We start from the raw sequence: 60,948 nt of genomic DNA, 5'->3' as shown, positions 1-60,948 counted from the left end.
TAAAATGTCAGTCCTAACAGTATTAAAAGTTGAGCTGAAATCAATAAATAAAATTCTGATACATGTGCCAGGATACTGAACATTCTTGCTAATCACATGGAGCAGAGTTACAGTAGCATCCTCAGTGCAACAAACAAAACAAAACCAAAGAAACCAGCTAAATATAAATATAGTGATGCATGCAGGTACACTGGTAAGTTTAAAGGGATTCTTCACCGCTTTTTAATAATAAACTGTTATTCCCTTAACTAAAATGAGTTGATACATACCTCTCTAGCCTCAGTGCATGCTCTTAATTGCTCTGACGCGCGGTGACGATTTGATAGCATTTAGCTTAGCCCACTAAGCCCAGTTCATTCACTATGGTACCAAACAGAGATCAAGTTAGAAGCGACAAAACACCTCCATGTTTTCCCTATTTAAAAACAGTTACACGAATAGTTGAACGATCAAGTATGATGACATAAAATAAAACGTACATGGTAATACTCGATTGGGAGGTTAGAGACAGAAATGCTCTCCCCATGGGAGTAATGAACCGGACCAGCAGGTGTGTGATCTTAAAGAGACATTCAAGGTGATAGGATCTGTTCCACTGGGCGATCTGACCATCTCTCCAGGAGATGTAAGGATTATGATGGATGAATGACACCTTTCCAGAGCCCAGTGGACGTCCATCCATCTTACCAGCCTCTGTGGAATATAGTGTGGGTTGCTGCTTCACAAACAGTGAGCATTGGAGACTAAACCCCTTTCACTTCGTCGGGTCTCCGTCTGGGAATGCGAAGCGAGGACTCACTTGGGATGGTGCCCCTGACACGGGTAATAGCGGCGATGGGCTGTTTGGCGGCTGCCTCTGGCGGGGAGGTTCTGGAGGGCTTTCACTAGCTCTTCTGTGAGCGATGTCAGACGGTTGAGCTGGTGCACCGCGAGATTATTGGCCTGGGCAGACAATGCTGACTCCAAATCGGGAATGGTCGCTGGATTGTGGGGTGGTGAAGTTTTCTGTAATGACTTGTCACTCGAAGTGGGATCCATATGCAAGCTTTAATAACAATTACAGGCAATGGACAGGCACCAGTACACACAGCAGACAGAGAAAAAGCAAACATGGTCAATTGGCAGGGAAGAGGTCTGGCGGTCACAGGTCCAAAACCAAACAGAAAGTCACGAAAGGGCAGGCAGCAAAGGATCGCAGGAGAAGTACACAACAGGGTCTCTCAATAGGCAGGCAAAAATGAGAGAACCGCTCAGAGATGTTTGTTTTAGCAAAACAAAACTATTGCAGTGGGGAACAGAAGAGTTAGCTTAAATAGACCAGAAGATGATTCATCAGCGTCAGGAGCAGGGCTGAAGGGAATTGTAGTGCAGGTGACAGAAAGTCAATACTCGGGCGATGGAACCTTCTGGTGGTTAGAGGAGGGAACCACAGTTTGTCCCTGTGACAGGTAGTAGTAATAGCGCCAATATTCATGATAAAAGTAGTAGTAGTAGTAATAGCTCTAATATTCGTGATAGTAGTAGTAGTAGTGGTGGTAGGAGTAGTAGAAATAGCTCTAATATTTATTATAATAGTAGTAGTAGTAATAACTCTACTATTCATGATATTAATAGGAGTAGTAGTAAGACTGATAGTCGAATCATCTATGTGTGTGTGAATTGGCTGGAAGGGGCACGACACTAGTCAGCAGGAGGGTAAAACTATTTTTATTTTCCTTCACAATCCCTCGGTCAGATACGATGTCTTCTGGGATTCCGTAGTATCTGAAAATACTAGGGGTGTCCGCGACTAAGGATTTACACATTCGAATCAGAATTTTCGAATCTCTCTATGGTCGACCGATAGTCGAATCATCTATGTTTGTGGAAACCACACACCGGAAAAAATAAACGGTATAAATGGCTTGGGAAAGGCAGGACACTAGTCAGCAGGAGGCTAAGACAATTTTTCTTTTTCTTTACACACCGCACACAGCCACCACTTTTAATAAAGTCATCAAAACTAGGCTACACTACACATTCGTAAATTAACCGTTCTCTTATAACATTTAAAAGCAGCGATCGAAACACAGAACACCACAAAAATATATAAAAGAACATTTTGATAAATAAACAACAAAAAAAAAACCTGCCTAGAGAGGAAAAGAACACTTTGAGTGCTTTTATATGCACGTTCTTAAGCCGATTGTGAAGGGGGTCGCACACTGGACTGAAGCTCAGCGCCGTGTCTCAGGATCTCACACCAGGCAGACGTGAACATTATATACGCACGAGCTTAATTTTGAATCGACTTCTGACAGAAGAGCTGCATGATGAGTGTATCTTGTAGCACAGGATGAAATCAGTATGCACATTCACGATTTGAGGGAAATATACATTTTATCGCTGCGGACAGGCGTCAAATGCCGCCGTTGGTGTATATGTGTTCAAATTTTAAAGGCGCGGCGTGTCCGGTGCGAAGCTCAGTGCCCTTAAAGGGGCGATCGCTCAGCGCCGTGACACGTCTTTATAACACTAATATTAAGCACCCCCATATTGCCAAAATGGTATGATCCTCAGACCTGTTGATTGGAAATTTGATCCCTTACCATCTCTATCGGCCAGTTCATTTGAATCGCACTCAATCACTATTACTCACCCTGTTAAAATCCATGTGGTAGTGGTCTATCGTCCTCCAGGTCACCTCGGTAACTTTGTGGAGGAGTTGGATGTGTTACTTTCTAGCGTCCCTGAGGATGACACTCCTCTGATTCTGCTTGGTGACTTCAACATCCATCTTTATAAACACCTAGCCACAGACTTCAGCATTCTACTGACTTCATTTGACCTTAAGTTAGTATCTACTATGGCTACTCACAGATCAGGTAACCAATTAGACCTCGTCTACACACGCAACTGCTCCACGGACAACACTTTAGTTACTCCATTACACACCTCAAACCACTTTCTCATCACACTTAACCTCATACACTCTCCTGATACAACACGCACTCCTACACAGATTAACTTTCGGCGTAATCTACCCTCACTCTCTCCCTCTCGCCTATCCACTATGGTTTCAACTTCACTCCCTCCACCTGCTCAGTTCTCAGCACTGGACACTAACAGTGCTACTGACACTCTTTGCTCCACTCTAACATCCTCCTTAGACAGTTTTTGCACCCTTTCATCCAGACCAGCCCGCCCCACCCCATCTGCCCCCTGGCTGTCTAATGTTCTCCGTGAACATCGCTCTGGACTCAGGGCGGCAGAGAGGAAATGGCGGAAATCTAAACACTATACTGACCTTACCTAGTATCAGTCTCTTCTCTCTTCTTTCTCTACAAATGTCTTCACTGCTAAAACAACATACTACCACAACAAAATCAACAATTGCTCTGACTCTCGTACACTCTTTAAAACATTCTCCTCTCTCCTTTTTCCTCCTCCTCCCCCTCCTTTATCTACTCTTACAGCTGATGACTTTGCATCATTTTTCACAAACAAAACATCTATCCATTAAGATGGCGCCGCCGTGTTCGGTCGCCGTTCAGGTCGCTCCTCTGAGACTTTGCTTTTATTTATTATTCTACACTCTTTTGTTCTCGATTTTTACTAATCTATCATCAGCCTTGGTCTGCTATGATAGCAAAACACTTTTGGATATAGGTTATCGCTACACTGACCTGGTTCAAGACGCTTTCATCAATCCTCTGTGGCCACCTGAGATTCTTCGGAACGCCGAGTTGAACAAAGGCCACCCGACTCGTAGGCGAAGATTCAAAAAACACCGCGGGAAACGCGCTGGGATCCGCAACAGACTGAGGAAGAGAGCATTCAGTCCTCCCCTCCCGAGCATTCTCCTCGCAAATGTCCAATCCTTGGAGAATAAGATGGACGATCTTAGAGCCAGGATAAGTTTTCAACGGGACATGAGAGACTGCAACATCTATTGTTTGTCCGAAACATGGCTCATGCCCGCGGTCCCGGACACAGCTGTGACGCCGTCTGAGAACTTCTCTGTTTTCTGGATGGACAGAACAACCGAGGCCGGTAAAACCAAAGGCGGTGGAGTGTGTTTCATGATCAACAAGAAATGGTGCCATCCCAGAAACATCTCCATCCTTTCGCGATCCTGCTCGCCTCACCTGGAACATTTATCAATCATTTGCCGCCCATTTTATCTGCTTAGGGAGTTTTCTTCGGTCGTCGCCACTGTGGTTTATATTCCACCACAGGCAGACACGGGACTGGCTTTATCTGGCCTCCATGATGCCATCAGCGGCTCCACAAACAGCCACCCCGATGCGGCTTTCGTCGTCGCGGGTGATTTTAACAAAGCCAACCTTAAGAAAGTATTGCCTAACTTTCACCAACATGTCTCCTGTCCCACACGAGGAGCAAACACACTGGATCACTGCTATTCTCTGTTTAAGAATGCCTACAAGGCTCGTTCACTACCAGCCTTTGGTAAATCAGACCATGCCGCCATTTTCCTTACACCTGAGTACAAACAAAGGCTCGTTCAGGAACCCCCGGTGAGGCGGGAAGTTAAAGCCTGGTCTCCTCATTCAGCGATCACGCTACAGGCAGCTCTTGACGTCGTTGACTGGGACATGTTCCGGGCGAGTTCATCGGACGTCAGCGAGTTCACTGATGTGCCGCTCTGCTTCATCAACACACTGACAAAGCAAGCCACACAAACAATAACTATAACGTCCTTCTCTAATCAGAAACCGTGGGTGGACAGTTCAATCCGCGCTGCAGTGAACGCCCGCACTGCCGCCGCATACAACGCCGGTCTACTAACAGGGAATATGAGGGATTATAAACCATCCTGTTATGCTCTCCAACGCGCCGTTAAAGCCGCAAAGCTCCGTTATAGGGATCGCGTGGAGTCTTATTTCAAACTCAACGACTCCCGGCGGATGTGGCAGGGACTGAGGACCATCTGTGCTTTTGGAACGAAATCCTCTGCAGAAGTGAGAGCTGATCCGTTGCTTGTGAACGAGTTAAACTCTTTCTACGCTCGCTTTGATGGCAATCGCGGCAGCGCTACACCGCCGAGTGACGCGTCAGACAGAATCACTCAGAGCTGCAACAATCACGTGATCTCTGTCTCGGAGGATGAAGTTCGTAGGACACTCAAACGTGTGGATGTTAGGAAAGCTGCTGGTCCGGATGGCGTTTCAGGTCGTGTCCTGCGGTCCTGTGCTGATCAGCTCGCTGGACTCATCACATCCATATTCAATGAGTCCCTTGCTACATCTGTGGTCCCAACCTCATTCCAAAAATCCACCATCAGTCCCTAAGAACAGTAAACCCTCTTGCCTAAATGACTATCGCCCAGTGGCTCTCACGTCTTTAGTCACATTTGCTCCTCCATCCCTGACACCTTGGACCCTCTTCAGTTCGCCTATCGTCCCAATAGATCGACTGAAGGTGCCATCTCTCACGTCCTCCACTCCTCCCTCACACACATCGACAGCAAGAATGGGAACTATGTAAGACTGCTAATTATTGACTATAGTTCAGCCTTTAACACCATAGTTCCCATTAAGCTAACAAACTCCTGGATCTCGGACTGAACTCTTCTCTCTGTCACTGGATTGAAGATTTCCTCACTGGCAGACCTCAGGTGGTGAGAGTAGGACAGTTCACCTCCACCTCCATCACCGTGAGTGTGGGAGCTCCACAGGGCTGTGTCCTCAGTCCCCTGCTCTACTCTCTCTACACGCATGACTGTTTGTCCACACACAGCTCCACCTCTGTCATCAAGTTTGCGGATGATACTGTTGTCCTGGGCCTCATTTCCAACAACAATGAGACCGCATACTTGGACGAGGTGGAGCATCTGACATCATGGTGCCAAGACAACTGTCTCCTTCTGAATGTAAACAAGACCAAAGAACTGATTGTGGACTTCAGGAAGAGACAGCAACGGTCATATCCTCTCATGATCAGCGGGACACCAGTAGAGAGAGTGAGCAGCTTCAAATACCTGGGTGTGAACATCTCCAAGGACCTGACCTGGACTGCACATATCCAGTCTCAGGTGAAAAAGGCCAGGCAAAGACTGTACCACCTGCGCCAGCTGAGGAAATTCCGGGTCTCACCAGCTATCCTGAAATCTTTCTATTCAGGGGCGATAGAAAGTTTACTGACTCAGTGCATCACAGCGTGGTATGGTAACAGCACCAGTCACGACTGCAAAGCCCTGCAAAGAGTGGTGCGCTTGTCCGAGCGCATCTCAGGGTCAGCTCTCCCGTCTCTGCAGGACATCTACATCAAACGATGCAGAGGCAGAGCTACAAAAATCATCAAGGACATTAATCACCCGGCCAACCCCACTTCACCCGGCTGCCTTCTGGTAAGCGCTTCCGTAGCCTGATGGCCAAAACTGAGAGACTCAGGAGGAGTTTCTTCCCACAGGCCATCAGACTCCTGAACGCTGTCACTTAACAACATGTGACTTCACCTCAGTATTAACAAACTCACATACTGATATTGCACTGCACTTTATTCTTGTGTTCCATGTAACTACTCATTATAATGCTGTTTGCACATTACACTCCTGCACTTCTGTTATCCATGTATTTATTTTTATAGTCTCCAGTTTACTTTATCTCACTATGAACTTGAACTTGAACATCTCTCATTAGCAACCAGTTCTCCTCACCACAAACTGACACGCACATCTCAACAACTAACACGAACACGCTTCCATCCTTCTCTCCGCTCTCTGAGGCTGATGTTTCTAAACTCATCCTTTCCAATCACCCTACTTCCTGTCCACTTGATCCTATACCCACTCACCTCCTTCAGGCCATTTCTTCTTCAATCACTCATGCACTCATTCACACTTGTCAACACTTCTCTTCACACGGAAACCTTTCCCACAGCATTTAAGCAGGCTCGGGTAACCCCACTGCTTAAGAAACCCTCTCTGAATCCAGCACTTTTAGAAAACTACAGACCGGTATCCCTTCTGCCTTTCATTGCAAAGACACTTGAGCGACTTGTGTTCAATCAACTCTCTATGTTTCTTGAACAGAACAACCTCCTGGACAACAACCAATCCGGCTTCAAAATCGGCCATTCGACTGAGACTGCCTTGCTCTCGGTAACTGAGGCACTGAGACTGGCAAAAGCAGCTTCCAAATCCTCAGTGCTCATCCTGCTGGATCTGTCTGCTGCTTTTGACACAGTTAACCACCAGATCCTCCTGTCAACACTTAAGAAGACGGAGATCTCAGGAACTGCTCTCCAGTGGTTCAGGTCTTACCTCTCTGGTAGGTCCTAAAGGGTGTCATGGAGAGGTGAAGTGTCTAAGTCACATCATCTAGCTACTGGGGTTCCCCAGGGCTCAGTGCTTGGACCACTTCTCTTCTCCATCTACATGTCATCATTAGGTTCTGTCATTCAGAAACACGGCTTCTCCTATCACTGCTATGCTGATGACACTCAACTCTATTTCTCATTTCAACCAGATGATCCTACAGTCAGTGTTCGTATCGCTGCCTGTCTGACAGACATTTCTGACTGGATGAAGGAGCATCACCTTCAACTAAATCTTGCAAAGACAGAATTACTTGTTTTCTCTACCAACCCAGCACTTCATCAACATTTTTCCATTCAGCTTGGTTCATCAACCATAACTCCACCCAGGACAGCGAGGAACCTTGGAGTTGTGATTGATGACCAGTTAAACTTCACTGACCACATTACTGCAACAGCCCGGTCCTACAGATTTGCTTTATACAACATTAGAAAGATATACCTAAACTCACTTGTTCAAACTTACACAGCCTCCAGAAGCTTGCGTTCTGCGAGTGAGCGACGCCTCTTGGTTCCATCCCAAAGAGGCATGAAATCACTCTCATGGACATTTTCCTGGACCGTTATACCTGTATTACCTGTAGCAATTTTTAAAAAATATCTTAAGACACATCTTTTACAATTGCACCTGACCAATAAAGAATAGCACTTACCTATCCATTCAATTTTGTTTATTTGTCCAAAAAATAATAAATAAATAAATAAATAAATTGTGTACTGTGCTAATTAACTGAGATTTCTTACAGCTCTTACAGGTTGTTGGCCTTGTTTGTTTCGTTGCGAATGACGCAACGGAGAAGTTGCATGAGCCCACCGCAGACCGTGGGGACCGGCCGCCGCGGATGACGAGACCGTACCGAGGGTGCCATCGCCACGGAGCCCGGACCACCAGCGAAGGTCTGACCAGGTGTGGCAACGCCGGCAATGCCGAACATTGCTGAGGGAGTTATTGTGGAGTTCGAGGGCTGGGAAGAAAGCTTCACCCACAACACCTCCACGGTGGGTGAGCTACAAGAAGTCTATGGCAGCCACACGGACAAACTGAGGAAGGTATGCGAGGTGGATTTGATTGACTTTTTTGGCGAAGTCTTCCCTGTACCCCCTGTCTCTCTAGTGTTCTCCAAGCCTCCAGCGTCTCCAGCGTCCCCAGCATCTCCAGAGTCTCCTGAGAGTCAAGAATTCCTACCCAGTCTCCCTCTCCCACCTCCTCAGTTAGTCCACCCCTCAGTACCTTCCTCGCTGCCGCCATTCTGCCCCTCTGCGCCATCCACATGCTGTGTGGGGACGCCAAGTGTCGTCTGGCCACCAGCTTCGTACAGCACTGAGGTTTCTCCATCTCGCCTCCAGCCTCGGTGCCCCCTGCTCCGCCTCAGCCCGTCGACTCTTCGGCGCCCCCTTGGCTCCTCCCTCCCTTGGCTCCACCGGGTACCATCGGTCATACTGCTTCTCCGGGCTCCCCCGTCTCTCCGGCTTCGCTTTGGTCAGTGGTCGACCTGCCTTCGCCTGCGGCTTTGTCTGGCTCCACCCTCCCTTCAGATCTGCTTTTGTCCTCGGTCCCTCCGGATCAGCCGCTGCCCCCTGGTCCACCTCGGGTGCTCATCACTGCGGGGACACCTCTGTCTCCAGGACCATCTCGGGGGCTCCTCACCTTGTCAGCTCCATCAGAGGCTTCTCCGTTGGTCATCCCCAGGGCATCTTCATCCTCCCAGTCATATCCTCCGTGGCTCCTCCCACCATCCACTCCGCCCTGGGGCTTCGTCCTGGCTGGTTTCTGGCACACCATCCAGCTCCTGCTCCTGGCTTCCCTCTGGCTCCTCCCTTTCCATGTCTCCCCCTGGACTCTGGTTTCCCCTCTGACTCTGTGTACCACCCCTGACTGTCTGTTTTGTTGTATTCCCCGCCCCTCCTCTGATGTTAAGTTACGGCGTGAGGACGCACCTTTCCGGAAGGGGGCGTAATGTTACATGTATGCCTGTCCTGTCTCTGTTAGTTTAGCTTGTGTTTCTCCCCTGTTCAGTTGATTAGTCATGTCAATCTCCTGTGCCTTGTCATTCACCTGCACCTCTTTATCCTCAGTTATCCAGTGTATTTAATCCCTCAGTTTGCGCTCAGTGTTTGTCGGTACTCGTTAATGTGTAGCTGTGTTTCGTGTTTCCCCAGAGTTTATCATTAAAATACGTTTCCTGTTCTCCTTCGTCTCCGTGAGCTTATCTACGATCACAGTTTGTAACACGTACAGATCACTAGATTTTTACAATTAAGTTAAGTTAAGACACAGGTAAAAGAATCACTCTTGGATTTTACAGTGTTCTAATAGGGGCTCGTTGTAACGCAGTTACAACACACCCCATTGGTGCGATTTAAACCGTGGCTCATTTCTTCTGCTATTCGATCAGCATTAAAGAATAATATCAACTGATAAATAACAGATTTAAGACAACAATAATATCAGAGATAAAAAATAAACTTAAGTAAGTAATTTACTTTTGCTATGGTCAAATATTTTTTTTTATCTTGACACTTTTTTTTTGTCTAGCAATGTTGATAGGGCAACTAGTAAACACAAAGTTCCGTCATCCTGGCATTTGTGGAAACTTTTAAACCACACGTGTTGCAACTAACCCTGCATTAGGCGGTGCCCCGAGCTCCCCTAAATGATTAATCCTGTTTGACATTTGTGTTAGCTACTGTGTACAGGCCACCAGGGCACAATACAGACTTTATCAAAGAATTTGCTGATTTTCTATCAGAGTTAGTACTGGCAGCAGATAAAGTACTTATTGTTGTTGATTTTAAGATAATGCTGTAGATAATGTAGACAATGATAGACGCATTGGGATTGGCATTTAAAGACATTCAAAACTCTTGGAGTTAGGCAACACGTGTCAGAATGGCATGAGGTTAAAAGAGGGTAAAAGACGAGTAAGCGGTGAGGACATTTCTGCGTGCACTGTATTTTCAGTGTAACAGTTACATAATACAGAATATTATCTAGAGACACGTGGGATTCCTTCTTAAGATTCATCTGTGGCAAAGAATGAAAAAAAGAGGAACAAGAGGAGGATGAAGCCAAGCAATATAAATTAATAAGTGTTGTAAATGAGTTGTAAAAAAAACTTTTATTTTATTACTTTTTTTAAATAAAGGTTTCCGAGTGATATCAGATGTGGTTTTGTGTATGTGCTTTTATTTTATTTAGTGTATGTACTTACCCTGTAACTACACAGATAATTACCCCTTGATTAAAAAATAAATAATTTGTTAATTTTCCTGATAGTTACCCCTTTATTCCCCCAATATTACATATTGTTCCCTTATATGTACACGTACCTACTTTATAGTTACACTATAATTACCAAAAATTATGCTGTAAATTCGCTTTAATTATGCAGTACTTTCCGTGACATAATATAAAGCGTTACCAAGGTTTTTGAGAAAAACATTCCAGAATTTTTCCCAGACTTCAATGGGAACCAATGGTTGAAGGTCCAAATCAATGCAGTTTCAAAGGAAGGGCTTCAGAGGCTCTGCACAATCTCAAAAGAGGAATAGGGTCTTATGTAGACCACCCATAGGTCAATAATAATAATAAAAAAAACCTTTATTTACTTTTTAACCAATGCTTGACTTGGTGTTGTGATTCTTCATGGTATATGAAAGCATCACGATGGAAAGGTGGCAGGCAACACCCCAAAGTCAGTGGGGCTTAGGGCTGGGTTTCGATTCAAATTTCAAGAATCGATTCGATTCTGATTCTCAAGATCTTGAATCGATTATCATTATGTAATTCGATCCGATCCAATCCGATCCGATCTTCAAGATTTAGATAAGTGTTTTTGAAGAAAGCATTTTTTTCCAGCTGTTACCTGAATTACAGGACTGTAGTTATGCAACATAATGATACTATTATTATAGACATTCAACTGCAAATTAATGGAGTATTGATGTTCGTAAAGAACAATCCCCCTTCCAGAGCTGTGCTGTCGCGCGCCGTCATGACAATGCAGCCATCACAACATCCTTGGCAGTTAGAGCGCGCTGCAGTGAGAACGTTCTTCAGCACGGTGACGGCGGTATAACGTTAGGCCGTGTGTCCACCAAAGCGTTTTTAGCCAGCTGAAAACTCCTCACTGTAAGCGCTTGAGAGCGTTTTGGCAGGCAGCGTTTTTTGCTCCTCAGTTGAGACTTGCTTGTTGTTATGATACGGAAAATCCGCGGAGGTCTTTCTAATATCACAGGTAGATTGTTCCTGTATTGATTCTATATAAAATTGCAGATACAATGTAAAGTATTTGCTCTGGCATTTGTTTTAAATCATTTTGTTTCGTTATTATTGCTTGTTGTCATCTGATGACACGCAGAATGTGGAAGTTGGTCTGTGTTGTGTTTGTCCCGTCCCTCCTCCACTGTGATTGGACGGCTGGGTGAAAAGTGTCAGTAATGAGCGCTGCGTTTTACTCAAAGTTGAACATGCTTCAACTCTCGGCGACCAGTAAAACTGGCTGATCGTTCAGCGCGTGAGCGTGAAAAACTTGCTCAGCGCCTCGGTGCACTCCAGGCGTTCTTAAAACCCGGCGCTCTCATTGAAAATGCCAGCCAGTATTCTCTGTCCGCGGCGTTTCTGGAGTTTTCAAAGCTGCCATGTTCGTTGTGTTAATGTCCTTTCACCTCGCGCGCATGCATGAATCCAATGACGTGGCAAATTAAAATTCAATCTAGGCCTATTATTAAATCGATCCTCTGAGTTACGGATCGATCTTTAGAAATTAATATGAAAATCGATTCAGAATTGGTGAATCGATTTTTTCAACACAGCCCTAGTGGGCTCCAAGGACTTTTCCTCTTATTTTTATACATCGGAATATAATTTATAAACTGTCATTTGACAAAGTGTTATGTTTCGGTGTTTGTTTATGTTTGTAATGATATTGTATATGTTTATTTTGTGTAATGGCAATTATTGTTGTATGTGTTTTCCCCTTTTTGCCTTTATTGGTGCTGGTCACCAGTGTATAAATTCATGCCTTGTGTTTGTAAAGCCCCTTTCACACTGCGATTCCGGCAAATACACGGATAATGCGACCCGGCATTTGTTCCCGGGCCGCTAGATTTGGTCCATTCTCACTGCCAGCGAAATACCGTAATATGTGCTCTTTCTCACACAACCCGTAACGGTCCCGGAACGAGTTGACACGTGACATCCTTATGTGACGTATAATGGCGAGCGATCTCAGCTTCAGCGCGGATAGTAAGGAGCTCCGTGGTCTCGACTTGTGTCCAGTTTGCGCACGTTTCTGCTTGTTTAATTTTAGTTTATTTTGTATACGAACACTCTCTGCGTTTAAAACACCGACTAGCTCTTCTGGCACTGCAGGGTTGTATTATTGAAAAAAACAAGCTCTAGGAGTCGCACGATAACTACGTACACGTTGCGGCATTAGTTTCGGCTTTTGTTCACACAGCGCTCGTCCCGGGTCGAATCCCGTAATATTACTAGGTCCCCGACCCGGGTCGAATTCGGTAATCAATGCCGGGACGTGGTTGCTTTCACACAGAAGGCGACCCGGCAATGTTCCGGGAATATTGCGGGTCCGACGTGCAGTGTGAAAGGGGCTTAAGAGTCAGTGGTGTTCTGTGAGAGAATAGAGTAAAATTCGAACTATTTCTCGAACGCCTATTCATATTTTTAAGACATTTAAAATGGTCTATTATCTGACCTTCTGTAGGAGCTGGTGGAGGAAACTTAAAAAAAAAAAAAAAAAAAAACAACAACATCATGAACTAAAAAATATTAATTATAACAATGTTATAAAATAATAATTCAACAGAGTATTAACACTTAATGACATTTTAATAAAAATTAAATTCATAAAAAATCATGAAATTATAATGGCCTCAGTCAACATCAAAACCAACCACACGACAGTTTAATGTTAACCCTATAAGCTAAGAAGTTTCTTATGTTTATGACAGGTTATGTTGTCTCGGTAATGTTAAGTTGTCATGACAAAGACACTGACAGGTTATGATGAATTGGTTTATGTCAAGTTGTCATATCAAAGACATCTCACATAATGTCATCTTTGCATTAAAAATGACAACTGAGCGACACTTAATGACAGTTATCATAAACATTCATAAATACTCCTTCATATTCATGACACGTGTCATGTCATGGTTATGAAGGTGTCATGTTAGTCTTATGCACACCCCTTCAAGTAAAGTGTTACCAAAAAGTCTTAGTAAGAACAACTGTTGGATTTTGCTGTGTATAATGTAAGTGTTAGCAATAAAATTGTAAATCGTTATGACATAAAGGGAAGTGTCACAGGCCGGAGCGGACCGCCACTTAGCGCGAGTCCCGCTCCTCCCCTAGTTTCCACCCCGAGGAGGTCCCAGAAACACCCCAATGACCAGACGGACGAGGACGGGTAAGTTAAAACCAATATTTATTAATTTAGAAGAGATTTATGGGAAAGGGGAAGGAGGGATACTAAAAAGGAGGACGCCAGTCCTCCAGGACTGGGGCCTTGGGATCTGAGTCACTCCTGATTTTCGACAGATCTTCCCGGTCTCTTCTCTCTCTTCTTCGTACAAGCCGAGTTTTGCAGGTGACTATGCAGGCGGTACACTGGGCTCTCAGCTTTGGGCATACAGGTGAGTATACAGGCGGTACACTGGGCTCTTAGCTTTGGGCATACAGGTGAGTATACAGGCGGTACACTGGGCTCTTAGCTTTGGGCATACAGGTGAGTATACAGGCGGTACACTGGGCTCTTAGCTTTGGACGTACAGGTGAGTATACAGGCGGTACACTGGGCTCTTAGCTTTGGGCATACAGGTGAGTATACAGGCGGTACACTGGGCTCTTAGCTTTGGGCGTACAGGTGAGTCTACAGGACCATACACTGGGCTCTTAGCTTTGGACGTGCAGGTGAGTATACAGGACAGTACACTGGGCTCTTAGCTTGAGACGTACAGATGAGTATACAGGACCGTACACTGGGCTCTTAGCTTTGGACGTGCAGGTGGGTATACAGGACAGTACACTGGGCTCTTAGCTTGAGACGTACAGGTGAGTATACAGGACAGTACACTGGGCTCTTAGCTTTGGACGTACAGGTGAGTATACGGGCGGTACACTGGGCTCTTAGCTTTGGGCATACAGGTGAGTATACAGGCGGTACACTGGGCTCTTAGCTTTGGGCGTACAGGTGAGTATACAGGACCATACACTGGGCTCTTAGCTTTGGACGTGCAGGTGAGTATACAGGACAGTACACTGGGCTCTTAGCTTTGGACGTACAGGTGAGTATACGGGCGGTACACTGGGCTCTTAGCTTTGGGCATACAGGTGAGTATACAGGCGGTACACTGGGCTCTTAGCTTTGGGCGTACAGGTGAGTATACAGGACCATACACTGGGCTCTTAGCTTTGGACGTGCAGGTGAGTATACAGGACAGTACACTGGGCTCTTAGCTTTGGACGTACAGGTGAGTATACGGGCGGTACACTGGGCTCTTAGCTTTGGGCGTACAGGTGAGTATACAGGACCATACACTAGGCTCTTAGCTTTGGACGTGCAGGTGAGTATACAGGACAGTACACTGGGCTCTTAGCTTGAGACGTACAAGTGAGTATACAGGACCGTACACTGGGCTCTTAGCTTTGGACGTGCAGGTGAGTATACAGGACAGTACACTGGGCTCTTAGCTTTGGACGTACAAGTGACTATACGGGCGGTACACTGGGCTCTTAGCTTTGGGCATACAGGTGAGTATACAGGCGGTACACTGGGCTCTTAGCTTTGGGCATACAGGTGAGTATACAGGCGGTACACTGGGCTCTTAGCTTTGGGCATACAGGTGAGTATACAGGCGGTACACTTGGGTAGATACAACTCACAGCTCCGTAGTCAGACAGATGTCGGCTTTAGTGCTTCCTCTGATGCAAGGCTTTCTCTTCGACCTAAGGAGGGATCGCTGACAACGTTTGCACAGCACAACACTATAATTCTTCAGGTGGACACACATCAAAAGAAAGACTCACCCACTGTACTCCACACACACTCACAGTGAATTAGGGTCAGGATCACCACGTTGGGCCGGGAAATAAGTCCTGGATAGTAGGAAGGGTCAGTGCAGAGGATGACCATATGAAAACGTCAAGACCACGATCTTTCAGCACGCTCCTTCCTCTTTTTAATACGTTCCCAATGACTTCTTAATGTAAACAATCTCTCCAAGGCAGTAACAATACATATCAACACAGTTGTTTCAACAACGAATGCTTCAAACACTTAGCTCATGTTTTCTTCAGCCCAGTACTTTGTTCTCACTTCGCCCAGCCTGTATCATCCGCCTCCAGACGTCCCTCTGATTCACCGATCGCTCCGTCTCACCCACCGCGATCGCCCAAATCAACTTCACTCACCCTGCAGCGTTTGCCGGAATCAACTCCACCCTTTTCCTGTTCTCCCGTTGCCTTCTTTATATGCCTCCTTTGCTGGAAATTGTCCAACCATCGATCGCCACGTCCATGCGCACACCTGTTCCCAATAACACTCCCTTTTATTTGCCCGGAGTTACCGGAACTAGCCGCGTGTTCCATGGACAATGGTCCGGGCGGACAATTTCCGCCATTTTAGGTTCCGCCATTTTAGGTCACTCCGTGACAGAAGTATTACATAGGTTGATTTTAAAAGGTGACATAATTTCTGACAAAATCGTTAACTGTAGTTAATTATTCAGTCAGAAGCAAGATCAACTTTTAAAAGGAACAGACTTATTACTTCTCTTCCTTTGAAACCAAATAACGGTGATCTGTTGTTGCTGCATCATTACAATGAGAATTACAATAATATGAATGTTCAAAGTGCTCAACCATAGGGAACACGGATCTCCCTTGTAGTATTCATTCTGGTGTAGTTTACTTGAAAAACTGCACAGGCAGATTTGTTTAACTTAGAATATATTTATTTAGACTCTGGTAGCTTGTGCTGCTCACCCACATGCACATAAAACAACAACAGCTCTTCTTCACCTGTTGGCAATCCCCCACCGCTACAGAACCAAGGTGGCCCTCTTTCGTAGTCAATACAATGAAATGACATGCATCAAACGCATAACACTATACCACTTCAATAATGGTGAGGTTTTTTTTGCTTTACAAAATAGCACTTAAACCAATGTATTAATGTATTAATCTTAAGGTGGGTATTTCTGAATACATTTGATTGTCTTGACTCACCATTTGTCTTTGTGCTCTTAAACAATTCCACCCATGACTACTATAACCAAAAGTTTCCAGCACATTTCCAGTCACTCACTGAGAGAGATGTTTATTACACATATGCAAATATTTTATTAGACATTTATCACACTTTTTAAAACTGCAATGTTTGGTCTTTAATTCTTTATTATATTAAATAAAAACTTTATAATATCCATAAGCTTGTTAGTTTTGATGCAGTCATTTGTTTAATGTTACAAAGTTCCTTAAACCAAAGGAAAGCAAAGCAAAAAAAAAACTTTATTGAATTTTTGATTGTAGTTGCTGTATGATCTGAAACTCAGCTGGACTCAATGAAACAGGAAGTAGAAGAGCAGAGGAGACAAGAGCAGGAGGAAGCTTCCCTTATACACTCCATCTATTCAAGACAGTGAAGAAATTATTAGTATTAGTTACTACACTACTACTTATAATAATAAAAGTTATGAAAACTGCATATCCATTAATTATCAATTTCTTTTGACTAATTCAATATTAATTTTAATATTTTTGCTGCTTATGAACAATCACTCATTCATATTGAATTATTATTGTTTGTATAATGAACTTATTTAAAGTTACTGTGGATGAAATCAAACGGCTAACGCATGATCAAACGAAGGCCAGTACCTGCTGCGTTGCAAAGGTCAGTGTTACAGCAGTAGTTAGTAGTTTTCTGATCAATTGTGAGCTGTTTAGTCAATGTCCCACAATTAGATGTGCACCTTTTGGTTGTATAGGTCAGATAAGAAGCCCCTGTAAAAAAATAAAAATAAAAATAAATGTCCATATCATAAGATAATAAAGATAATAAAACCATTCGGAGATTAGCCTTTAGCAAGTATACTTTCTCTAGCAGTATGATCAATATACAGCAGATTTCACTGGACGTACCATAGGATTGTTCCACCGTACTGCTTGCACATGAAGTATATTCATCTGGACATGTCTCCACTTTGTCTTCACAGAAACCCGTCTCATCAGGTCTGCACGAGTAACACTTGAGAGAATATCCTTACAGACAGAGACAGACATCGAGTCAGCTTCTCTACAGTATGACCTGCAAATAATACATTTCAATATTTGCTTTTTTTTGTACCTCCAGTGAGGAAAATGAAAAGAAGAATGACAGAGACTCGCAGATCCATCTTGTTTCAGGAACTGAATGACTGTAGAGAAATAATGCTTCAGTTCTATTATGTCTATTCAGGAAAGGGAGGGTTTAATGACGACTCTGTGAAGGCTTTATGGCACTTACTGCTAAAGGGAAAGTTGAAAGTTCAGCAGGGTGGGGCTCATTTGTGAAAACTAAGAATCTGTCTCTCTCCCAGTGTATCTCCAGACGGTTCTCACTAACGGTGACATGCTGCATTGCATTCTGGGTACATCATACAAAACTCATCAGTGGCTCCCAGAATGCATTGTAGCATGTCAATAACTTTTCAATAATCAATCTAATAAAATGTCAGTCCTAATCAGTGTTGTGCAAGTTACTTCCAAACATTTGTAATACATTATAGATTACTACTTAATGTTATTTAAAAGTAATAATTTATCTTAAAATATTACTGTCTCAGAATTGTACGAATATAAACATGTGAGATTGTCCTGTTCTCTAAGGAGAGCGTGATCACATTGGCGCGTTGTTCATCTCACCTTTCTCGTAAGGGGCTTGAGCGTTCAGCTGTGCCGTCGAGTGCCGGCTGACAGCGGGGGTTGTCACGGCAACCCAGTGCGTCACTCGGCCCTCTGATGCACGGTCTATGAAACCGTAAGCGGGGTTGAGTTCCTTTGCTTATTCCCTGATGTAGTTTCCTTTCTGGTCCACCAGAAAAGGGCTACTTTGGCTAATAAGCATTCGTGACCTGAGGATTACAGTAGGGCTTCCCCGCCGGGTACATCTTCTCAGGCCCCCACTCCTCTATCGAGCTGAGATTTTGTTTGGGGGTGGTTCATGTTCTCTCATGAGAACATGGCCATGTCGGTGTGTTTGTTCATCATGCCCCATTTCATAGGGGCTTGAGTGTTCAGCGCATTATGTGCAGTCACGTATGGCTACCATGCCCACTGTCTCTCATACCTGCTGATAGCTCAGATGGATTGCTTGCCATTTTTTGGTAGCAGGTTGCCAGGTGCAAGGGATTTTTGAGATTTTTGCTAGGGATGCCGATAAGGAGCGCATTGCAGTAGTCCAGCCTGGAGGAGACAAAGGCGTGGACAACCTTCTCCGCATCTGCCAATGTTAGTATGGGATGAAGTTTGGCAATGTTACTGAGGTGGAAGAAGGAGGTCTTACACAGGTGTTTGAGGTGAGCTACAAAAGTACGCTGCGATTCCATTCTGACCCCTAAATTGGTGACTGAAGTGGAAAGTGGAATGACCTGATGAGAGAAAGCAATGCTGTGATAACAGATTTCCGGACCTGAAGTGGAGTGCCGACTAGGATAGCTTCAGTCTTGGAGCTGTTTAGCTGCAAGTTTTGCAAAAGTTATGTTTCATCCAAGCCTTTATCTCATCTAGGCAAATGATCAAAGTGGATGGTGTGATGTCAGCGGAGGGAGATGAACTTGTCCTAAGGTAAAGTTGAGTGTCATCAGCATAGCAGTGAAAATAAATCCCATGCCGGCTTATGACACAGCCAAGGGGGAGCATGTAGAGGAGGAAAAGGGAGGGGCCGAGCACTGAGCCTTGAGGGACACCGCAGGTGACATTGTGTGACAGGGATGTAGCTTCTCCCAACGCAACATATTCAGTTCTCCCAATGAGATAAGAAGAAAACCAGATGTGGACCGAGTCAGAGAGGTCGATGGTGGAATGGAAGATGTCATTATGTGCATTTGCCACCTCTCCTTCCATTGAGGGATGTGGCTCCACAGCGTACCCACTCCCTGAGATGGGCTGCTTGGCCAGAATTATCCAATATTCATTCTGAGTGGGTCATGCAGGAGCAGCAGTGACTGAACTTCCCTGCCAGGAGTCCTAACTCCCAATCCAATATAGGAGTGGTCCAGCAAGCTCAGGCAGGGCACTGGAAGAGCCAGCATCCCTGGCGTGTTGGTAAGGATCCCGATTCGTCGGTCAGTTCTGACATAGGTCTAACGTGACAGACTGAAAGGGAATGTCTAGTTACGTATGTAACGTATGTAACCCTCGTTCCCTGAAGGAGGGAACAGAGACGTACATCCTGTCACCAGGTGCTGTGCTTCAGCTAAAGGCTGAGTTATGATCTCGGCTCCTCAGTTGAAAAGCAATGATGCGGTATTCCACTTCTGTATTCATACCCGCACTGCAAGGCGGTCCGTGGAATAAATGCACTGCATGCCAATGTCCATTGGCTCATTTTTAATCACTCAAAGTAGGTAAAAAAAAGGTAATTGTGACTTTTTATCTCACAATTCAGACCCTGTTCAGACCCAATTCAGACCCTGTTCAGACCCAATTCAGACCCAGCAATTTTGCCTTTATAACTTGCAATACCAAGTCGCTATTTTCTATTTTAAATTTCTTATTCTGTGGCGGAAACAAGCTTCCATACTTAGTAGCTGTAACAAGGTTCTTAGATGGGAAGGAAGGAGGTGAGAACCGGAAATTCAACAAACATTCAACAAATTTTAATTAAATAAATAAACAAAACGAAAGTAACGCTGGCAGCCCCTCACGGAAAACTTAAACAAAACATAACATAGAGTCCAGGCCTGGTCCTCTCTCATCTTCCGCTGCCTTTTATGCTCCCGTCACTCGGCCGCGAGACGAGACCGGTGTGGCGCGCAGCTGGAACTCATTAGCACTCGTCACCGGCACGCTCTCACGGTCCCTTGCCCCACTGCTTGCCACAGTAGCTTAATAGTTTTGCCAGCTGGAATCCAGAAACTCCTTAAAGGGTTAGTTTACCCAAAATATTAAAATTATCTCATGGTTTACTCACATTATTCATTCAGATGAATACAATCAGAGTTCTACTATAAAATATTTTAAAAAGTTATATTTAAAAAAAAAACTGTAGCGCCTCTCACAGTAGGATTTAAGTGAAGAGAGCCATGTTCCAAACCATATAAAGGCCTAAATAAAAATAATCTAATATTCATTCAAAAAGATGGCATTTCACACCTCTCTAGTTTCAAGACCTTTGACTGATGCAATAAAAAAACAGATAGCCCTTTATTGGATATAAGTAAATAAACTTTTAAACCATATAGGCCTAACTGAAAATGAATCATCTTTAACTGATGGTAAAGGACCACATTTCGCATATATTGCACTTTCAAGACCTTTGCCTGATCCATGCAGTAAAACACTGATAGGGCTCCAGTGTCCGGCAGTTTAGATCATTTTATCTAACCCAAAGGTCTTCCCAGTTGTGCAACCTGCTCCAGCACACGTGCCTGGCGTTAGTATGGTCAGTAATCCTGAAGACCTTAATTAATGGGTGGAGTAGGATTAAAGCTAAACTTCACAGGACATGTGTGGTACCCCGTTATGTTGGACATTTACAGGAGTCTCTGTTACTGAATTGTGTGGTTACCATTGTGCTGATAAGTAGCACTTGTGAGTCGGTTGGGCACTCGGCGTATTATGATCTATATTACACCTGTCTTTACTTAGTGGTTTATTATATTTACTGTGTGTAATGATGAACAGCACTGAGTCAACTAAACATTCAACCATCAGGGTTGATGGCAAGGCAAGGCAAGTTTATTTATATAGCACATTTCATACACAATCGCAATTCAAAGTGCATTACATAGAAATGAATTAAAATAGTGATAACCTATGCATAAGGGAAAAGAATACCATGTGTAAAAATAAAAATAGAAACAGTTGTAAAGACAATAAAAAAAAAAAAAAAAAAAAAAAAAAAATATATATATATATATATATATATATATATATATATATATATATATATAAAGATAAAATGGGGAAAAATGAGATCCCTATCTGCCTGATTGTAAATTCGGTTACCCCTATCTGAGATGGAAGAGATGGAGCAGGTTCACAATGGCCCTCATTTATCAAAAGTGCGTACACCAAATTTCCAGCGTACACCTTGCGTACACCCAAACCCACGGTGACTTCCCAGCTGGCATTCGACTGACATTAAACGTTTAAATGTAGTTGAAATAATGTCAGTTTATGAAAAAACATTGTTTCAACTTCAAAACAACGTTGAACACCAAATAGTTGAATTGGTGTTGTTAACTCACTAAGAATTCAACATAGAAATATCAACAAGTTTTGAGTTGTACGTCAAATCAACATTATTTTTACAACCATGACTTTTAAAATTTTTGTTGAAATATATCAGTAGAAAAATAACATTGGAACAACGTCCAAACAATGCTGATCAATTAACTGTTGAAAAAGAGTTGATACATGAATAATGATACAACGTTGAAATATCAACTCTGAATTAAACGTTTGTTGAGCACTTTCTACATCTTATGGCTTACTTTGACAGCAAGTCCGATTGATCATTTTGGTTAGTCATTCCATACAAGAACAATATATGCAGTGGCGGCTGGTGAAAATATTATATGTGGAGCTGTTTGTGTGGGGGTCTGGGGATATACATTTCCCCCATACAATTTTACATTTTGTAGATGTGATTTCCTGCATTCTGGTGCATTTTAATTTTTATATATTAAGTTGTATATATTAAGGTAATTTTTATATTAAGTGGTCTCTTAATTTTTCTTCCAGAGCTATATATATATATATATATATATATATATATATATATATATATATATATATATATATATATATATATATATATATATATATATATATATATATATATATATATATGTATATATATCCTACACAGCTCTGGAAAAAAATTAACAGACCGCTTAAAATTAAAAAAATAACACACAAACATACACACACACACACACACACACATATATATATATATATATATATATATATATATATATATATATATATATATATATACACACATATATACATATAGACACACACATGGACGGACACACACACACACACACACACACACACACACACACACACACACACACACACACACACACACACACGAATACAAGATGTATGGCTTGATTGGAGGACGGCGACTGTCCATCACACAAAGGCCAATAGGCTCTGACGGTTCCACACAACACCTGCTTGCGCGTGCGCGAAGTGGGTCTGTGTCGTCATCCTCGCAGGTTCTGACCTGGACCGATTCGACTGAATTTGGGCATAACAGCTCAGACGGTAAGCAAAGTTTTTGAAGTCACATTTTATAACTAGAAAATTCCTAAATAAATGTTGAGTGTGCCTGACTCTGGTCCATATACGTATTGTGTTAATTAATAATGTGTTTATATGGGCAGACTAACGTAGTTTAACCGCGAACCGGAGTTAGTGCTAGCTAACCGTCAAACGCCGTTCTTATCTGTGTGTGTGTAGACGTATGGGCAGACTAGTTTAACCGCGAACCGCCGTTAAGTGTAACGTTACGGGCAGACTAGTTTAACCGCGAACTGCCGTTAGTCCGTCGTTCCACCGGCGTGTATGTGTGTACGCTCCATGAAGCTAACGTTATACATATTAGATCAGTTTGAATGTCTTGTACTACCGTTACCCAATCAGGGAGAGGCATAAGAATATCTATACATCTTTAGCACGTCACATTCTTCTTTCTTCTTTTTTCCAGAGATTTGGAAAAACGACCTGAAAGTCTCCTTTAACGTTAAGTTGTCCCCATACCTAACCCAACCATCTATTTGAATCTGAAAGTAACTAACCCTTAACTTTTTTTTTGTTACATTTTTGTAAAATTTAAATACAGGTTTATGTGGAAGACTTTTTATATATAAAATGTATACAATAATTTCTGATCAAATCATTGCATTGATGTTTGAATGATTCGTTTTTGACTTGAAACAGTTGCATATTAAACTTAAATTTAGCTTATCCTTCCTATTTTGTTGGTTTTGGGGGGGCGTGTTAGAGTGGGATTTTGTAGGTGGTCCTCAGAAAAAAATTGGAAGATAAAGTGGTCCTTGGGCTGAAAAAGTTTGAGAAACACTGTGTTAAATTGATAGTAAAGGAGATTTATATTATTTGAAAATGTTTTTATTTTGAATAAATGCAGTTCTTTTAAACCTTTTATTCATCAAATATATTAAGCAGCAGAACTGTTTCCAACACTCATAATAAATCAGAATATTAGAATGATTGCTGAAGGATCATGTGACGCTGAAGGAATGATACTGAAAATTCAGCTTTTCACAGAAATAAATTGTAATTTAACATATAATAAATTGAAAACCAAATATTTAAATTGTAATAAGATCACAATATTACTTTTTTTTTTTTTTACTGTATTTTTGATCAAATAAATGCAGGCTTGATGAGCAGAAGAAACTTCTTTCAAAAACATTACACATAGTAATGTGTCCAAACTTTTATATATATATATATATATATATATATATATATATATATATATATATATATATATATATATATATATATATATATAAAATACTCCATTCTGGGCTCTAGACTAATTTCTCTACCTGCAGCAAGGGTTACTACCAACTGCCTTTTGTTGCTCGCTCAAGCACATGATTATCAATGACCTTGCATGTTGATCAATACTAATTGATATACTTTGATCATTGGCAATGCCACAAAAGTTGATATTTGCTAAATATTTTAATTTGAGGCCATCCTTAAAAATATTCTTGTTTGCCGTAACCCGACCGACCCTGTCAATTTAGGGCCGACTCAATTTTTTATTTTTTTCTCCCTTTTAGTCCGACCGACTTGCCGGTTGTAAATTGGCTTTAAGACCGACCAATTTCTTTTTTTACTTTTCAAACAACTAATACAACAGTAATAAAATAATATGAATTATATTTTAGTAAGTATTATAAATATATAAATTTCCTGGGCCATACAAACGAAGGCTACGTTCTTTCGTTTATAGAAAAACCCGTGACGTCATCTATGTTTACACTATGGTTAACGGATGTCACACTATGGCCTGCACGTGCGTTCGTTTCGGCCATGGTTTCGGCTCGGCTCATACTCTCATTCACTATAACGTTTTAAAGCCCTGTCGGAGATTTCGCCGCATTGTGTGACAGGAGTCAGGAGGACCATGGACACGTTACACACACCAGGCAAGTGCACTGCAGAGGGGAGGGCTTTGAGCCCCTGTCCTTTTTGAAAATGAATCAAAAGTGCCCCCTCAACATTTATCATTACTATATTGTGGCGAATAAAACAGATTTTGAATTATAATTAATATAACAACGTGTACAAAACAGTAACAAATGGTGGAAAAGCCGTTTATCTTGTCTCTGTCAGTCTGAAATGTCGTTGTCATAACGCGTTGCTATGGGTAGCGTGTGTTCTGCTCAACCCCAGCGCGTGGTGGGAGCGGCGGCACTTGTTGTAACTTGAAAAATAATGCTTTATGTATGGTTCTGTCGATGGATACACGTGCACTACAACAGCGATAATAAAAGAAAACGTGGGCAAAACGGTCTATCTTTGTAAACTGTGTTCAATGCATGCGAGTGCTGCCGTATGACCAGTCATTTTCGCCATCATCACTCAGTATATTCGCCAGAAGACGCGAATGAGAACTCTCTGAGAAGATCTGTCTCTGTGCGCAGCGCGCGCACGTCTCACAGCGCGCAAATATTGAGTTCTTTCAAGTCTTGCGTTTGAACGGATAAACTCACACAAAAAGTATGTCAACATGTCGATCTTGATGAGTATCCATCAGACAGTCTATATCCCTTAAGAGAACTTTATACAGTTGAGAAAGACGATGCATATCTCTGTATTAGGTCTTAAAGGGGCAGTAGCCTTTACTGCTGTCTGTCAAACAAAAGATAAGGACTCCCTCACTGCTCTTGATTAAATAGCTGGTTATAGACTTAATTAATTGAATTCATAAAAACAACTTTTTGCTTTTTAATATTCAAATGCACTAGTCTATATCACCAGATGCGTTGGTCTGGCAAGAAGTGGAAGCCACTTCAGAGACAGACACAGATAGTTGCGTGTTCACAATCGAGCGTAAAACGACCCCTTTTTACACAATCGAGCGTAAAAATAAGAAACATATCACGGGAAAATACTAAAACGGGAAGACAGCGGGAAAAGAGCTAAAATACGTGAGAAACCCGGAAAAAAAGGGAGGGTTGACAGCTTTGAGTCAATGACAGCTAGCTGGTGGTTGGACACTTTTCTTTAAGAATGCACCAGAAATTTATGCAATAAACATGTTTTTGACAAATATTTCAATTTGTTTGTGGTCTATATAGCCTGCAATTAGCCTACACGCCCGAAGGCACGGCTTGAAGACCCAGTCAGTGATGTCACGATATGCCAATTTGTTTAAATTCATACCTATATAATCACCATCACCAAAAATGTACTTTTTTTTTTGTATTAAAATTTGAAAAAAAAAAATATAGACCTACCTACCGACCCTTTTTTTAATTTTTTTTACTGTTACTGCAAACCAAAATATTTTTAAGGATGGCCTGAGAGAGTAGTGTTTGCTAATACTGATCTGTTTTTTTGTTTTTCTCATCAGATGCGGTCTTGAGCTTAAAGCCAATGAAAGTAGACGAATACATGGCCAAAGACTTGAAATATGCACCTGAGAGGACTGGTGGCGGTAGCAGAAAGAAGTAACAAGAAAGGAAGACTTAACCAGCTGTGTTTAATTTTGCCCAATGTTTGGGCGTTTTTTTTTTAAGGTTAAAAAAGCTAGTTCACCCAAAAATGAAAATTCTGTCATTTACTCCTCACCCTAATGTCGTTCCACACCCGTAAGACCTCCATTCATCTTCAGAACACAGTTTAACATATTTTATATTTACTCCGAGCTTTCTGTCCCTCCATTGAAAATGTATGTACGGTATACTGTCCATGTCCAGAAGGACCAGAAAGATAATAACATCATCAAAGTAGTCCATATGTGACATCAGTGGGTTGGATAGAATTTTTGCAATGAAAGCAATGAAAATACATTTTGGTCCAAAAATAACAACAACATAAAAAGTGACAGTATACCGTACATACATTTTTAATGAAGGGACAGAAAGCTCTCGGACTAAATATAAAATACCTTAAACTGTGTTCCGAAGATGAACGAAGGTCTTACGGGTGTGGAGCGACAAGGCGAGTCATTTAAAGGGTTAGTTCACCCAAAAATTAAATTGATGTCATTAACTCCTCCCCCTAATGTCGCTCCACACCCGTAAGACCTCCGTTCATCTTCACACACAGTTTAAGATATTTTATATTTTAGTCCCAGAGCATAATGCAGTATGCACACTTTACTATCCATGTCTAGAAAGGTAATAAAAACATCATCAGAGTAGTCCATATGTGACATCAGTGGGTTAATTAGAGTCTCTTGAAGAGTCGAAAATACATTTTGGTCCAAATATAAAAAAAAGTACGATTTTATTCAGCATTGTTTTCTCTTCTGTGTTTGTTTTCAAACCTCAAATAAAGATTCAAACAGCCATGATTCATTGATTCGGATCGCCACAATGCTCTGGGACTAAAATATAAAATATCTTAAACTGTGTTCTGAAGAGGAATGGAGGTCTTACGGGTCTGGAATGACATTGGGGTGAGTCATTAATGACCTCAATTTCCCTTTTGGGTGAACTAACCCTTTAATGACAGAATTTTTTGGGTAAAGTAAAAGTTTGACATGTGTACAATTGATGTGAAAGGTTGGCACAATTGCAGCTATGTAATAAAGCATGTTTCCTACGTCAGTGAAATGTCTTTATTAATCTTCTTCCTGCTCTTCCTTTGACCAATTGGCTTCTTCCAAGCTGACTGTGCGTGTTTGCAAACTTAGTGTTTATGTATCCATTTCAAGGTGTTTGGTGTTGCTGTTGAACACATCAATACTTCAGTGAAAACAGTTTAACAAAAACTATGTTGAAAAGCAGGACTTTATAGTGACGTTGAAATTTCAACGTTGATTGGATTTGCAAAATCTAAACTTAAATCAATGTTGGCAAATTCACCTATGTTGAGAAACATGACGTCGGAATGACGTTGCCATTTCAACGTTGATTAGATTTGCAAAATCTAAACTAAAATCAATATTGTTTCAATGTTGGCAAATTCACCTATGTTGAGAAACATGACATTGGAAAGACGTTGCCATTTCAACGTTGATTAGATTTGCAAAATCTAAACAAAATTCAACGGTTATCCAACACTGGCACCTGACGTTGATTCAACAGTGGCTCAATGTTAAAATGCCAGCTGGGTTTGAGATTTATCAATATGGACGTTGGCGTACGGCACGCTCAAATCCTACGCCAGCTCAGGAGGTGGTGTACGCACATTTGAGTTAGTGAGAAAATGCGCAGAAAAACAATTCCTAACACCACAAAACGTACTCACAAAGATATGCTATATGACCCACTGTTAAAAACCACAACAACAACATTCAGTGTTTATTTTTGTGCAACATGAACGTCAATGTTTAATTTGTGTGACTTTACCAAAGTGTTTGATCTGTAGGAATATGTATTCCTCCAGTCGCGAGCCTGTGCGCTTTATCTGACGTTTCAGGCCCGCCTGGCCCGGCAGCTGCGCACGGACTGGGACTAAAATAATTCAGACTGACAAAATAATAAAAATGACCTTCTTCTTTTAAATAATAATAAAATCAATAAAAACGACACTCTTCTTCTGAATAACAAGCGTCATTAAGAATAATAATCATAATAATAATAAGAAGAATCTTACAAATTGTCATGTAATTATTAATGTGAATGAATCTTACTCCACATCACATCATCATCACTATTGTACACCCCAATACATGTGCCGTGATACGAAATTAAATTCTAATTGTTTCAAAACGTGCTGTAAAATAATGCATTGTGATGGTAATTTATCATCCAAACAGCTTTAAACTGCTGGAGTGCACTTCTCAACCTCCTAAGAGTACTCGTAATTTGGGTCCATATTTTGTTTTTGTAGGTGCCTTTAATCCCACTCTTTAAACTCCCAAATAAAACTATTTCGTTTTTTTCACTTCCCTGGTGATGGTCCAGATGGGCGCGTCTCAATCATCTCACTAGTTCAGTAGTCAGAGCACTGATCAGGGATCAGCCCATTGACTTCTGTCCTAATCAGTGCCCTGACTAGTGGACTAGTGAGATGATTGAGCGCGCCCGATCTCCACGTCGGAGAAGTTTCGCTTCTTTGCCGTCTTCTGTTTGTCCATGACGTAAAATGAGGGTGCGGGGGAGGCGGAGACTTGAATATATAGGGGCGTGTTATTCTAATGACGATCGTTTTCAGCCGCCGCATTTATCAAGGGCAGGTATTGCGTACACCTGGATTGCAGAGGTGCGCACAGCTTCATAAATCAGGCGATGAGAGGAGTGTAAGCATAATCTTACGCCAACATATACACCCGTTTCTACGCAAGATTGATAAATGAGGGCCAATATCTCCTGGACCTTACAAGTCAGTCCAAGACAGGCTCCTGTAGGGGACGTTACCTTTGCCCCGCAGGGTCTCCCCTCTCCTGAGTCCGCTTCTTTACACCACAAGCAGAATGAAGCGAAGCACACTGCTCTCCTTTTCCAATCTCCTCCAGTCAGACAGCCCTAACCAAACATAATAATCAACAGATGTATAAGAAAAATAAATATACAATAAAATATATAATAAAATGATAACCAAGGATAAGAACAAAGGTTAACTAAAACAGTTATAAAAAGATTTAAAAGATGCTGCATGGATAAGATAAGGTGCAATCAGTCGGACATACAGTGCTCAGAGCTCATTCAGTAAATGCACAGCTGAACAGATGTGTTTTGAGTCTGGATTTGAATGTGGCTACTGTTGGAGCACATCTGATCTGTTCAGGAAGCTGGTTCAGCTGCGGCTGGCATAATAGCTAAAAGCAGACTCTCCTTGCTTTGAGTGAACTCTTGAGGTATTTGACGAGTATGAAAAATGGATGGATGAATTTCATGATATGAACCCTAAGGATTAGGGAGTTACTTTGATTAATTTTCCTTCTGACTTTAGACTATACTATGCTTGCTACAAAAATAGAGACTATATCTCGCAAAAACAGCCTTTGCATATGTTCTAACTTCTTTCACAGATTTAGGGTGACCACTTATGCAAATATCAGAGATGAAGGGTATGAGTGTGATCTGCTTGTATTATTGATTGTATTATATTTCAATTTTTATATTTTATTGTCATTTTTATTGCCGTTTTTAATATCGTGTTTAATCTTTCGTTTTGAATTAGGTTGATTTTGTTTATTAACATTTAATCTTTAACTTTTACGATAAAATTGTAATTTAAGGTTGAGTTTAGTTTAATCAGTTAGTTTAATTTAACATTAATCTTTAAATTTGAATGTAGTTAAAATTTTAATAACATTTAATATCTTTAAAGTTTTTACCATGTTTTACATTTCTTGTAAGTTTATCAACATGTGATAAAAAGGGGGGAGTGTCATGGTAAATGTGGCATGTGATATGTGATATGACCATGTGACAGTTATGCAGAGTCATGCCTAGTCATGCAGAGGTCAAAGGTCTTGGACCATCTGGCCTGATGTTGGAGGGAGACTCCTTCCCTTGGTGGATTATATATTGAACTGATGGGCTGACTATGTTGACATACATTGGGGATTGTGAGATGAGATACATAGGGTATGTGACGTATGGGTGTGTGTGATCAGATATATAGCCTACGTGACATCCTGATTTAAACAACGGCCTGTATGGAAATGTACTGAGGGGGGAATATGCTGCTAACAGTATTAAGAGCAACTTCTGTTATGACTTCAGTGTACGCTTGATGTGGCCTTGTGGTTGCATCAACCGTGCCTCTTACTTGCAAGAAACTTTTATCAAATAAGTAAGGGATACTGTCCACCCAGCCGGTTGTTATCGCAGAATAAACCCCGCCAGAGTGATCAGGACCCCGAGGTGAAGCGGAGCATCACTCTGAAGGGGTTTATTCTGCGATAACAACCGGCTGGGTGGACATTATCCCGATTATTACATGGCTACTAGTCTCAAATAAATAATTATTAGACACAAAATATTGTCTTGAGATTAAATATTTTATTAGCTCTTACGTAAAGCTTCCGTGAAGAAAAACAGTTCTAACCTGCTTTAAGCCTTTATCTATTGCTGCTAAATGTTGAAAATGAATGCTGAAAGGGTTAGTTCACCCAAAAATGAAACCAAGCTTATGATTTACTCACCCTCAAGTCATTATAGGTGTTTATGACATTCTTCTTTCAGACAAATACAATCAGAGTTATATTTAAAAAGTCCAGGCTAACGTTAATCCCAGCAGTAGTTGTAGTTGTGTTTGAAGTCCATAAAAAATGTAGCTGTCCGTCAAATAACGTGCTCCACACGACTCCGATGGGTTAATAGAGCCTTCTGATTCCAATCGATGTGTTTGTGGAAGAAAAATATCCATATTTAAAACTTTATAAAGGAAACCCGCCCCATTGTAACCCACGGCTGTTTAAGCCACAAGATGGCGCCAGCGTTAAGCACAGAAGTAGTACCGGTCACGATAACTCGTAGTACCCGGATGAGCGGGTGTTTCTCTGGAAATAACGTACCGCTGGAATGCGCGATTGACCAATCAGAATCAAGTATTTCACAGAGCCGTGTAATAAACCTTTATAATTATAATATTCTAATATTTGTCTCTTATTCAGTGAAGCGACGGAGTTAATTATTTTGCCATTACAGTAGACTTCAGATCTGCTCCAGATCTGGAAGGTCACTACGGGCCTAATTCCGGGGTGAAAGCATCAACAAGTGACACGTCTATGGAGACGTGCATCAGATTGACTGAAATTTACCATGACTGTGCATTGTCTCTGAGCCAATCAGAACCATCCACATTGCAGTAATGACGTGGATAAGACCTTGAAAACGGTATAACTGTTGGGGTAATTGTATGTCCGATAGGGCGAGGCAACGAGACGGTGAGAGAGGGAGCGCGGCCTACGAACTCCTTATGAGACTTGAAGCTGGCGTCTGCTGATGAAACTGCAAACTATTCTTAAGTAAATTTTTATTGTAATTAATTGCAATCCTGACTCTTTGTCTTCATTTCTTTACTACTGGTCCTGGGTCATAAGCTGTTAACCCCTAACACCGTCCACTCGCAAAGAAGGACTCGGAGCAAAGTCCTCCAAGCAGCAAAAGCTAGATATTTCTGTCTCACAACAAAAACCTATGACACAGGCTGTAGTCAACCGTATGTTAGGCAGGTATGTTGCTAAAAGTATGTTGCCATTATCAAAGAAGTGGAGGATGATTCATTCCGAGCCATTATTGTTAAAATACCTAAGAAAGCAGGCCTGTACACCTTGCTCAAAAACATTTGCCAAATACCTAGATTCTGAGTACACCAAAATTAACACAAAGCTTAAAAAGAAGAGTTGGACTTTTTGTCTACAGCTGCAGATATTTGGACTGTGCACAACCGCAGTTACTTTGGCGTGACTGCCCGCTGGTTAGATCCACACAGCCTAGAGCGTAAGAAAGCAGCCTTGGCCTGCAGACGTTTCAAGGGCCGTCATACGTATGACAGCGTTGCTACTGAACTGGACAATATCAACTCATCCTTTAGTATTTCTAACAAAATCACAGCTAGTCATAGACAATGGTTCGAATTTTGTTAAAGCCTTTAAAGTTTACCAGCCCGTTCAGGGTGATGACTCTGGGGAGGAAGATGATTATGATGATGTGACTTTTATCGACCTTCATGATACCTTACAAGACATGAATGTGGAAGAGGATGGTAGAGGATGTTGTGACTTTGCCACCACACCACAGATGTGCATCGCACACAGCAAACCTTATGTCATGCTCTGATGTGGACAAGTGGCTACTTTCAAGGTCAGGCGTAAAAGCTGTGTACAGAAGTGCCACCTTCAAATGCACAGCTTTAAATGGATTCTTAATGGATTCCCAACTAATACATTTATTTTCACTCAAATACAATTCAGCCATTCTATCCAGAGCCCCATTGGAGAGACTATTTAGCCTGGAGAAGCTGGTCTTCACCCCAAAGAGAAACAGGCTGACAGACAAGAGGTTTGAAATGCTGCTGCTTCTTAGATACAATCAGTGGTTTGAAGGGTAGGATGGTTAGGCTACATTTTAAATTACATTTAATTTACATTTTAAATAATTTTAACTACTAATGTACTTTTGAAGAAAATACCAGTTGTCTGAGATAGGGAGTTTGATTTATTTAATTAAGAATAAGACTACAGAGATAAACACACTTTTTTTGTTGTTTAAGTGTTTACTTTTGTTGTGAACTAAACACTTGTAAGTACAGGTTGTGTATTTGACCAGTTGTCTCAGGTTGAGAGAGTTTGATTTAATTTGCTAGAGTTAAATGCACTGTATATGGTGTAACTGTTTACATTTCTTACAAAGATAAGACTTGAAGTGCAGGATACACATCTTGCTGTCAGTCGACGTGCAATAAATATTGAAAGTTATGTTCAAACACTTGTCTTGTTCTACTCATTTCAACTAACTTGTGAAAACTGGTTAATTTTTTTTTTTTTTTTTTTTTTTTTACAGTAACGCAAATAGTTACTTTCCCTGGTAACGAGTTACTTTTATTATAAAACCCTTCACGGTAACACTTTACCTGAAGGGGTGTGCATTAGACTGACATGACTCGTCATGAATATGAAGGAGTTTTTATACATGTTTATGACAACTGTCATTAAGTGTCATTCGGCCAATTATGTCATTTTTAATGCAAAGATGACATTATGTGAGATGTCTTTGATATGACAATGTGACATTACCGAGATAACATAACCTGTCATAAACATGACATAGCAGATTAATGATCAAACATACTTTATGGGTTAACATAACATTAAACTGTCATGTGGTTGGTTTTGACGTTGGCTGTCATGAGGCTTTATAATGTCATTATTATTATTTTTTTTTATAAATTAACTTTGTCATTAACATGTCATTAAATGTTAATAGTCTGTCAAATTATTTCAAAACATTGTCATTAATATTTTTCTTGACCTAACTACAGTGGTACACATTGAATTTGTCATTAATATGTAATAAAGTGTGATTACTCTGTTAAATTATTTTATAAAAGTGTCATGAATATTTTTCTTGACCTGAACAATGGCATCATAGAGGAAATTATACTGAGTCATTGAAAACTCAGCTCAAAAGGAAAGAGTGGCACCCACAGACATTATGGTGGCACCACTGGTTATGTTGCGTCAGATGTTGGCTGAGCCTCAGTCAGGTTAGTTTCAGGTATTTAATGTAAATTTAGTTTGCAGTAAGAAAAAAAACAACTCACCACAACATTATTTTGGGTTTAATATACTTTATTTAAACCTTCGCTCACTCTTTTAACAAATTCGTACCATTTCTTTGTTTGTCTGTTTGTTATGGCAGAGTCCCATGAGCTGGTGCACCGTCTAAAGGGGTTCGGGCGGAAACATTGGACCTATATATATTGTTCCGTTGTTGTGTAATATTCATTTCCTGTGAAAAACGGTTCCAGTGGGTGGAGTATTCATCAATCAATCAATCTTCATTCACACTTCATTCCCAGGGATTTACAGCCAGATTGTCAGTTGCAAAGTGCTTAATATGTGACCTTGAGTAATTAGTATTTTAAAGTATTTTTTATGTTTTGATGGTTTTTGAAACAAGTAAACTGCAGGTATATCTGAAAATATGCTGTCTGACTGAATATGAGTGCTGCACTGTAGAGAAAAACCCACACACTCCAGACCGCATTCAAATGTATTTACTATATTTTTGTGTATTTAACTCTCAAATGGATACAGGATACAAAGCTTAAAACACAATCAAATAACTTTGGCAATAGAGCATCACACAGTAAAAAAAGCATTAAAACATTTTTTAATTATACTTTATTAATTTAATTTACCATTATGTGATATGTAGCTAGAATTTCAAAGATTTGCTACACAAATTCACACTCAGCCTAAGGCAGTGTGCCAGTGGTTGGTGGGTGTCACCTCTAGGGACCACTGTAGCTCCGAGATCCCCTGTCCATTAGCCTGGGTCTGCAATATCCCCAGTTACCATGTGCAGCCGCGAGGAGGCCCGACAGGAGTCTTGGTGCTGGAGAGGCTTTGTCCAGCGCAGTGAGCTGTAAGATCCAGAGAGATACACACAAATAGACATGCACCTCTCTAACTACTACTACTGCACTGTACGCGTCACAACACCCTGAGGGACTGTGCCCACACACACACACACACCTAACTATTTACATAATAACTACCATAGACAATCTGGAACAATGCCAATCTGAGAACAAGAACTGATTAGAGGACAAGAACTGATAAGAGAACAAGAACTGATTAGAGAACAATAACGTAACCTGATAAAATACAGGTAATCGTGCTCGTGTTGCCTGGTGCAGACACCGCTGCAGCGAGGTTGTCCCGCACGTGTTCTCCTGCGCTGGCTCCTGTGTTGTGGGGTTCACGTGGGCCATCAACATCTGCTGCAACTTCAGGATCAACAATGTCCCCATTGAGAAGACAGAGGTTGTGGAGCACCGTGCAGCATGCAATGACATCTGGCACTAAAGCAGCACTGACTTCCAGGGCCTTGGATCGCCAGCGTGTTTTCAGCATCCTGAAGGCCCTTTCAATGATGCTCCGTGCTCGAGAATGCTTCCTGTTGTAGCGAGCCTGTACAGCATTCTGTATGAGGTCATGAGGCAGATGGGCGCACTCAAACAAGGATACCCACCATCTCCGAGGATGCTCTTTCCTGCAGGTGGATACAGGCGGCCAGCGTACACAGGGCTGTTCTTCTGCACCCTGGCATCGTGCACAGACCCAGGATACCCCACAAAAATGTTGAAGAACTTCCCCTTGTGGTCAGTGATGGCCTGCAAGTGGACAGAATTAAACAGCTTCCGATTGAAGTAGCACTGGATGTCACTTGCTGGTGGTTTGATGTGAATGTGACACCCATCTATGGCCCCAGCTACAACACTGAACGCTGGAGACCCTTCCAGCTGGGCAAAACCTGCTCCTACTGCCTCCAGGTCATCTGTGCTGGGCAAAGCGATGAGCTGCCTCAATAACTGCCTTGCTCATTCTGTGCACAATGTCGTGCACAGTAGACTTTTGGGATACACATCATCAGTGACAGTTGACAGCAAACACTCGTGAAGAACGCAATCTGTTAACAGAACATACAAGAGATAAGGTCAGGTGCATGTTCATTCAACTTTTTATTCACGTTTAGTGACATTACTTATCTCTTACCTCCAAACAGAAATAATTTTTTCCGGTTCTTTCGGGATCACGTAACGTTAGGCCATTTTACCATCAAGGTCAGGCAGCGATGTGGCGTAATTGAACTGGTCCGAAGAATGAGTCGTGTACTTTCCGCACTCAGTGTTTTATTAAATAAATAATGTAACGCAACATTGTACTTCACCTGCAAGGCTGCAAACCTCCCGCGAGTGAGCGTCATACAGACGAGTACTGTCAGCAGCTCTGCCTCTGATTGGCTGCAGGCATTGAGCAACACAATCTGATTGGTCACAGATCAATGAAGAGACATTTGAATTCCGATAAGAAACAACTGTTTAACTCATATTTTCTTGTGTTGTATGTTAAGTGTGCTGTTGGTTTAATATAGATGTGTGTGTACGATTGTAACACGATTCTTCTCTGCCAGTGTAAACTTATTAAACATATTTACACTTAAATCACAACTAAAGTAGGGCTTATAGCATACACTGCATATATTTAAAAATGGGCTTTTAGTGAATATAATAATTTATTTATAATAATAATTTATTATCACTTATTTATTCGTGCTTAAGCTTGAACAGTTAAGCATGAATAAATAACCTTAAACATTTTTTAAATTTAAATATACAGCTTAATGATATTAATTATGTATTTTTAAAATATGCTTTTAGTGCATTGTTAACAATGACAAGTTTAAAATATACAAAAAATATATTTTAAAGTAATGTTCAAATAAGTACACTTTACAAAAGTACACTGAACTTTCATTTAAAGTATATTTTTCTAAAATATACTAAATACAATTATTTTAAAGTGTGTTAAAAGTTGTATTGTGAAAATATGATGCTAGTATATTTTATATTTAGAAATGGCAAAATTTTTGTAAGTATATTTCTAATATACTTTCGGAAAAGAGAATATATTTGAAATACAATAAAGTACACTTTTTGTCACCAGGGAAGAGTGATGAGAAAGTGGTCTGAGGTGTGTAATGGAGTAACTAAAGTGTTGTCCGTGGAGCAGTAGCGTGTGTAGATGAGGTCTAATTGGTTACCTGATCTGTGAGTAGCCGTATTAGAAACTCACCGTAGTAGAAAATATAAAAATAAAAACCAAGCATTCGAGGAGAGATTCTTAAAACCAGTGCAGAAAATAGCCTATTACTTAATTATGATGATGTTTTTTTTTTTATATAAATCCACATGAACGTTATAAATTTACCCCAGTCAACAGTATAATATTTTCTTAAAAGCCAGGTCATGAACCTTTTAATGTCATTTCAATGTTTATAGCATAAGGGAAAAAATTGAGATTTTTTATTTATTTATTTTTATATTGAAAATTTGTATTTTATTCATATGTTATGATATGTTCTCTGTAGTTGACACCAGGAGTTGTTTAGAAAAATACAATAAAATTAAATTACATGTATAGGCAAAAACAATGGAAATCATTTTTAATTCACAAAACAATTTTTAGGTTTCAGGTTTTTATTTTAAACAAATTTCACTGTAAAAATCAAATTGGTTTTACTCAAACAAATTGAGGCAACTATACTAACTAATACTAACTATACTAACTTAGTTAATACTAACTAAGTATTTTGAACTCATCTAATTTGTGTTTGAGCAATCTGACTCTACAGGTCTTCAACATGCACTCTTAAGTAATTTCAACTCAATTTTCCTCGTAAACACAACTCAAATACTTTGTGTAACCGAAACATAATTCAACTAAGTAAGCACCAGTAATTAATAATAATAATAATTTGTTCGATTTATATAGCGCTTTTCTAGGCACTCAAAGCGCTTTACATAGAACGGGGAATCTCCTCAACCACCACCAATGTGCAGCACCACCTGGATGATGCGACGGCAGCCATATTGCGCCAGAACGCTCACCACACACCAGCTGATTGGTGGAGAGGAGACCGAGTGATTAAGCCAATCAGGATATGGGGATTATTAGGAGGCCATGATGGACAGAGGCCAGTGGGCAAATTTGGCCAGGATGCCGAGGTTACACCCCTACTCTTTATCGAAGAACATCCTGGGATTTTTAATGACCACAGAGAGTCAGGACCTCGGTTTAACGTCTCATCTGAAGGACGGTGCTCTTTGACAGTATAGTGTCCCCATCACTATACTGGGGTGTTAGGACCCACACAGACCACAGGGTGAGCGCCCCCTGTTGGCCTCACTAACACCTCTACCAGCAGCTACCTGGTTTTCCCAGTTGGTCTCCCATCCAGGTACTGACCAGGCTCGGCCCTGCTTAGCTTCAGTGGGAAACCAGTCTTGGGCTACAGGGTGATATGGATGCTGGACAATTAGCAGCATAATGTTTCGCAATAAATGAGAGAATATTTTCTGAAAGCCTAATTTGAAGAATGAACATGCGTGTTGTTCTTACTTTAGACGTTGTGTGTTTCTGTCCTGAGTCTGATGTTTCTGTCTCAGCTTTAAACTACGTGATTATTATATCTGCTGTATTTCCATAACGGCTTTAGCGGAGAAATCCACCTCAGCATTTGCATTATCTGTTCTTATCATTTGTTTTCCATATTCTTTCACCACCGAAACTATCAGTGAACAATAACAGGTTTCTGCATCCCAAACACAATATTTAAGAGGCACTCTTTGTCTCCATTAGCACAATATCTCTTCATGTTTGATTCTGAATCATGAGCGTTATACAATGTAACGGCCAACAACAGACGTGCAAAGCAAAGAAAAGACAACAGCAGCAACACTCACAACTCCTTAATCATGAACATCAGTAGCACACAGAACGCCCTCATTATTTCACTAGAGTGACTTCGCTCACCCGTGATATGATAACGCAGTAAAATTCCCTCTTATGAAATCATTCATAACATAGTTCAGAATCATCTTTCTAATAAAAATGAATCAACGAGGCTGTATGTTTTACATAAAAAGCATTGTTTTTTTTTAGAAATATATCTTTATTTGTTACTCTACTTGGATAATTTGGGTAGCTCACTTAATTTGGATTTGTGAGTGTTGCTGCTGTTGTCTTTTCTTTGCTTTGCACATGTCTGTTGTTGGCCGTTACATTCGCTCATGATTCAGAATCAAACATGAAGAGATATTGTGCTAATGGAGACAAAGAGTGCCTCTTAAATATTGTGTTTGGGATGCAGAAACCTGTTATTGTTCACTGATAGTTTCGGTGGTGAAAGAATATGGAAAACAAATGATAAGAACAGAAAATGCAAATGCTGAGGTGGATTTCTCCGCTAAAGCCGTTATGGAAATACAGCAGATATAATAATCACGTAGTTTAAAGCTGAGACAGAAACATCAGACTCAGGACAGAAACACACAACGTCTAAAGTAAGAACAACACGCATGTTCATTCTTCAAATTAGGCTTTCAGAAAATATTCTCTCATTTATTGCGAAACATTATGCTGCTAAATTGTATTTTATTACATGACCATGTTTTAGTGTTTCAATGTGTTTCTTCCTCAGAAATGGAGCAAACTCTATATTTGGTTCTTCTTCTCATTGGTGAGTGTGTGTGTAGTTGTATTTCTGGTTTAGAGTTTCCTCAGGTTTGACCCTGTTATGAAAAGCATTAAATCAAACCCTCTCTTCCACAGCTCTCTGCGCCGTATCTGAATGTGTTCAGCGTCAGTATCACTTTATAAACGTGTTGAAGACCTGGACTGAAGCTCAGAGATACTGCAGAGAGAATTACACAGATCTGGCCACCGCTGACACTATGAACGACATGAACGAGCTGAGGAAGAATGTGACTGATGAAGGTGTTTTGCTTTTCTGGATTGGGCTGCAGAAGACGAGTGTTAATAAATGGCAGTGGTCTTCAGGTGATCCTGCGCTCTATCTGAACTGGGGATCTGGACAACCTGATGGCACAGACGAGTGTGCTTTCATGAGAAATGGACAATGGAATGATTGTCCATGTAGTAACAACCTGATGTTCATCTGCAATTCATCTAACAACAGTAAGTGCAGCTCTCTACAATGACAACACACATTCATTTATAAGATACAGCTGAACCACATTTGAATACGGTAGAAAATGATGACGCTACTGTTTACTGGGGTCAAAAATATAGGAGAGATTGTCGATATTTGTCCACTTCTGTATAAAAAAAAATAAACCAATATTAAACACATTAAACACAGAATTTTTTTTCCAGCAAAATGTATACTGTAAATTATACATTGAAAATAAATTGTTATGAATTAATAAATACGTATAAGAGACAAAGGATAGCTTGCCCCATCTCGATCATTTATGAACAAAGCTCTTGTCAGTGTTATTTTATTGTGTTAGTTTGTTTCTCACTTATTACCATAATGATATAGTTATGTTGTTATGGAGATTGCAATTCTCAGAAATTAGAGATGTTTGAAACAACATGAATTTGTGAGCATTAGCTAGAAAGTATGTGATAAACCATCTGAACGCCTAGAGCTGCGTGATTCATTCAGCTTTCAGGATCTCAACACAAACCTGTAAAGACATCATTCGCAGATGAACTTTAAGTGGACACACACACACACACACACACACACACACACACACACACACACACACAGTCCTTTACAAAAAACCATCAGACTATCAATCAAAACTTTATTTACATCATAATTTTCGTGTCCCCAACTGAGCAAGCCAAGGCAAAGGCGACTAGAAACAAGACAAACACTAACAAAATTCAATTGTATAGCTTATTTTATTAGTCTACGATCCAACATTTTGAAATGTTTTTTCTGAGTTCTAAGGACTAGTTAATGATCATATTAACCTGCAGTGAAGCATCTTCATCTGTTTGATGTTTCTCTCATTCAGAGAAACGTCACAAGTCATAATGGGGAAATATAAAGGTGCAATAAAATGATTCACAAATGGAACTTAATGTTATTTCAGCAAAATCCGTCTTTGAATGACACGTTTCTGATGTTTCCACCGCTGCTCTTCTTCACATCCAAACTGTAGAGCAGTGTGAGAGTAATGAACAAACTGATTCATGAATCTTCATTTGATTTTCTTAAAGCGAGCACAGGACTCGTCTTTGTCAATCAGGCGATGAAGTGGAGAGACGCTCAGAGTTTCTGCAGACAGAATCACACTGATCTGGTCAGTGTGAGGAACCAGAATGAGAATCAGCAGATTCAGAAGTTCATCAGTGATAGTCACATATCTACTGATGTCTGGATCGGTCTGTTCAGAGACTCGTGGCAGTGGTCAGATCAGAGTGACTCCTCATTCAGATACTGGTACACTGATCAACCTGATAATTACAAAGGTGTTGAAAACTGTACAGTGGTCAGGCAGTTTTCTGTGGGACAATGGGGCGACGTGTCCTGCAACAACCAATTTCCTTTTGTGTGTCATGAAGGTGAGTAGATCCTCACAAACACACACAATCCATCACCTCCAGATATCTTACAGTTCACACTACATGTCTGACATGACAGATTCCTCCACAGTGTTTGTCCTGCGTGTAGTTTTTGATCAGTCTCTCTCTATAGTTTTGTGTCCAGATAAACTGATTCTGATCAAAGAGAAGCGGACGTGGCCTGAAGCTCTGAGATACTGCAGACAGAATCACGTGGATCTGGTCTCGGTTCATTCAGACGAGATGCAGCGTGACGTGATGAATTGTGTGGTTAAACGGGCATCTACTGCGGCGGTGTGGTTGGGTTTACACAACTACTGCATCATGAACATGTGGCTCTGGCTGAGCGGAGAGAACATGTCCTATCAGAACTGGGCTCCGGGGAACGGAACGACACCGGAAAACTGCAGCCTCGAGAGGAGAAAAGGAGCAGTTCAGTCTGGAGGAGATCAGCGCTGGGTCAGCCTTCCTGAATCTCACAAACTCAACTTCATCTGCACAAATGAGTGAAACACATGTGGATGTCTGTGTGTTTACTTGCATTCACTGTTTTCATTCTTCATTATTGTGTTTGATTTGTTCTTTAGTCATTTCTGAGTCAAGCTAATTGTTTTTAAAAAGTCTCTTTTATTTCTGTATGTTAATTACGATGACACAATGTGATCTTATCAACGTTTTCTAACACCAGTAGTTTCCTTTTTTTCTGTCAACACAAATATTATCATCACCTTTTTTATTAGTACAACTACTGTTATTATCCGTATTTGTAAAAAAAAATCCAACTTTTGTTTTGTATGACAAATTCAGCTTTTAAAGTTTATCAACTACTGTATTTAACATGAAAATAGTTGAGATAACTCAAACAAAGCTTGTACAACTAACTGACCCTAAGTTGAGTAAACTCAAAAATGTTCTGCAGCTGATTGCCTTAAACTTTTACGTTTTCTCAAAAAAAAATTCACAGTGTATTACTGATATTACTGTTGCCGTAATCACACAAAAAATAAAAAATAAATCATCATTATTATTGTACATGCTATTACTATTTAAATACTTCTACTATTACTACTATTATTTGTCATTTCTGCTTATTTTTGTTTTACTGTGTTTACTATTACTGCTGTTTTACTGTTTTGTTGTTGTGTTCTGTGCTTACTCTGTTGTAAGTTTTGCTAATAATTCCTAATAAAAAAATAAAATTAAAAAAACACCAGTAGTTTCCACAATCGAACCAGAAGCTCCGCAGCGCTTCACTAAAACCCGTCCGTAACACACATCTCTGGAGCGACGTCACACAAGTTTACCACAGTTTTACAATAATAAGAGATACATTGATCATGATAAATTTGTGTTGAGATTGCACATTAGTCACACAGCAATGAAGTTGGGTATTTACTAAAGAAATCTGACACACGTGCTTATTCAGTCACGTCTGTTTCTGTTTATTTGTAGTCACAGGACAGAAGAACGATCATTTCCACACATTTTCAATAAAAATTCGACCTGAGCAGCTATAGGCTATCACAGTCAGGTATTCATTTTATCTGTCAGTGTGTCTCGTCTCTTTCTACAGGACTGTCTGATATCCATAATCTATAGGATTTGTCTTTACAGTATATTTACCATGTTTACTGTGGTAATGGTTAGCGCACATAGTCTTTTGCTATTTCTATAACTATTTTTGCCTTATACAGTGGTCAGAATCCACATCAGATCACAAACAGAAGTTATTTCAAACACTCACTGCTATCTGAAAGTGAGTTTCGAGCTAAAATGGTTTTAAAATGACTTTAATGCTGATGTTAGCTGGTGTATGAAATCATCATCATCGTCTCTGGACTCAGATAAACTCTGCCTTTGTTCATAACCACTCCTCTAGCCCGAGCAGCCCCTATTTGGACCAAGGTATTCGGCAGGCCAAAAAACCCTGGCCGTTTTCCCTGATCAGGAAGCCCCGGAAGTGAAATGGAAACGCCATCGACTGGCCCTGGCACGCCTGCTTTTGGCCCGACAGTGGCGAAGGATTACTGTGCTTTATGGCTAAAATACTAACACAATTATGTGTGTTTTAAGAATCTCTTTTCATATCTGGTGTGTGTATATCTTTATGGTTTTCACTATTCTTATCTGTTGCAATAACGGGTTGAATGTGATTCTGCGAGCAGCAGCTCTTAAGAATAATATTATTTATAAAGTTTCCTTTATAAAGTTTTATAAGTTTCCTGTTTCATGTTAAAGCCCCACTGAAAATATTAGTGCACGCTCTTCACAGAAACTGTTTTCGCTAATGTAACTGCGTTTCAGGATAAAGTTAAACTTCTCTTTTGGATAACCTAACTGATTATGTATGCTCAATTGTTTGTACGCAGTGATATAATTGAATTATTACAGACACTGATTTGTCTTCAGTAAATGGCCAACAGCCACCGTGTTTGTTTTAAGGCTACTTCTGTTTCGCTTTGATGGTCTTTTAATTGTTTGATTTGATAACTTGAATGTATCTGTGTTGGCATAATAAAGTTTCAGTTGATTATTTTGTTGTTCCCTATTCTCCTTTTTCAGTCCACATATCCATGTTCTGGTGTTATTCTCCTAAATGAAATACAGAAATTAAATAAACTTAAATATTAATTCATTCTTAAACCTAGTGATTTAGTTTACTATTAAAGAGTTAAGAGTCTTAAAGCTACACTGTGATATTTTCCCCCATCTAGCGGTTTAAAGGTATATGACCATCCAGTGAATAATAGTTTCTGTTCCTCTAAAATTCTGATTTTGTTTTAACTCCTACGGTGGCCGATTTAGTCCAAGATTAACACGGCAATCCCCCTCTTCACATTCGACACGGTGCCATCGAGTGTTAAAACGCGAAAGGCGAAGCTTGAATTTACGGGTATGTCCCTCTTTGGCTACTGTACTTTCAAGATGGAGGAGCAACATGGCGACCGGCATTCAAACCCCTCACCCGTATGTGTTTTCAATGGCATATTATAAACTTACCAGAATACTTTATTACTTGAAAGAAGTAAATATACATTAATGAGCACATATATTTTTGAAAGAACTAAGTGTTTTTAGCTAAGAATAAACTAAACAAGTTACATAGTGTAGCTTTAACAATCCAGGAAGGGAGAGCCATTCCTGAACTAAAGAGATGCAGATGCTGTGAGGATTTCCTCTGCCCGTTCTGCAGCTCTTCTTTGTTTCAACCAACTAAGTTGAGGAAAGTAAAATAAAATAGAGTACAGTACATGACACGTGGTGTTTTAACAGTCAATTATTATGATGGCCTCTGTTATGCCTGCCTGACTATAAAAACGTAATCTCTCAATCAACAATATAGAAACATGTCAAAATGAAGAGACATACTCATAACATGTATTGTGTGGTAACATTAAACAGGCTGACTCTGAGCATGTGACAGCTAAAACATTAAAGGTGCCCTAGAATGATTTGAAACAATATGTTAAATTGTTCTCCGATATCTACATATTTATTATTTGGCTTATTTAAGGTCAAAAATTGTCCAGATACAGTTTTACAGGTCCCTTTATAACCCTATAAATTGTCCCTAGGATGTAATGCTCTGTTTTTGCCTTATTTGGAAGAGTCATGAATATTAATGTTGAGCTCTGCTCTGATTGGCTTATTTCAGCAGCTCACAGCAGTTCAGTGAAGCGGATAGTGAGTCCTGACAGAACACAGACCGACTCAATGGAGATTGATAAAATGCAGCTTACTTGTTTATTGGTGTTTTCAGATCATCCGCGAGCAGGAGAGCTTGCGTGCATATGGTTGCCAGATTGGACATGTTTAGGTAAAACACCGGATGTGTTCTTTTCACAGAAAAGCACTGTTTTCTGTGTTTTCACAGAAAAGGGGATTTAAATGACTGAAATCTGGCAACCGCACAGACGATCTTCTTCCCCAAACCAAAACCAGTGATGACTCGTCTTTTTAACAATATTGCATGTTTATGTAGGGAAGATGTAATGTTCTCTCCCTGCCATTGGGGGGAGCTGTCTGTTGTGTTTCTTTGAGGGAGTTGCCCCTTCCTTACCCCCACAGTCTTATTTTCTTTTATGAAAAGGGAAGGAAGGCTATCACTGTTGTCCCATTATAACCGTGTTATTTCTCTAATTATATTAGCCATCTATATTATTAAAGGAAGTATTAGAACCATCTTAACTACTTTAAGTTTAAGACTGCTATAAGTCTGATTTTTAGGGAAGGAACCACCAACTTATTTTTTATCAACACAATTTAAACCAGGTATAAATCACTGAAAATGATTAGAATAAACATGTGCTCTTGACACTTTATCTAATCATCCATACAACCAAATAAGTAAACCAAACAAATTACATTTATAATACACCTTCAACGCCTACTGAAATCAAAATACACAATGACCATACCAGCAAGAACAACTGTAAATGTAATCACGTAAATACCAGTCTTTGCAAGTTTTGGTTGAGAAACAAACCCGCCTAAGATGGGCTCAACATTGTTCAGCATGAACTTGACGTAAAAAGTCTCGTAGATGATGGGAGATGTGCCGGTATCCCTTACAGTCCTTTGTGTTTAAGATCCAAGAGATCGACAGGGCAGAGAACTTGCACAGATAATAACTGGTAATCCCAGCAATCTAGGAAAGTGATAGGAATGCTAGTAGCAACAAAGAGTCCTTTTTGACTGAGCATAAAACCTAAGTTTCCCAATCAGGACTCAAAGCAGTTTGTGGCAACACAGTAGGTAAGCCATGCTTCCTCTGTCCAACAAATCTTCCTAACTCTACTACCCACCTGGGTAAATGCCACCTTCTAAAGCACCCTAGCGCCTCTAGTGGTGGGTAGTAGTAGTACTTAAGAGACCTGAGTCTGTTACAGTATAGTGATGTTAACACATTTACTAAAGCATATGTTAGATTATTTTTGATAAATTGTTTTGCATTTCTAATATTATTGCACATTAACTATGTTCCATTATAGTATATGTTTTGTACTTTATGTTGTGTTTAAGGTTTATTTGTGTATTTTATGGTTTTATATTTCCTATTTTAAATACATCTAGCATTTATTTGTTTGTAGTTGATTTTAAATGACAGTCTTATTTAAATATTAAGTAACTTAAGTAACTCCATTACTAAAAAGTGGCTAAACTGAAAAAGAAGCCTAATAAAAGAAAGCTGCTCAGCATTGACTCTACCATCGACTTTAATGTCCTTCCTACTCCCCCCCAACACCCACACAACGCCCACACAACACCCACACAACACCCACACAACGCAGAGACAGTCGGGTAAGCACATAGACGAAGAGGGTTACATCTTTGGTGCCGCGACCCGGATCGTTGGTTTCTATGTCAACGGAAGCTTTTTGACAAATAAACAGTGTAAAGTGAAAAAAAGAAGAAAAAGCAAACAAGAAAAAAAAGAAGCAGGGGGAAAAGAGCAAAAGAGAAAAACAAAGATGCAAAAAAGAAAAAAAGACAGAAAGAAAGAAGCAAAAGAAAAAAAAAAACATTCCCCACCTTTCTTGTGGCTTAAAGTGGCAGAGTTAATATTGTTAGACTGAACTGACTGATTTGTATTTGATATATAGTCTGACCTTTTGATATGGTGCTATAAGTGTTAATTAGTTGAGTTCTGTAACACATCTGTGAATTGCTGAGCTTTTTGAGACCATATTCCTTTTTTGTGCGCCTGATTATATTTGAGTGTATTTTAATCTCTTGAACTGAGCTATTTTTCTCTCTCTCTCTCTCTCTCTCTCTCTCTCTCTCTCTCTCTCTCTCTCTCTCTCTCTCTCTCTCTCTCTCTCTCTCTCTCTCTCTCTCTGATTTAATCCATGATAAAGTGCTTTGGTGAATATAGGAAACTTAAGTCATATATAACGCATTCACTTACTGCATTAATTTGCACTTTCCTACATTTTTCATATTAACATATGCAAGCACTACTTATAGTGTATTGCACACTACATACACATTGTGTGCTGCACAGGCAAAAAGAGTCACAGAAGTGGAAGTCAGGGAAGCACATCAACGAAGACGGTTACATTTATATAACGTTAGTCACAATGTAGGCTAACGTTACGCAGTGACTGTGATGTACTCGGAAATACAACCATGCAAAAACATCATACTTAAGTTCTTAAAAATATAAATATACATTTTTACAAAATGAAAAGCTTTGTCATTTTAACTTATATGGTGGAAAAGGTGACGTTTGCTAGAAGGCTCGAGTGAACGATCTAAGCAAAGTATCTACTTGTTGTATTTTGTAATACAAAATAATATCACCCTTTGTCATTAGACACACTATTTAGTTTGGTATGGTACCTGGAGTTTCCTATTGTTACTGTAAGCATCTTGCGTTATCTAGACAATGCGGTCTCTCTAAGAAACTTTCAATTTAATCAGAAATTGTTTAAACAGTCAATAAGTTGACTGTGTGAGTAACTTACTGTTTTCAGGAATACAGTTGCCACTTTCTTCAGTTTAAGACGCTGAGCGAAGCTTGCTTGAAATGGGCCGAACAAACGAACGATCTTGAATTAAATTGTTGTGGTATCGGATAACAAACATCAACCGTGACTGTTGACATTTTTTATCTGTGGGAAGGGTAGAAAAGTCCTCACGTCTCCTGCACAGCCTGAACATGAAGTGTGTCCACGAGAGAAGTTTGAGAGTTCCGCCTGACAATGAACATGTTCGGACAGATGCAAATGTTGGGGCGTGCATATAAATGATCCCCAATGGTTGCGTCACTGTTGGGTTTATGTTGAGAAGCACTTTTTTTCCCCGTTGCGTTATGGATTCACGAGATTTACATAAGAAGTAGGAGGCAATGATGTTTGAGACTCACAGTATGTGATGTCCGTGTACTGAGTGGCTTTTGCAGGTTATCCATGGGGTTTTGCTATTTGTACTAATTGTTTTGAGAAATGCACTTAATGTTTTGCTAATTGTGAGTTAAATTTGAGAAATGTACCAAAAAGACTGGGAAAAATGGTAAAAGAAAAAAATAACAAAAAATAAAAGTCAAGTCTCTCGTTAGGGTTTTATAATAATTTTTTGTGTATTTTATAAGTTAGTGTGCCCCCCAGGTTGCTCCAGTAAACTGACAACTATATCAGGATGATTAGGGTTGATATGTTTTCACAAAAGAGAATTAAGATTTCATTTTTGACACGGAGATAGATAGATAGACGGACGGACGGACGGACGGACAGACAGACAGACAGACAGACAGACAGACAGACAGACATATAGATAGATAGATAGATAGATAGATAGATAGATAGATAGATAGATAGATAGATAGATAGATAGATAGATAGATAGATAGATAGATAGATAGATAGAACAGTGCTTCTCAACATTTTGGCCCAGTGTCTCATATCTATTATTTTAGATAGCAGTTTCTGTAGAAATATCCTGTTGTGTAAGTTCATTCTGTGGTCAGTCTCATTCATTGTACTGGTTAAGATGATGATCAGATGCGCTATTGAGTCTGAAAACTGGCCAAATTCCGGTCTAATATGTAATGTTTTAAATAAAGAAATGCCATCAGTCCGCCAGCAGAGGACCTCATCACTCCATCAGATTCATCACATCCCATTGCTCCTCATTATGGCGTTTTATTAATGAGCATAATGAACCTCGTTTGAGGATTATGAGGAGTTATTATCTATCTTCATTTAAGTGTGTGCTGTTCGCCTCAGGGTGGTTGGCAAAGTGGACACAGTGCAGTGAAAGGCTATTTCATCATTTAATATTTATTTGCCTATACACCTATATATATATATATATATCCCCGTCTGTATGATAACAGTCACAGCTATATGAATCTGTACAGTGTGTGTGTAATATATATATATATATATATATATATATATATATATATATATATATATATATATATATATATATATATATATATATATATATATATTCCTGAGGATGGATACCTTTCTGGGTAGGTGCACTTTTGACTAAAATTACATCGAGATGAAGCTAATTAAATATTTAGGTGCCTAGCTGCCAGGTAAAAATGTCAAAAACAACCTTTATTATTCTTTAATGTACATCAATAGGATGTGCTAATCCTGTTTTGTTTTTTATATGAATGTGGCACATTATCCCTAGATTGTCGTGGTTTGTGACGTCTCCGTCGCCATTTGCCAGTCACGTGATCTGTTCGCGCAAGTCACCGATATACGCCATTGCTGCAGGAATGTTCCTGTAACTAACATTGAATCTGAATCATGTCGTTTTCAAGTGCTACACCAGACCCAAAAGGTAACTATGCGAAGTTTATTTGTAAAAATATTAAGCCAAATTCTGTTTTTCTGATTCCTCGTAGCCTACTATTTGTTTTACTTTCGGTTTGATTTGATACATTGTTTACCCTTTAAATCTGAACTTATAGGTAGGACAGGGCTAAAGGCACACCTTAATAAAAAAGTGCTTTTCACTGCTTCCATAGTCTAGTGTATGACTGCAGAAAAAAAATCAGTATGGGCCTTTTACCACACAGCAGTAGCGCGCTCCTCCGCGGGGGCAGGGTCAGTGTTCGCGTTCAGGGGGGGAATCACATTCGGTAGAAGTCGCGCTTACTGCGCGGTGGAAATCGCTTTCACGAGAGCACTGTTGTGTGATCGAAAAGGGCACTTTCACTTTCATTTTCAAAGGGGCAGGGGCTCAAGCCCCCCACCTCCACCCCAGCTTGTGCACGCCACGCAGACACACGCGGCAATAACCAACATGAGGCAAAAGACACGGAAACAAATACTTTCGCTAAAATAAAATGTTTTTAATAATGTCTTAACTACTCTCGAGGTTTAATAAAGGTTCAAGTCGTTCCTGGGTTTTAACGATGACAAAATATCCAAACTTTTTTTACATGCTCCCTTATTGCCACATTTCCGCATTGCCTTCAGAACTGGTAAATAAAAAACATAAAAAACGTAAATTAACCTTAAATTCTTGACATACTTGCAGACAATACTAAACGAAGAATTAAAGGATACAATTATGCCATGTAAAATATTATCGTAATTGGCTTGTTACAAACACAGTCTCATAGGGGGAGACCGACCTTGGTTGTAACATTTTTGACTTTTCTGTCTACATCTTAGAGTACTTTTAAGCCAGTGTGTTCAAAATGTGATTCAAACTAGTTACAAGTCTCTGCTATTAAATGAGATAACTATTATCTCTCCAACACAAACAGAAAATGGTTTCGTTTCAAACATGAGGACTGAAATGTTACAATTCACCCCATAGTCTGGGTTCGTTGGAACATGCATGAGATGTAACATTATGAAATCCACTGGGGTGAAATGTAACATAATGAAATGAGGATTATGAAAAAAAAAAAAAAAAAATTGAAAGCTTTTTATTCAAAACTAACGTTTCAGTGTGTGTCACTCTCACTAATTACTCTACTCTAGTAATTGACCATAATAAATTGAACTTGAACACAAGCATTATGTGTGTAAGCATGTTTGTTACTGTCGGTCAGCATTAGCCATAGTAAAATATTGAAACTGAACACTTGAACGCGTGTGTGTGTGTGTGTGTGTGTGTGTGTGTGTGTGTGTGTGTGTGTGTGTGTGTGTGTGTGTGTGTGTGTGTAGGGTGACCATAAATTACCGAAAACCAGGACACTTGGCCCGGCAATAGGATACTCAAATGATACTCGAAGTTTACTAAAATATTCTGTATTAATTTCAATACATTTAAAGTATGCTTCCTCTGTATGGATAGAAAATTGTTATATTAGGGCCAGGACAGAACTCGAAAACAGGACAAGTCCTGGGAAAACAGTACGTTTGGTCTCCCTAATGTGTGTGTGACTCTGTTACAACTAACCCGAGTCTTGTAGCCATGAACTAGCCCACCTTACAGCTAACAGCTAAAACATTAGCACTAACAACTAGGATGATTAATATCTACACAGACACACAAGAAACATAATATAAATTTGATGTGTTTAACTACAAAACAGAGATTCCTGTAACAAAAATTTAAAAAGTAAAAAAAGTTACTTTCTTACATCAAAATAGTTTTTTTACTCTAACATATGCTATGTCTTAGCCTGATGTGGTCATACTCAATTCTAGTCAGAATATGAGTCTGATGCTCCATTGGGCTGTGATTATGAGGCGTGTTTCAACACAACCAGGAAAGAAATCAATTGGATAGAACTACATCCAATCAGAGCAACGTGGCGACGCATTGTCAAATGTCAACAGAGCTCAACTGCACTGTGTTACCAAGTTTGTGTTTTGTTCCGCGGTTGTTTTCTATGTCTGCGGGTTGAAGCAACTATTATGTGATATATAGACCCATGAGTGCAAATTTTATGAGCAACCATGGCAAAATAACACACATTTTACCCCCCAAACGTCTTTTTTCCCCCGGAGAACCCCCCGAGAAGCTATTGTTTAGGGCTAGTAGTTGGCGGATTTTGTTGTAAAAACTTGGCAACCCTGTCTGCACACGCGCTGGAATAAACAATCTTAGCCGGTGTTGAAAAAAAAAAAAAGAATTTAATGATACACAGAGTACTTACCCAACATGATCATCATTTCTGAGAGAAATAGTGAAGGTGAATGCAGATACGAGCAAGCTCTCCGTTTAGGATTTAATCAAATATAATCCAAGCCCCTTTGATGACGTGATGATTACGTTACTGTTGATCAGCTGTCCGTCATCATCTAAAGCCCGCCCTGATGATTTCATTGGTCCGATCAGTTTCTGTTCGGGGATAATTACTCCTCTATGGAGCGATGCCAGACCGAATTGCCCGACCTAAAAATGTTGTGGGCGGGGCTAAGTTCGGCTGGCATCCAGGCTAGCTATGTCTGCCACAGAGAGAGCTTTATCACATGTAGAATAAGGGCTTTAGGGTGTGTTCACACTTGTAGTTCGGTTAGTTTGGTTCGTTTGGTCCCGACCAAAAAACAAAAACAAAACACATAGTCCTGGTCCGCTTAGCGTTCACACTGGAGTTTTAACAGCGAACCTAAAGTTACCAAACCAAAGGCATAAGGAGACGCTCACAACCTGATTGGTCGGCTTATATGACGGAGGAGCTCGCTTACCGAACATTCAGAACAACGCTGTGTGCGGATTAAACACGATTATTTTATGCGTGTACATATGGCATTATTTTTACCAGCTGAGAACTTATGAAGAGCTCATAAAATGTTCAAAACATTCAAAACAGCAGCAGGATTTCCTCCGTTGTGCAGAAAAGAGACGGCCAGAACGGTCTGTCTGTACCTGCTAATAATGGGCAACACGTGTCCTTGGATGAGAAGAACCAGGTTTGCTTTTTGTGCATTTTTTCTAGCATTTTTGAGACATGCTCGTCAGACCAAATATTAATGAGGCACTTCCTCGTTGCTCCACGTTTGCCCTCTAACGTTAAAGTTACTCATTTTGGATACACCGATATTTTCGCGTCGTCAAATCAGCTGACTATCCGTCGCATCTTGTGACATTACGGATGGCAGCGCTCACATATGTTCAAATGAACCGCACTAACCGAGCAATCGCACCAGGGTTCATTTTAATCCAGCCAAACATGACAAGTGTGAACGCACCCTTAGATGATTTGTAACTAGTTCCTGATTGGACATATTGGAGTTGTTACAACTGACCCGTGTTACAACCATCCTGGCGGTCTCCCCCTGACGCAAATAAATGACAAGGATGGAAAAATATACCTCATTGGCCGCATGAACCTGAGAGGGTAAACTTAAGCCTTAAGCGTGTGCTTCAATAACAAATTTATATATATAATATATATATATAATGTTACAATCTTCTGATGACTATCAGACAGCAGGCTTGCAAGCCACACCACTTATCTCTCTGATCATAGCGAGTGCAACCATACAGAAACACAATGGCCCTCATTTATCAAAAGTGCGTACACCAAATGTCCAGCGTACACCTTGCGTACACCCAAACCCACGGTGACTTTGAGATTTATCAATATGGACGTTGGCGTACGGCACGCTCAAATCCTACGCCAGCTCAGGAGGTGGTGTACACACGTTTGAGTTAGTGCGAAAATGAAAAACAATTCCTAACACCACAAAACGCACTGACAAGATATGCTATATTATGACCCACTGTTAAAAACCACAACAACATAGTAATTATAAACTTCAGTGTTTATTTTTGTGCAACATGGACTTCAATGTTTCATTTGTGTGACTTTACCAAAGCATTTGATTTGAGGCATATGTATTCCTCCAGTCGCGAGCCTGTGCGCTTTACCTGACGGTTCAGGGTTAGGCCCGACAGCTGCGCACGGACTGGGACTAAAATAATTCAGACTGACAAAATAATAAAAATTACATTCTTCTTCTTTTTAATAATAATAATACTTAATAATAATAACATAAATAATAACGGCATTCTTCTTCTAAATAACTAAGCGTCATTAATAATAAAAATCATAATAATAATAAGAATCCTACAAATTGTCATGTAATTATTAATGTGAATGAATGGTAGTACTCCACATCACATCATCATATCGTACACCGCAATACATGTGCCGTGATACGAAATTAAATGCTAATTGATTCAAAACGTGCTGTAAAATAATGCAGTGATGGTAATTTATCATCCAAACAGCTATTTAAACTGCTGGAGTGCGCTTCTCAACCTCCACTCTATTAAGAGAACTCATAATTTAGGTCCATATTTTGTTTTTGTAGGTGCCTTTAATCCCACTCTTTAAACTCCCAAATAAAACTATTTCGTTTTTTTCCACTTCCCTGGTGATCTCGATGGGCGCGGCTCAATCATCTCAATAGTTCAGTAGTCAGGGCACTGATCAGGGAGTCAGCCCATTGACTTATGTCCTAATCAGTGCCCTGACTAGTGCTCTAGTGAGATGATTGAGCGCGCCCGATCTTCACGTCGGAGAAGTTTCGCTTCTTTGCCGTCTTCCGTGTGTCCATGGCGTAAAATTAGGGCGTGGGGGAGGCGGAGACTTGAATATATAGGGGCGTGTTATTCTAATGACGATCGTTTTCAGCCGCGGCATTTATCAAGGGCAGGTATTGCGTACACCTGGATTGCAGAGGTATGCACAGTTTCATAAATCAGGCGGTGAGAGAAGTGTAAGCCATAGATATCCATAATAAAGGCTAGATGTCTTACAGCAGAGTCACCATCGTCATCACCGGCGGCCATCTTGTCACAGGCAAGCTTTCTGTCGGGCTCTGTGGAACCTGATGTAAGATGAGTTTGGTTCATGGTTTGGTTTCTTACAAACGTTATTAACATGGCTACAAATCTGGTTGCTTTAACACGTTGAAATTTTCGTTTTTCGTTTCGATAAACGACTTAATCATGCAGCTTGTGTAAAAAAAAACAATATTCTAGCCGTTATAACTCTGTGCCAGTACTTCACACAATTATTCTGCTCGTTTCCTCAGAAACTACAGGGTCTCTGCTTTCTAAAGAGGGAAGGCATTTAATGGTAGGCAACATTAGGTGGGAAAAGTGATCTCTGAAGTAGGCACAGTGAAATGTAGGGGGGGGGGGGGGTCCTAGTAAATTGCGTATTTGAAGTTAAAATAAACTTAGTTTGCATGTTTTTTTGTTGTTGTTTATTGTTTTTTTAAATACAAATTATTTTATTATAATACTGATATTATTATTATAAAATGTGTGTGTGTGTGTATATATATATATATATATATTGCACCTATCTGTTCTGTTCAATGTTACTTTCATACTGAAGTCCATGGTTATAATTATTCATAAGTATGTAGTCTCATAACTACATCTCTGACGTTTATAACAAACGAAACAGTTTGAAAATCAGTTGAAAATTGAGCAAGTTATGGTTATTTAAAAGTACATGCACCATTAAAACACACTGTTACGAGTGAGCGAGCTGCCTGTGACAAGATGGCCGCCAGTTGCGGACGCCCGTATCTATACAAGATTGATAAATGAGGGCCATTATAATTTCCACATGGAACAAAAAATAAGTTCCCCCTCTTCTTTCACAATGTTTTTAAACACAAAGAAATAAACATGAAATTATTATTTATTGGCCATGAGACATTATTTGTTTCAAACATATGATGATTTTTAAACTCTTATATAGCCTATATTTTTATTTTAACTGTGAACTAGGCATGTGCCGATATCAATTTTTCATGTTGCGATTAATTGATGAAGTTTTATCACGATATACGATATTATCACAAAGTTGAAATAAGTTGCAAAAAAAGTGTTGCCATAGCATAACAGCTTTAAGAACTATTTTTGTAAAAACAAAAATAACTGAATGTTTAAATACAATAATGCACCAAAAATATATACAGCTCTGGAAAAAAATGAAGAGAAATCCATGTAAAGTGGTGTCTTGATTTTTTTCAGAACTGTAGAAGTAATATTTTCAAACAGATTAAAGTGCAAAAGAATTAGACTATAAAGAACAACAGGTAGACTAACAAATAAGGTCTCATTATTTAATGCATTTACTAAGATTGAGCAATAGCTACATTTGGTACAGAAAGTATAATGTTTTTGTTAATGTTAGTTAAGAAATACTGATCATTGTTAGTTTTATCTTAGGTCCATTAAAAGTTATTTTGATTTTTAATTTTAATGTTATTAAACAGTAACTAAGAAATTACTTAGAATGATTACTTAGAATTAATTATTTATAAGTATTTTTCATCGTCAGTTTGGTAATAATGAATTAACATGTTAACTAATGAAGTCGTAATGTCTTTTGGACAAATAATCCAAAAAAATCTAATCATTAGGGCATGTTGTAGTCCAGATTAAAACATAATGTTTAAGTTTGAAAATAAATAGCCTATTAATCTTTAAGTATTAAGTATTTGGTGCTGTGATGAACAACATTGAAATTACAAAAAACGAATGGCTGTTTTAAAAACTTAACTAGCGCGGTTGCTTTTGTTTGCTGGTTTCCGGGGTAACCGCTGCATTCTGCAGTTTATCAGCGCCCTCTGCTGTCACTGAGCGGCACTTCAGCAGCGCGTCTCCTTCACTTTCATGTGCTTCTCATTTACACCTGACCACTTCCCTTTGACGCAGAATACAGCGGTGTTGAGTATTTATACGGTTGATGGGCAAAGTATTCTTGAGTGCATTAGAAAAAAATATATAATTGTTAATAAATTATTATTTACGATATTTTGAAGTGCCCACGATAACAATATCGTGCATTAATTATCGTGATAAATCGCATTATCGAAAATCAGCAGATGCCTACTTTGCACTTGCATTTGCAATGTCTAACAGTCAACTGTCAGTCAGTCCTAAGGGCGAGGTTTATTGATATATTTATTATATAGCCAGATATTTATTATCATGTTAATTATTTTATATTTTAGCTGTCTTTAAGAGTGTGATCTGGCTGTACATGCAGATATTCTGGAAATGCTCTATTGAAATAACAAGGGATTTATACATAAATGAAGCAGCACACACACAGCCTCGCAAATTGTGTTTCTGTGAATGCTAACACCAGGCTTTCATTTGCTTATTAAAAACACAATGCTTGTCCTGCTTTTTCATTTTTTTTTTTCCAAATCTTTTTTAGATCCCCATAATGTTCAGACAAGGAAAAGAAGGGATAGTTCTGAGTCTGACCGTCCAAATAGTAAGTGTGCCTACAACACTATTTGTCTCCTTATTTTCTCAATTCTTATATCATTTGAATTAATTTAGTTTAGATTAAGTATAGTATTCTAATTAGTGAATCATTGAATTCTGCACATCATCTTTTTACTTCAGTGTCAATGAGAAGGATGGTGCTGGTGGGAAGGACCGGAGCAGGTAAAAGCTCTTCTGGAAACACAATCCTGGGCAGGAGAGCCTTCAGAGACGCCAAAAGTGGTTCATCTGTGACCAAAGAGTGCTGTAAGGAGACCGGAGAGGTTGCTGACCATCAGCTGGAGCTGGTCGATTGTCCAGGGATCTTTGATACATCACTTTCGGATAATGAAATCATAAAGGAAATGAGTAAGTGTATAAACATGACGGCCCCTGGACCTCACGCCATCATCCTGGTCATTCAGCTCGGCCCCTTCACAGAAGAAGAGAGGGACTCAGTGGAGAAGATCAGAGCTGCATTTGGAGAAACAGCAGATAAACACACAATCGTTCTCTTCACTCACGGTGATGAACTGACAGACAGCATTGAACAAACACTGAAGGAAGCTGGACCTGATTTAAAACACCTTATAAAATCATGTGGCGGACGGTATCATGTGTTCAACAACACACAAATTTGTGACCGCGAACAGGTTTTAGAATTCCTGGATAAGGTTGATGACATGTTGCGTGAGAATGGAGATAAGCATTACACCAGTGACATGTTTGAGCATGTGGAAGAAATGCTGAAGAAGAGAGAGGAAGAGCTTAGAAAGGAATACGGTCAGATGATACAGGAATTAATAGACACATTTGCTAAAGAAAAGACCAGACTGGAGAAGAACATTAGACAACTGAAGGAATCTGGGCAGACAAAAGACCAGAGAATTAAAGAGCTGCAGGAGAAACTGAGAGAGAAGGACAGATATTATAAAGAGTCGGTGCGTTTTTATGAGCTGAAACGCAAGACTGTGAGACGGGAGGTGGAAGAGACACAAGTGGATGAAAACATCCCAGAAATCAGCAGAAAACTACGAAAACTTCGAGTCTGACATTCTCAGGGATTCAAACAGTGGATTGCCTTCACTAAACAGTAAATAGGAACACTGCGCACCAAAACAGCAGTATGCGTGCAAACGTGAACCACTGTTTCTTCTTGCTGCATATCTTATTACTGCAACACATTTCTCCCTGCAGATGAGCTTGAGTGCTTTGTTTTTTTTTTTTTTTGTTTTTTTTTTTGAAGCATTTCATATTATGGTTTCTTTTGTGCACTGAAAGATTATTAAAAGTCTATCTTGTTCTCTCATATCCATCATATCTTTGTTGCCCCATTAAATGAGCAAAATATTTGACTACACTGCAAAAAATGCTCTTATTTAGGATGGGGGGGGGAATCAAAATGAAGTGAGTTTTTATCTGATAATGGGTTAAGAAACAAGAAAGACAGAAGTTTGGGACAGAAACAAGAATTCAGTCAGAAACAAGATTATTTCTCATCCCATTGGCAGATCATTTTGCTTGTTTTAAACAAAAACTCGCTAAATTTTAATTTTATTTTCAACAAAACAAAACAAGGGAAAATACCATGCCATTTTACGATTATCCTGCTGGAAGTAGCCATCAGAGGATGGGAACATGGTGGTCATAAAGGGATGGACATGGTCAGAAACAATGCTCAGGTAGGCCGTGGCATTTAAACGATGCCCAACTGGCAATAAACATCCCCCACACCATTATACCACCACCAACAGGCTGCACAGTGTAACAAGGCATGATGGATCCTAATTTATGAAGCTGTGCGCACCTCTGCAATCCAGGTGTACACAATACCTGCCCTTGATAAATGCGGCGGCTGAAAACGATCGTCATTAGAATAACACGCCCCTATATATTCAAGGCTCCGCCTCCCGCACGCCCTCATTTTACGCCATGGACACACGGAAGACGGCAAAGAAGCGAAACTTCTCCGACGTGAAGATCGGGCGCGTCTCAATCATCTCACTAGTCCACTAGTCAGGGCACTGATTAGGACATAAGTCAATGGGCTGACTCCCTGATCAGTGCTCTGACTACTGAACTATTGAGATGATTGAGCCGCGCCCATCGAGATCACCAGGGAAGTGGAAAAAAACGAAATAGTTTTATTTGGGAGTTTAAAGAGTGGGATTAAAGGCACCTACAAATACAAAATATGGACCTAAATTATGAGTTCTCTTAATAGAGTGGAGGTTGAGAAGCGCACTCCAGCAGTTTAAATAGCTGTTTGGATGATAAATTACCATCACTGCATTATTTTACAGCACATTTTGAATCAATTAGCATTTAATTTCGTATCACGGCACATGTATTGCGGTGTACGATATGATGATGTGATGTGGAGTACTACCATTCATTCACATTAATAATTACATGACAATTTGTAGGATTCTTCTTATTATTATGATTTTTATTATTAATGATGCTTATTGTTATTTAGAAGAAGAATGTTGTTATTATTATTAAGTATTATTATTATTAAAAAGAAGAAGAATGTAATTTTTATTATTTTGTCAGTCTGAATTATTTTAGTCCCAGTCCGTGCGCAGCTGTCGGGCCTAACCCTGAACCGTCAGGTAAAGCGCACAGGCTCGTGACTGGAGGAATACATATGCCTCAAATCAAATGCTTTGGTAAAGTCACACAAATGAAACATTGAAGTCCATGTTGCACAAAAATAAACACTGAAGTTTATAATTACTATGTTGTTGTGGTTTTTAACAGTGGGTCATAATATAGCATATCATTGTCAGTGCGTTTTGTGGTGTTAGGAATTGTTTTTCATTTTCCCACTAACTCAAACGTGCGTACACCACCTCCTGAGCTGGCGTAGGATTTGAGCGTGCCGTACGCCAACGTCCATATTGATAAATCTCAAAGTCACCGTGGGTTTGGGTGTACGCAAGGTGTACGCTGGAAATTTGGTGTACGCACTTTTGATAAATGAGGGCCATTGTGTTTAAAACAATGCTGTGCTCCTATATTGGATTCGACAGGAATGGTGCAGCACACTTATGAGTAAAACATGTTTTTATATGCGATAGTATTGCATTGTTACAGATCCTATTGATTATGTGTACGTGTACGCTGGGCGATACGACCCCAAAAAATTATCACAATATTTTCCATATCAGTCAATATCGATAAATATCACGATAATATAAAATCTTTATGTCTTTATAGTTTAAAGGCATAGTTTTGCTTCTAGAAAATAGACAGTTAACTGTGGTTTTAAACTATCCTTTAGTGTCAATACATGACAAAGACTTCCCAAACAGATGAACAATTGAATACAACTGAGGTAGATTTATTTATTAATAATAAAAGCAATATTAATAAAGTAGAATATTATTAATATAAATAGAATATATAAAATAAATATCCATAGTAAAATCTAGAACTGAAATTATATGAAGTGTTTTAAAGAGAATGTTTGTCAATAAACAAAAATATAATAATAAAAAAAAAAAATTCTGGTTAGCATGCCAAACCTTGTAAATAAATGACATTGACAATATAAATAAAATAAATAAATAAAAGAAAAATCTTTACTGTTGTCAGCATTTTTTTACTGTACACTATATATATATATATATATATATATATATATATATATATATATATATATATCCATAATAATATATATAATACTATATATAAAAATCCAAATATATATAATTAATTGTGTAAGTTGTAAAACACTAAAATTATAGTTTGGTAACGTTAGCTTGTTGTAAGTCATCCACTACAGCTAACAAGGTAATAAGACTGCGTGAATGTGGTTAATGTAGATTTTTCACTGTGCTGGGCTCAACTATATGGAAGTACTTAAAAAAAGCAAGATAATTTAATAATTCTATTCCATGTATAATTAGCATTATATCGAGAATTTATCAAA

At 39.8% G+C, this 60,948-nt stretch overlaps 3 protein-coding genes and 1 long non-coding RNA gene across 5 annotated transcripts; 3 read left to right on the top strand and 1 right to left on the bottom strand.

Annotated features, from left to right (window-relative positions):
* Positions 1-16,816: 16,816 nt before the first annotated feature.
* On the bottom strand, positions 16,817-17,781 carry LOC137091150 (prostate stem cell antigen-like). Its single transcript, XM_067455327.1, has 4 exons — positions 17,688-17,781; positions 17,483-17,602; positions 17,219-17,344; positions 16,817-16,967 (listed from the first exon to the last, which is right to left on the bottom strand). The coding sequence occupies exons 1-4, from the start codon at positions 17,734-17,736 to the stop codon at positions 16,900-16,902; spliced, it is 363 nt and encodes a 120-aa protein (XP_067311428.1). The 5' UTR covers positions 17,737-17,781; the 3' UTR covers positions 16,817-16,899.
* Positions 17,782-22,772: 4,991 nt separating this feature from the next.
* Positions 22,773-26,464, top strand: LOC137091227 (uncharacterized). Its single transcript, XR_010908055.1, has 3 exons — positions 22,773-22,825; positions 23,268-23,349; positions 26,175-26,464. It is a non-coding gene; the product is annotated as an uncharacterized lncRNA (long non-coding RNA).
* A 12,973-nt stretch (positions 26,465-39,437) lies between these two features.
* LOC137091054 (macrophage mannose receptor 1-like) lies at positions 39,438-41,986 on the top strand. Of its 2 annotated transcripts, XM_067455167.1 has the most exons (4): positions 39,438-39,474; positions 39,567-39,932; positions 40,992-41,336; positions 41,482-41,986. In XM_067455167.1, exons 1-4 carry the CDS (start codon positions 39,438-39,440, stop codon positions 41,844-41,846), a joined length of 1,113 nt encoding a protein of 370 aa, XP_067311268.1. In that variant the 3' UTR covers positions 41,847-41,986. The 2 variants fall into 2 exon arrangements, with proteins under 2 accessions (XP_067311268.1, XP_067311278.1); XM_067455177.1 differs by lacking the exon at positions 40,992-41,336.
* A 7,620-nt stretch (positions 41,987-49,606) lies between these two features.
* LOC137091095 (GTPase IMAP family member 9-like) lies at positions 49,607-58,063 on the top strand. The gene is made up of 2 exons (XM_067455238.1): positions 49,607-49,640; positions 57,153-58,063. Exons 1-2 carry the CDS (start codon positions 49,607-49,609, stop codon positions 58,061-58,063), a joined length of 945 nt encoding a protein of 314 aa, XP_067311339.1.
* Positions 58,064-60,948: the final 2,885 nt, after the last annotated feature.

The sequence above is a fragment of the Pseudorasbora parva genome, chromosome 2, assembly GCF_024679245.1.
Source record: "Pseudorasbora parva isolate DD20220531a chromosome 2, ASM2467924v1, whole genome shotgun sequence".
Lineage (NCBI taxonomy): Eukaryota > Metazoa > Chordata > Actinopteri > Cypriniformes > Gobionidae > Pseudorasbora > Pseudorasbora parva.
The sequence above is the reverse complement of the archived record's forward strand: the minus strand, read 5'-3'. Positions and strand labels throughout refer to the sequence as shown.

Excerpts from the sequence above, each read along its gene's own strand:
- LOC137091150 (XM_067455327.1), bottom strand. The coding sequence starts at position 17,736 with ATGGATCTGCGAGTCTCTGTCATTCTTCTTTTCATTTTCCTCACTGGA. Across the intron at positions 17,603-17,687 it reads TTTCATTTTCCTCACTGGAG|GATATTCTCTCAAGTGTTAC; the intron begins GTACAAAAAAAA and ends TCTGTCTGTAAG. Across the intron at positions 17,345-17,482 it reads TACGGTGGAACAATCCTATG|GGGCTTCTTATCTGACCTAT; the intron begins GTACGTCCAGTG and ends ATTTTTTTACAG.
- LOC137091054 (XM_067455167.1), top strand. The coding sequence starts at position 39,438 with ATGGAGCAAACTCTATATTTGGTTCTTCTTCTCATTG. Across the intron at positions 39,475-39,566 it reads TTTGGTTCTTCTTCTCATTG|CTCTCTGCGCCGTATCTGAA; the intron begins GTGAGTGTGTGT and ends TCTCTTCCACAG. Across the intron at positions 39,933-40,991 it reads CTGCAATTCATCTAACAACA|CGAGCACAGGACTCGTCTTT; the intron begins GTAAGTGCAGCT and ends ATTTTCTTAAAG.
- LOC137091095 (XM_067455238.1), top strand. The coding sequence starts at position 49,607 with ATGTCGTTTTCAAGTGCTACACCAGACCCAAAAG. Across the intron at positions 49,641-57,152 it reads TGCTACACCAGACCCAAAAG|TGTCAATGAGAAGGATGGTG; the intron begins GTAACTATGCGA and ends TTTTTACTTCAG.